We start from the raw sequence: 72,089 nt of genomic DNA on the forward strand, positions 1-72,089 counted from the left end.
TTGGGCTCACGGACAACAATGTCTATGATATATCCACTGGTTCACGGACCGTGTTAGAATGGGTCATTTTTCCCTTTTAAGGGTTAAATGCATACTCTTATCTCATTATTAAGAGATTTCAGTTTCATGGCTCCTGTAACAATAGGAATCACCAAAAAGGATGCAGTCAACGCTGTCAACGTCTGTCTGTGCGTAAGAATCGAATCATTAAGAAAAAGAAAGAAGATATCAACCACAAATAAAAAAGGTTCTTCCTCAACTTGTCTTTTATCTATTTATCAACAAGATAATTATTTTAGGGCTAAAGTGAATAACTTCGTATGTACGAGGAATGATTTGAAGTTTCGAATCAATCAATCCTTAGATGAGGTAACTTACTATGAACATTCATTGGCTTAGCCGAAAGATACTCTGAGTAAACTGAGGACAAAACTTAGTGAGTTAACAGACATCTCTGAAGACTTGGAAAAACTTACAATCAAAAACCTGATGCATATCTAGGAAAGTTCTTGTAAGAATTTATTCTTACTTTTTAAGGATAACTAGGGTTTGGTATAGAAAAATTTGTGATTATACAAAGCTATTTCTAACATTTTACATCTTGCATGTTTTTAGATTTATTCATTTAGAGTTGTTGGAAGATGAACTTGCAGTATGTAATCATTATTGATTTAATTATTGCAAAAGTCTTATGAAATATTTATGCCTTCACGTTTCGTGAATCACCGAATGTTTCATATATTCTCAGAAGTTAGATCTATTATGTTTTTATTGACAGAGCATAAAACAAACTCTTTGAGAATTTTCTCACAGTATTGATCTACTTCTCGCGGAACCGGGGTGAGTATCTTTCAAGTCGTGCTATATTGAAAACATAACATGCGAAGATGTATATATTGTGTATAATACTCTAGTGGTCAGACTTGGTCATAATAGTATGATCAAAGTATTAAGGAAAACATATTAGGAAGTATAAACGCTTATTTTTTGGAACTTTGAAAATACGACATCGACATAATCTATTGTATATAATTATTTGATTATGTGTGAATTATATAGTGTGATTTCATCCTAGAAAACTATGTATCTTTACATTAGTTTAAGGAAGTAGATGTATGAACTTGTTTTCATAATTGAAAGGGAAATCATGATTGGTCTTGTTATTCATTGAATATCTTTTGACTGACCTATGGAAGATGACTATGGTAGAACCTATCTTAACTTTGCTGAGACTTGAGGTATAACCGGTCATAGCCTATTTAATATAGCTAGTCGGTCATGAGCTACATTGGAAATCAAGGTGTAACCGGTCACAAGTTATATTGGAATGCAAGTTGTAGCTAGTCACAAGTTAATTTGGGAACCAAGGTATAACCGGTCACAAGATGAATTGGGAAGTTAGTTGTAATCAGTCATAAGCTATCTTTGGGAAGCCAGATGTAACCAGTTACAACTCGCATTCTTCCTCCGTCATATTTTCGCAGGTATTGCCTCATCCAATTGCATTATTCCTCCACCGTTTCGTGGGTTGTTCATCATTGCTCGCATATATTCTAATTCTTTTAATATCGCGCGGTATTTTACATTCCTTCACCAGATTGCCTTGCCTGTCTGCCCTTCTCCTCTCTTCTGCTTTGCCTTATTGCCTCTCGAAGGTCTCACTCTTCACTATTGTCTCTTCGACGAGTTCTCCTCCGGTAATCTCCATCTTCGTCATTGTGTCTTGGGTGACTTCGCCTTTGGAAATTTTCCTCTTCAATTCTCCCCCTGCGATGCGATCAACTTCTTGTTGAGGAGTTCCTGGTTGTTCGCGATTCTGAATGTCCAGAAGTTGTTCGCGAAGTTGTATATGACTTTTCTTTATTAAGCCTATTGTTCTCTTGTATGAGAGTTGCATTTTTCCGTGCAAGCCTTGCTCGCTCTGCTGCTACTTCTCTCTCCCTTTCTCTTTCTTGCATAAGTCTCTCCCTCAACTCCTTAATAGTCATATTTTCTTCATCAACAGGTTCTTCTCGATCATCGAGAGTTGACTCTTCATTTCGTTCCTCAGTGGGCTCAACATCTCTTTCACCATCATCTTGGTGGTTACTCTGTATACGACTACCGCGTGGTGAGTTTCGGCCACAACTTTTGACTGCAACAAATGTTTCACCGGTTTCTAATCTTCTCCGTCTCTCGCTTCGTCGTGCAATCACATGGTGAGCTCGTGACACTATTCTCGCCATCAGTGTCGTCTCTAACATTTTAGAGGCCTGGGGCGAACATTTTGAAAAGGGCCTTTCTTTAAATGATAATAATTAATCGAAACATCATGTATATAAACATCTAATAAGAATTTTTAAAAAGAATGAAGGTTTTAATTTAAAAATGTATGTTTAACAGATCAAAAATGTCTATGAAGTACCACCAATACCAAACGAAAAACCATCATCCTTATACATTGTCCTCCCTGGGATTACAGTACTAAATTTATACAAAAAGCCTAATCATGTACTTTAGTCTTCGGTTCTAAGTTTATCAAAAGATTAACATAGACAAACCTAGGTGTACGTGTATGTGTATTATACAGTGGACAAATTACAATTTTTGGGCCCCTTGAGATTTTGGGCCTAGGGCGGTCGACATTTCTGCCCTACGCCTAAGACGACCCTGCTCGCTATTGATGACTTCAAATGTTACTTCACTTCTAAGTTATAAACAATTATTCTACTGATTCCGAATCTTACAACACTTTGAGTTATCACAAACTCAGTACTAAAAAATATAAAGCTTCAGAAAAACTCAGGAACAACATTATCCGAAAAACTTTCAGAGACAACCCTTCAAATATAAAACTTTAAAGATAAAACTGCTGATGATGAAAAACTTACTAAAACCCGAGGATTCTGCCAACAATTGATGACAAATAGAAAATCCCTATTTCCTAAAATTTAATAAGACCTTCAAAATCTTAATAGATAATGAATACCATAAGAACAAAAAACCGAAAACCAACTCATGAAAGAGAACTTAAAACTTGGTAACTCTCAATATGTTTCAGATCTGAAAACTGGGAGATGATAAAACTCTAAGATACGATGAAACGAAAAAAGGAAAATGATGAATATATCTGAACTTTGTGAAAATGAGATGATATAAACTTAAAATATGATTATAATGAAAAGAACGTAGGGGAAGTTGTGATTTCAAACCATGTTTCTTAACAAATTTGCAGGTGAGAATGCATCTTCTTACTCTTCCTCCCTGTTTCTGTGCGCCAAAATGTAGCGGTAGGAAATCCTACAACCACACACAATATGGATCTATCTAATTACTCAAGACATTGCGAACATAAATTTTCAAATCTATCAATACGAAGAAGATGATATTATAACTTAAGTTAAATGTAAACCCTAGTTTAAAACTCACACAACTCTCTCTCCAAGATAATTCTAAGGCTGGAAATTACTCAACCGTTTCTACGATACCCTCTTTTCCCTTATATAGGCATTTATATAATGGATGACAATTAATTTACATTTCGGATTACAACTAATAAAACCTTTTTTTCTTTTTTTTTACTAATTCCTCCATTGCGCTGATACTAATGAAGTCATACTTTTCTCGCATACGGTATCACATATTTCTTGTGAACCTTATCTTCGCCTTCCATTTGTGTCGCACAACAGTCTGTCGCTTTCAACATCTTGTTGATGTCATCTCTTACCTTACTAGTGACCGATTAGGATTGTATTCTCGCACTGGTCAGGAACTTAAATCATTTCACGCTTCCGGTGTGATATTTTGTATCCACATATATAGTGAATCAGGATGAGTATATACTGAAGAACCATATCTGACTAACGAATATATTTAAGATTACATGTGCTTCCATCTTGTCCGGTGGTGAGCAGGAGGACGCCGCTCGCAAAAAAAAAAGAAAAAAAAAAGTGAATGGGCCTCTATAAAAAAAGAAAGTAAAAGGTCTAATCTATAAAGCCCAGTCCATATATAAAAGGATATAATAGGAAAATCTACTTAGGGTTTTAGTAGAAATCGATTAACCTAGTTTTTCTCTTCTTTCTCTTCACTGCCTCCCTCTCCGTCTTAGTAGTTGCAGAAGAAAGCAGGAAGGCGATTTATTTCATTTTCAGCAAAAATGGTGAAAGGTCGTGAAGGTGAACGTATCAGGTATACACTCTTACTCTACGATTTCACCATTAACTCCAGAAATCGAATCAGTGATTTCGAAATCTCTTATCTGATTCTGTGTTGTGTTGATGAATACAGACTCTACGTTAGAGGAACCATTCTTGGATACAAGAGGTATGCTTATAATTTATTTTGTTCGATATTTTTTCAATTGTTTCTTGGATTTTTTGTTGATTTTTGTTGTTTTTTTTAGGTCAAAGTCGAACCAGTACCCAAACACATCATTGGTTCAGATTGAAGGAGTGAACACCAAAGAAGAGGTACAATGGTATGCTGGTAAGAGGGTGGCTTACATCTACAAGGCTAAGGTCAAGACCAATGGTTCTCACTACCGATGCATTTGGGGAAAAGTTATCAGGCCTCATGGTAACAGTGGTGTTGTTCGTGCTAAATTCACTTCCAACTTGCCACCTAAATCCATGGTAAGGCAAAAAGAAACCTCAATTTGTTTGGAATAAGAGACTTCAATTTGTTGCTTTGTACATTAAGTATTTTTTCTAAATAGGGTTTGAATCATAATTCCATGTTTTTGTGTGTATGCAGGGAATGAGAGTTAGAGTGTTCATGTACCCAAGCAACATCTAAGGTACTAATACTTGTCTCTGAAGATTGAGTTTATCTTTTTGATGTTCGGTAATTTGTCCATGTTGTATGTTATTGATTCTGAAGGCATCTGTTACAGAAATGTGTTTGTTGGAATATAGCATAAAAACAGTTTCTCCATGAGTTCTAGTAGAACTGTACTGTTATATAGTGAAGAACACATTTCTTTTAATGTAATGATCAACACATACTTGTTTCTAACTAGTATATGCCTAGTTTTTTCATGTTGCTTAGATGTTTCTCTCTATCAGTTGGTCTTTCTTTTCATTAGCAATTTGTCTCATAACTCGTTAATCGTAATTCGAAAGCCTGCTTTTTGGTAGCATACATCTTAGCAGTTTGTTGCTTACTGGTAATAACTCTCTTGAGTGTTTAGTCATAGGTTAGTTTCTTTACTGAATTCCCATGCTCTGCTTTCTGTACCCATTCGGTACCCATTCTGTAGCCTTAACTAGTCTAGCTCAACATTACATGTATCTTTTTTTTATATGTTGACACTAATAACTGACCTCTGGAGTGTTTAGTCATAGGTTACTGTGTTATTGAATTCCATGCCCTGCTTTCTGTACCCATTCGGTAGCCTGGACTAATCTAGCTCAACATTATGTGTAGCTGTTCTTTTATGTTGACACTAATAACTAACCTTTAAACTGCGGACTTGATTCCTGTTATGCATCACATTATGTTTTATCTGGGTATGCCTTGTTTTTGATCTCTGATATTTTGTGGTTTGGAATGCAGGGTGAAGATTGCTTTTTGTGGTGGTGAAGTTATAAGCGTGATGATATTTAAAATCCTCTCTTTGGAACTTGGTTTCAGTTTTCTTATTTAGAAACCCTCTCTTTTTTGTAGTTGATAAACAAATTCGGAATTACTGTACACTTAAAGACAAATTTTGTGCTGGTGCTTTCAGATAATCTTAAATTGCTTAGTTTCAGTTGCAGACTGTAGTTGAATATATATTAGGTTAAACCATGCAATGTTTTTAAATTTTCTAAGCTTCCTCGAGGTTTCATTTTGTTCTTCTACACCTGGTTTCTTTATAGCATGCTTCTATTTTGATGGATAAATTTGAATCTATAGATGTGTGTCACAAATTGCATTGGCAGTTCTTTCTACTCAACAAGGATAGGTATTGACTGGTAGGCTTGAACTGGTGAACTTTAGCAAATTCTTTTTTATTCTTTTTCCTGCTGATGCGAATTTTAGCTTTTTAGGAGTTCAAGGCATTTCAGAATGGTTTTCATTAAAAGAGTGGTCAATTCAGGTGGCAAGAAATGTGTTAACCTTCAGCCACGGAAGTTGCTGGTTTTGTTTAGTTGACCTGTTCTGTTTTTTCTTCTAGTAATGTGTGTTGTTGACCTGGGATATATGGATAATTGTGATTATCTGAAGTTCTGATTTAAAAGCCCAAGTGAGCAGAGTGAACGGGACAGTGGTATCTGCGTTTAGTAGTCACTGTGATGGGGAATACAGTAGTAAGTGCATATTGAAATGTGCTGTTGCCGTCAACCCTGCAAGCACTTTTTTAGCAGTTTGCAATCCCTCGCACATCATGTAATTATTTAGAATTAATCAAGTACACACGATCACTTCCCTAAACCCACCATACATGTTTCAGCCTTTCAGTAGACTTATAAGGCTGATGAACACTGCGATTCATTAGGAGGATTTTAGGGCTTCTTTGCTGAAGTTAACTACATGTGCTTGTCAAGCTGAAAACAACATATCGCTTTCTCTAGTATATGAATTCAATGCTCGTTTATAACCTCAACCTCTCATTTTTTTTTTCAGCATTCCTATATCTTAACTGAAAGAGACACCCTTGAAAATTTCAACTTAATTAATCAAAGTGTAAAACATTTTCTCGCTGGTATTAGCTTTCCATACTCCTTCCATTCGCTAACGACAAGAATTAATCTGATTATTGTTTGCATAGTAGCCGGGTATTAACAATGTAATGCCTGGATTATACATCCGATTGGATTTCATTACTTACAAAGTTAAACATGACAAAAAACATAGTATTTGCTATTTTAAATTGCGTACAAGAATTGTTCCTCCCTGCCTAGGCCTGCACTCCCTATGGTACATTCTTGGGAAGCTTACACGAGAACTCAAATTTTACCTGTTTCTTTTTGCATTTTATATAGAAGTTTACCTGAGGCCTGACCACATGGTATTATAGATTTGTTCGAACCTGTTTGAGCTGTCAAAAAATGCATAATTGCATACCATGATTGTCTCCTTATTAAAAAAAATATTTTATCCATATTTAAAGACCTTCTAAATTTAAATGTAAATCTTAATTAAACGTATCATCCCAAAATTAAAAACATTCATGCTTATACTTCTCCTGTTCTCCAGCAGCAGCAGCAGCAGTGCTTAAACGCGTTTGGGGAAGAAAACAATGCAAATGTTTTCACAGAATGCAACCTTTTTGAATTCTAGTGTATGTTGCTTCTCACGCCAGCTTACCTACGTTAAGACCAAGACTGCATATGAAAGTCATCGTATTACAACATGTCAACATTAGACTAAGTTCCAAGAATCTTCTATAATCAAACTTTAAATACTTTTCTTTGATTCAATTATATAAATAGCCTTCAACCTTACAACTACTCCTTACAAAGGTCCATTTGTCAACCTTCTTCTCTTCTTAAAATATGGGTTTGAGTAATTTCATCGTCGTCTTTGTATTATTATTAGTACTAGCAGTTTTCTCAATTGCTTTTGTTAATGGAGAAGGAGGAGTTTTCAAAGTGAAGCATAAATTTGGAGGTAAGGCGTATAGGTCGCTTAAGGATTTGGCGCTTCATGATAAGAAACGTCATGGAAGATCTCTTGCGGCTATTGATGTTCCTTTAGGCGGCGACGGAAAAGCTACCGGAACCGGGTTAGTATCGCAATTATTATGAAGATTCGTTGTCATAATCAATTTCATGTATGAACAGAAGAATTTCTTTATTTTCTTTTTAAATGATATTTTTTTGCACAAGAAAAAGAAACGCCCGCAAAATTGAAGTTTGAATGACAATTAAAAATATAATGTAGTTACTTGTTGTTATCTACCTAGTGAATTATCGTCAACTCCTTTGTCCATATTATGATTTTTATATGTTTAAAATTACATCTCTTGAATATTACTTCCTTCACCTCTGGAAAAGAGATACTTTCAATTTTTAGCATATTCTGTAATGTTTGAAATTCTTGTAGTAAATGTGGTATGCAAATTGAAATACTGCTAGCAGGGTGGAGATAGGTTAGAAGTAGAACAAGAGTGGCAGTGCACAGTGTGCTTGAACTCTTGGCTTAAATTTTCTGAAATTTTGGGCTCGTAGCAATATTCTGCTTGCATGTAATAGAGTTTCTGGCTCTGCTAGTGGCTCGAGTTTGAACTTTTAGAGTGCATTCTAGATTATTTTACCGCACAAAGTACTATGAACTTACTCGAACTGATTTCTTTTTTACAGGCTTTACTACACAAAACTTTCTATTGGATCTCCTTCAAAAGATTATTATCTCCACGTAGATACTGGTAGTGATATTTTATGGGTTAACTGCGCCCAGTGCAGCCCTTGTGCTAAAGAAACTGACATCGACGACGTAAGCGCATGCGCACTTTAATCCTTTCTCAACTCTCCTGATTGATTGCATAATTTTCTTTTATATCTGTTTGTATCCTTGGCAGTTGACTCTGAAGTTATATGATCCAAGAAGTTCTTCAACGGCGGAATTAGTTCCATGTAGTGGTGGATATTGCACTGAATTTAACAAAGGTCCCATTTCTAGTTGTGTATCTAATGGTGTTTGTGCATATGGTCTTCAATATGGAGACGGAAGTGGAAGTGTTGGATACTTTGTTCAAGATGTTATTGGGTTCGATCAAGTTTCTGGAAATCTTCAAACAACTACCGGGAATTCAAGTATTACATTTGGGTAAGTCATTACAACAAATAGACGTGCCAATTGTTCAAATTTGAATTGCGAATTTCGATTCATATCGTTCACGCTCAGCTTCTAAGAAGTATGCCACTGTAAACTGTGGCCATGCTTAATTTGATATTTGTGGAAATTTGTTATAAAGTCGACTCAGGCATTCACCTGGTGGCTAAACACACTAAAAATTTGCGGAGCATGCTTAATTTAAGCACGGATTTACCAAGTCATGCTTAATTTTAAGTTTGTACTAAATAATCTTGTTTTCTTTGAGATAGGTGTGGGATTGAACAAACAGGAAATCTTGCCTCATCTACTGGAGCCCTCGATGGCCTAATTGGTTTTGGTGCTTCAAGTACATCCATGCTTTCACAATTAGCTTCTTCTGGAAAAGTGAAGAAGAAATTTGCTCACTGCTTAGATGGTAAAAGTGGAGGAGGAATCTTTGCGATTGGAGACGTAGTGCAACCAAAACTAAAAACAACTCCACTGGTTCCAAATGCGTACGTGATTTAATCCAGCTATACGATACTTTTCTGGAACAATTCATCGTTAATATTACTTCCATAAGTTTTGTTACAAATTAATTGTTTTTTTTTCTTAGGTCGCATTACAATGTGAATATGGAATCAGTTAAAGTTGGTAAGACTGTACTAAATATTCCAAAACAAGTATACGAAGCCGGAGCTGGGAAAGGAGCAATTATTGATAGTGGTACAACTTTGACATATCTTCCGGGAGCAATTTTTGATCCTTTAAGACAAATGGTATGGAAATTTTTAACTGATATTTATTTTAAACCTTCAGTTGTTACAAAATTTCCACCTTACGACACATTTTTTTTGTCAGATTTTAACAAGCCAGGCCAACTTGAGTATACACCTTGTTGATAATCTCCTTGACTGTTTCAAATTCGATAAAAGGTTATATTCTCATGTTTTAAATTAAAAAATTAGTTCAATCATATCGATTAAATAGAGGATCATGGGTACTAGTACATGAATGATATTAACATTGTTTATTGTATAATTGCAGCATCGATGACTCGTTTCCTACTGTAACTTTTGGTTTTGAAAATTCACTCGAATTGAACGTTTACCCTCATGACTATTTGGTCCCATATGTAAGTAAAAGTGATATACGTTCAATGGCCACATGTTGATTCTGCTTATATGTCTTTTCCTCTCATTGTCTTATCACTCAACTCAGTGTTTTGATAACTGCTATGTGTCATTCGGCAGAACGATGAATGGTGTTTCGGTTGGCAGGATAGTGAAAAACTACAATCTGATGCAGTGAAGGATCTGATCATCTTAGGAGGTAAATAATACTCGTATGGCTGATCCACTTATGCAATTTGCAAAAAAAAAAAAAACAACCTTGCATCGTTTGTTGACATACATGTACGTCGTGGATTGTATTCATGCAGATCTGGTGCTAACGAATAAGTTGGTGTTGTATGATCTCGAAAACCAAGTTCTTGGATTGTCAGACTACAACTGTAAGCATGACCTGCTGACTGCATACAAATAACACGATTGTAATATGCATGCTTCCAATAACTAAATAGAATTCTACATTTCTGATTTTATTTCAGGCTCATCAACCATTGGAATGAAAGATGAAACAACTGGGGCAGTGAATCAAGTAGGTTCTCAGAATCTGTCATCTTCGCCTGCTCGTTACCATATGGATTTTGGAATGGTTATGAAGCTATTTTTACTATCTTTAATCATGTTCTATCATTGTACATAGTGAATGTTTTTGCAAATGATATGTCTATTCTTCTTGTTTTTAAGATTGTTAATAAGAATTCATAAATGCGGTGGGTTTCGTGCACAGTCATATAGACACACTATCCCACAAAATTTGTACATTCTTCATAAATTAAATTTATACAAAAGCAGGATGGAGCCAGCTGCAGTCATGGTTTAAAAGTATTTGTGCTCTGCCCTGACGGAAGTACATTCTTTCTCATCATAAGAAGTAAGAACCTATCTGATCAAACTAGCCTTTACTCTACCAAAAGACATTCCCAATTGAAAACCTGCCGAGAAATGGACAACGCGAAATCCTTTTGTAACACTTCTTCCCTGATAGGTAGGATCGTCAACCTCAATATTCCTTTACTTTTGTCTTGAAAGGTTCTAATATTTCTCGTCATGAAAAAGAAAAATTGTGTATGTAATTATGACAAAATGTTTTTCGACTTTTTTTTTATTACATAAAATAATGGTCCCTGAAACTACACCTATGTACACATTTAACCTAGGATCCATGCTATTATACATGGGTTGGATCCCAACCTCCCCTATGGGAAGAGGCTTGAAATCCATCAAATCAATTGATGGTTCACCATTTTTGGACTTTAGTTTTATGCATCTTAGATTCTTAGGTAATGTTTTTTGTTATAATTTGCATAATAGAAAATAATTATCACCAAAAATCAGATCATATATAGGGCAAATGTCAACACTTTGTGGGCTAAATCTAAATATGATAAGTGTGGGATAAAATGTGATCATTGGCAGGCTTGGGTTGCCAAAAATACATCGTTTGCAAGAATCATTAAACGTTAGTTTCTGCTTTCTACTTTTGAAAATAGGTGCATATAAAGAGATCATTGCTTAGCTACTTCAAGTTGATATTTTCCTTATAAATTACATACCGAAGATGTGACATAATGTGCTATTATCTTTCCCAGAGAAGTAAGATTTAGATGACATGAGTCTTCCTATAAGAAAGTACCGGTCATTGGTATGATAAAATGCTACTTTACTGATGGGCACACTGTGCTATGGGACTAACTAGCCTTGAAAACCAACTTTGTAGATTTAGAGTTTCCTAGAGCATTGTTATTGGAATTGTATGGTTATGTTGCTCATGCAATGTGAAATTATTCTCTAACTCTTTGCATGGGTAAAGTAATGATGTGAAAACACGGTAAATTTTTGCTTCCAAAATCAAATATAAAGGGTCAATTAGATCGTTTATTTAGTTATTATTTATTTGATATGCAAAAAACAACTACCCATTCATCAACCTAGAGAGTGATTCTAAGCTAGGTCGTGGCCTAGCTACTACCAACAACACCAATGGAATTGATTTGGGGATTTTTCTCGATTAATATCAACTTGCTCATCACCATAGTGATGCATCCGCTTCAACTTAGGTAAGGAAATGAATAAAAAATGGAAAAGTACATTTTTATTGATCTTAGTTCTAAACGCTTTAACTTACAACTTAGCTGTTATTAAACCATAAAATGAATGCGTGAAAATGATGTGGTAACATGAAAGTTTGGCATCCTCTAGGTGAATGAAATGACGAGAGTACCAATTACACCACAATCTTTTCTGTATCGATCTATTACAGACACACTCTATATAATATTTTTTTTTTTGATCATAAAGATAAATTCATTACTGAAGGAAAAACAGCTACACAGAGTTATCCATCTCTAAAATAGAGTGGATGCATCTAGGTGGTTTCTCTGACCACACTTGATTGCATGCAAATTTCTTGGCATATTTGGCTAGCCCATCTGCCGCTTCATTACTAGTCCTAGGAATAAAAGTACATTCAATATTATTAAGAGATTCAACCATTCTACTAATATCCGAAAGAAGATTATGATTCTGCCATAAAACATTTCCAAAATTTGAAGTCACAGCCTCAATGATAGTTTTGCAGTCTCCTTCAATGATGATGTTGCTCCAAGCTTTAGTCTTGATCCATTCTACAACTTCTAACAGAGCTAGACCTTCAGCTTGTTCTGAGTCTCTTGCTTTTGCCACTTTCACCATGGCCTCCAACCATCTTCCTGCACAATTTCTTAAAATTAGACCAATTCCACAAGTTTTAGTTTCTTTATCAAAAGCAGCATCAAAGTTCAGTTTTTTCCACTGAACAGGGGTTTTTTCCCATTTCTTCTTTGGTTTCAACACTCCAACCCTGCAGTTATTGTTAGTGCCATGAGATAAGATATTATACTTCAAACAAAAATTCTTGATGCACATAATGATTTTGTTTGGATGAGTGCCTTTGTTTTCAAAGACTTTTATGCATCTATGTTTCCAGATTTGCCACATTATTACTATGGCTAGCAATAAACTCTGTTCATTCTTGAAGGAGATGATGCTCTGCTCTTGGGTCCAAGATTTGATCCAGCCTTGTAAGGAATTGAAATTTTGTTAAGAGTGTATGGCTTCTGGAAGGATGGAAAACCAAACAACTTTAGCTAGGTCACATTGCATAAGAAGATGAGCATCTTTTTCCATGGTTTGAGCACAGAAAGGACAGTTGTAATCATCCTGCTGAGAGTATCTTCCAATTCTGCCTCTTGTTTGAAGAATTTATTTTAGGCATCTCCATAAGAATAGGTTTAGTTTATATGGGAGTTTTAGATGCCATATCTTCAGCCAAAAATTCTGATCCTCCTTGCTGACATTGTTGCCATTAATTTCTTAAGTTAAAGCCTTGTATGTGGATTGAATTGAGAACATACCATTTCTATTTAGGCTCCAATGAATTCCATCTTTTGTGCCTCCAGTAATTCTTATTTATTGAATGGCATTTCTTTCTTCTTGATTAAAGAATCGATTGATTTTCTGTATATTCCATTGTTTACTATCTTGATGAATCAGATCCTGAACTGTTCCATTGCTGTTTAGGTGCTGATTGTATTGAGAGAGCTGGGAAGGCTTCTTGTTTTCAATCCAGCCGTGTTTCCAAACTTTTATGCTTGACCCTATATAATCTTATAAAAAACAATAAATATCAAAATATTATTCCAATAAGATGTGGTATATAGCGTAAGTTTGGAACCAAACTTATCTATGGGATAATACCAAGTATTTGATTAATGTACAAGTGTGTTTACTTTAATTATAAAGACAAAGCAATACAACGCGGAAATAAAGTAAACCATATTACACACAAGATTTTGCTAACGTGGAAAACTGTAAGGAATAAAAACCCCGGGATGTACCCAAGTTTTGAATACTGGAAGAATCAAGCCGCTATACAAATTGAGTAATGCAACTTCGTATATTTGAGACCAAGTAAACTACCCCTAGTTACCCAGTTCCTTCAATATCCACGTGCCTACACATAATCTATTTTATGCACACGAATCCTAAGATAGAATCCACCATATTAAGTCGCTTCACCTGCTGTGAAGACTTCTAAAACTCAATTCATTTGGATCGTAATACAAAATAATAAAGGACTAACCTGTTTCAGTAACCTCTCTGTCAATCTCAATAAGTAAATCAGAGATAATTTGAGTACAAAGGATCCTCCATTTAATCAATATAAACTCCTTTGCTGGTCGCAAATCAACTAAGACAATTGTTACCGATAGAACCAGTCTTAGTCTACAAACTATTAAACTGATTCTCAATGAGAAATAACTACGCCATCCGTTTCAAAATAATAATATGGTTTCATATGTAATTTGGACATGAAACTAGCCTATTTTTTGAAACGGAGGTAGTAGATAAATTGTCAATCTATACAACAAGCCTTGTGTCTATCAAGATAAACGGCTTGCCGGATCCCAGTCAATCAAGTGTGCAATAATTATCCCAAAGATCACAGTACCAAAAGAAAATATAATAGTCTTCAATCTTCAATTTTCAAAGTACCTGCACGAACATCTTTATTCCCACAAACGATCTATCATACATAGAACGAAGTATGCTAACATTGGATAATCACTAGTCATATATTCAAATCATGAATTAATAAAGTAAATCTAAAATTCTCGATCCTTGAACTATTCTAAGTGACCTTATATTTGAAGATAAGGATCATATAATGAAAAAACTAGATCTATTAAGGTTCAACTTCACCATTAGTCGATCAAATAAACTAAAATAATAATACGAGTTAGGTTCCCACCGTCGGTACTACCTAAAGCTTATTGATCACAAAGAAGACTTTCAACGAAGGCCACATAAGATACTTCACCTAATTAGGGTACTCTCCTCTCAGTGAGTATTGTAATTATAGTGTTGTTAGAGCATTTCTCGGTTGAACCCACCAAGCTTTGGTATGTCAACTTTGGTTGTCATATTTTAGTATTAAAACTCAGTTAGAGTCGCGCGCTTGATTAAATGTACTAGAGAGCAACTTCGTTCAGGTTACACTAGAAAGTCTAGGATTATTGAGATATTCTAGTATTACTCTGAAGACCTGAAGATCGTGAAGACGTATCGACTACAACGAAGATATCATCCTTCCAATTGAGGTATTGTGATACTGAATTGGATTGTGTCCATTCATATCGTTGTTTTCAAGTCGTTTAAGATAGAAAACATAACATGCGAGGTTATATTTAATACTCTATTATTATTTGGTAATTTTAGTATGACCAAAGTGTCAAGGATGAATTGATTATGAAGTATAACGTTTATGTTTTGAACTTCGTAAATGTGACATCGACATAATTTATATATCTCGTTACTTGATTGTGTATTGGATATAGGTATGATTTCATCTTAGGAAACTATGTGTGATTACATATGTTTAAAGGAAGTACATATACGAAACTTATTTCGTAATCAAAAGGAAACCAATAGGTATTTTGGTCCGGTTTTCATTGAAGATCTATTGGATGACCAATTTGAACTTAGGTAATAACTTTGGTAGAACCGATCTTGACTTATGTTGAGATCTACTGTAAAACCGATCTTTACTTAATTTGGGATATGTGGTAAAATCGATCTTGACTTATGTTGAGAACCTTGGTAGAACCGATCCTTACCTATTTTGGGATACATGATAGACACGATCCTAGATATTGTTGAGAGTCATGGTAGAACTGATCCTTACCTATATTGCGAGTATTCGTATAACTTATCCTAACTATTGTTGGGAGTCATGGTAGAACCAATCCCTACCTATATTAGAATACTTGGTAAAACCGATCTTAACCTATGTTAGGAGTCACTGTAGATTCGGTCCCAAGAGAAAAACTGATCCTTCATATTGACATATTATTTTACGGTTTTGTGTGAGTTTGGAATTAAGGTTTGCTAATTAGGAAAGTACCAGATGTTCGGAATAATTTATACATGAGTATAATTCTTATCTTTTATTTTCCAAAGATATTCCTTGATACTCAAGGTGATCCCAAACTGAAATATTGAGAATCTTTTAATTAAGTATTTTCGATTATATGCTTTTGATTTTCCAGCAAATAAAAACATATCTCTTGGAAAGTTATATTAGTTAAGTGCTAAACTAATATTAGATATTTTCAAATGAGAGATTTCAGAATTTCGGCATTTCTAGCAAGCTATCTTAAGATCCAGGCAAACTTGTTTTGTGTTATTTATGACGGAGTCGTTTATCCAGAGAGGAAAGTACCCTAATTAGGAGAAATCTCTTATGCCCGCTCGTTTAAAGACTTATGTGGGATCAATAAGCTTTACGAGTACCGTTGGTGTGAAACTAGATAATCACATTGTTATTTTAGTTTTCGATTATTGGTTTGATTGACTAATGGTTGTTGAAACTTTGAATGAACCTAGTTTGATTATTCTTGAGAGTCTTCTCTTCTAATATAAGGGTCACTCAAACTAGATCAAAATATTAGCAGGATCTTTAGAACTGTTGTTAGATTTAAAGGCAACTTGTGATCATCCATTGCTAACAGATTCGTTCTGTGTGTGATCGATCATAAGTGGATTCAAGTTTGTGTTTTGTAGATACATAAGAAGGCAATTGAAGATTTGAAAAACAAGAAGATTTTTCTTATTGGTTTTCGTGTCTCATGATTTGTGCATACATCTTGATCGACTGAGATCCGACTTGGATTAAATTTATCTGATCATAAGGTCGTTTAGATTGGAAACTATCATTTGGTGGTATTCTTCAATATCTGAATCTAATATTTGTAAATTCGAATATAAGTTATTGATATAGATTGATATTACCTGACAAAGGAGTGTACTTGTTTAAACAAAAAAGCCTTTGTCATAACTAAACGAATCTTTCTTCTAAAGTTACCAAACATTTTTGTTCCTTTACTGTTTGAAAGACGATCAAGAGGAGTTGAGTGCTTAAGACTTTACGTCGGTAAAACAACTCAAGATTGATTGTCTATCTTGGGATTCATGTGCGTGACCAGTAGGTCGTAGACGCAGAGATACCGAGGGAACTAAGTAACTAGGGGTAGATTACTTGGTCTCAAGTATACAAAATTGGCATTGTACTTTTAATGATTGCCAAATATTGAATAATTATATATCTTTTTATTGGCATTTATCTCATCTTTTGTGCTTTACTTCTTCATTTCATCCCAAATTATGTATTTTCATTGTTTTTAAGAATAATTACTACCATTTTTGTATCATGACGGGAAGGAAGAAGAAAAACTCTTATAGCTTTGTTTCTTAATACCAAAGACCCCTTGTTTTGTTTATCAACACCAAAAAATATTCACTAACTTGAATCAAATCAAACTCCTTTTGATTTATTTGTTCTTTCACCACCGTCATCAAACTTGAATGAAAAAGAAAAGGAAGCTCTTGTAGCTTTTCGTTTGAAAAAGAAAATATAAAACCTTTTGTCTTGTCTTCGTGAAAAGAAGACATGGTTTTGGCTTTGTGGCTTTCTCACAATTAACTTAATTGTATAAATATGGGAAAACAAGAGGGCTTAGTTTCTCTTAGATTTCAGTTGTCTAGCTATGATAGCTTTCTCTTTTAATATAGCTTACATATCCAGATCTATCCTTCTTGTTTTCAAATTCCTTTTCCGAATACAATTATGTCTCTTGGGCCACAAACATTTTTTTTTAACCGTATAGAATTGTATGTGTCTCACACAACTTGAAATACGATTAGGAATCACATGTCATTCCACCCAAGACTTGTTATTCACAAACACTCTAAAGTTGTCTATTTAAATAAAAGTAAATCTCTTCCTCTACTTACTTACAGTAAGTCGCTCCGTTAATACCGTATTCATAAATTCTCATAGGCGTGTCACAATTACATATCATCTCATATGCAGAATTTACATTTTAGTCCTTAAGACTTGTAGTTCTAATAATCACTTAAACATTTAATTTACTAATGGCTAGTTTCGAATAATATTCCCTCACAATAATCCAACCTAATACACACTTAAAAGAGGATACCTTATTGAATATGTATATTCATACTATGCACTCGCAACCATCCATCTTACCTAGACATTAAATCTAAATGACCTTACTGCTTGGCAACACAAGACATCCAGAAGTACACGTAGGGTGTATACGTATTCTCAGCATTGAGAACTTACGTAAAGTAGTATCTTAGATCTATTCACAAGCTGATAAATAATGAATACAAATAACGGACTGGTTCGATATAACACAATTGCATCAACCTACTATATTTAGAAGTCTCACTTATATAATCGCGATTTATCATAGTACATACATAATCATCATAACAAGTTATAATTTAATAAATGAAAATAATTCACATAGATTACGAATAAAAATGTCGTAAATAAATTATATCTCCCAATATATAAATTATAAATATATATTTGACCATATCTTACATAGCATGTTTAATGTAAATTGTTTAATAACATTTAGAATTCGAACGATCAAACTAATTTTTTTTGGGCATAACCCCAACAGAAAGAGTATGATATTTACACCTGCTCATTTGCATTTACGACATCATTACTGCACAAGAATGGTTTACAAATCAAATTCGAGTATTTTAATTTGATTGTCCATGGTGTATAGGTCCATTCACGATGTTCGGTTGACACGTCCCCCACCACAAACAGTTCAAGTACTCGGCCGCTGAAGTTTATATATGTATATTGTTAGGAAAGTTCCATAAAGTTGAGAACAAAGCTGAACATGATAAATTTTCATTTCTAAAAAAAAAGGGGTAAATAGATCCATTGTTTATTTTATTTTTATTATTAATATTATTAATTTGGGATACCCGCAAAGATAAGGACTAGAAATCCATCAACTTGGAGAGTGACCCTAAGTTTTTTTTTTTTTCACTTAAGAAAAACAATAGAAAAATATTTGGATTTAACTTCCTGCTTATATAACCATCATTCATCACAAACATAGACTCTGACTGCTTCTGATCCCAACCGATCGCGAACAAGATCTTGGTCAATTTGAAGAGATTCTCCCAATGAATGTCATCATCGTACCCATTTTGGATTGCTTTCCCCTCAACCTCGAGGCCTAGAATTTGATGAGCATCATCGGGAGTTACCGCCATCTCACCGAATGGGAATAACATTGTACCAGTCTCTCTGTAGAACCTCTCATATAATGCAGATACGATAACTTTTTCATACTCAACAATCGAAGTCTTCACCGCAGGCCACAACCCGGAGTTCTTGACAATCTCTTTCACCTCGTCACATTCCTAATGAAGTGGCCATTTCTTCATCTTAGTGTTTGAAGCTTGGCGCCTCATGAGACGGATGGCATGCTTGTGATCCCAAATACCAAAAACACTAAATTAAAAGAAATACAAACATTTGAAGCAAATTTAAGATAAATACACTTAAATAAAACACAAAGTTGGATTGAGATTACTTACAATAGTGTTATGGATTTCACATGCCCATGAGTCTTTGTATCAAAAAAGAACATGCATGTCCACCATCTTCTGGGGTCCCTACTGGAGGCTGACTTGGTTTCAGTTTCTTCTTCAAGTGAGAGGAAGGCATGTGGGAATCAACAGGTTTAGTGATAACCCTCTCCCGTGTTCCGGTTGTAGTTGCAGTTGCAGCTTGAGTTTGCGGATCATTACCTGTTTCTTCTTCACATTCTTCTTCTTCCTCCTATTATTTATCCCCTTTCTCTTCAACAATTTCACCTTGTCCATCATTATCTTTATCTCCATCATTGTTATCACCGTCAGCATTACCTCCTCCAACAAGTGGCATGTCTTGATCATCATCATCATTATCATCATCGTTGTCTCCTTCGACAGCTGGAGTTGTTTCAACACCATCATCATCATTACCCCTTTTACCAGATGGAATTGATTGGTCTTCATATGAAGTTTCATCTGAATCACTTGGTTCCGTTGGTAATTGAGAATCATGAGGTTCACGGATCTTGAGCATTCTCGGCTCAATGAATGCCCCTCGATGTGTTGCAGTCAAGAGTTTGTCACCAACACGAGGAGGTCTTGACGGAGGAGAAACAATTTTCTTCTTTCCTTGCTTAAGCTTTTACAACCTAAAAAAGAACAATGAAAAAAAAATCGAATAGTCGTCAGGGTCGACAACAATAACCAATGCCGACTAAACAATAGTCGGCAGGGACGTTTTCGAATAACATGCCGGCTATTAATAAAATGGAACACAAGAAGATAAGGATTTCCACACAATTAATTAGTCGACAGGGTCAAAAATCTATAGAGTGCCGACTAACACTAAGTCGGCATGGTGGTATTCAAATATCATGCCGACTATTAGCTATTTGGGGCTCTGGAAACACAAACGTTTTCAAAATATTAGTCGGCAGGATATGATCAAAACCAACGACTGTACTTTTAGAAACACATCTAGTCAGCATGGTATTAAGGTTGAATATCGTGCCGACCTTGTAAATGGCATTTTTAGATACGAAAAGCCGGCATGGTATTCAACCTAGGAAGACACCGACTACATCTAGTCATGAAAAGTCGGCAAGGCCATGGAACAAACACCTCGTTTTTTCTGACCTAATTTGACATGAAACATAAAATTGAAGTAATGCAGTGAGTTTAAGTAGGCCCCTACTTTCTCAATCACGCCATTTCTTAGGTTTCAGCGGCGTTGATTTATTCTTCTTCAACGGTTTTTTTTATTCCGTTTGCGTTGAACTAAGTTTGGAATTCTAGGGTTATCTCGATTAGGGTTTCTATGTGTTTGTTTCATACGAGTACGCTTCAGCCGCTCCATGTTTGAAGATTAATCGACAATGAAATTTTCGAATCGACGATTACAACGAATTAATCGACGAGTTTTCGATGAAGGTGTAATGGAAAAGCCGGTATGGTAGAAGAGAAGAGGGAAGAAGAGAAGATGAAATGAGTTGAAAAAACTGATTAGGATAATAAGAATTATAATGGTAAGGGTAGTTTTATAACTTTATCCATTAGAACACCCCCTTAGCTTATCCCTTCAAATGGGCAATGGAATGTAGTTGTCATAATGTAATCTTTGAAAGTGACTCAGGCCCTACTCTCCGGCTACTGATGGGAAGATATGCAAATGCAAGAGAAAATAGATATAGTATTAGCGAGGACTTCCAAATTGAACCTGATATGTAATAGAAACATAGCAAACATTACTATTAACCTCTAGATTTAACATTATTAAGGCAGCAAACATAACCGCTTTTTGTAACAGAAATGCTATCCATCATAGTTCGACGAATGGAGAATTGGAATCTATTATGCACTATCGATATATTAGGAATTGTATCAATCTTGTAACAGCTAATGAACCTCAAAGTTCTGAGATTCATTCAAATCAATATATCGTTTGAGGACTTTTCCTCTTTTCCGAAAAAAAAAGCTTAACCCTTGAAAAGAATGGGGCGGCTACGATATGGTCGGGCCACATACTTTTCCTCTTTATAATATGTGTCAAAATATAAAGAGGGGCCACATACTTGAAGTATGTGGCTTGACCACATCGTAGCCGCTCCGCTTAAATCGGGTATACCCTAATTTGGCCACGCTATTAAACGCAAAGAAAACGCCATTTTTTAAACCGGTTAGCCAATGGCTTGTATGCCATAAACTTCACTACACCTTATTAGCCGGTGGAAACTCTTCCCGGCCCTAGAATCTAAATTTTTTAAACTCTCTCTTCAAAATCGTCGGACTGAAAAATGCCTTCTAGGTCTTACTAACAACAATTTTTCTATCGAAACTCAACAAATCGAGATCTGAAAATCCCCTTTCCTTTTTTATTTTCCTCTCCGAAATTTTCACCAAGATCTTGTTCAAAATCTCTTCATACATTTTTGAAGGATTTTTCTTATGAAAGTGGCCTTCGACACTCTCTCTCTCAAAAAAAATAAAATAAAGGGACATTTTATAAAGTTTTCCTGTTTTGAAATGTACACTTCAAAAGTACCCCATTTTTTACAAATTTTCTAAAGTACCCCGTTTTATTCAAAAAGAAAATTCCATCAAGTTAAGTGTTAAGTGGCAATTATCTTTCCAATTAAAAGTCCTATTTACCCCTGAACTACATCTCCTTGGTAGAGAGGATAAATGATTCGACGATCCCGAAAGAGGATGTAACGATCCTGAACTAGGCTCGGCGAACCTGAAAGTGGTGTAACGACCCTGAACCAGGCTCGACTAACCGGAAAAATATTGTAGAAGATTGATTTTCCACCAACCAAAAACCCCAAGACACTTGGGAATGATAAACCCTTTCAGGGAGTGATGAAACAAACCTGAAAATGATGACACGATCCTGAACCGAGTTCGACAAATTGGAAAAATGATGTAGAAGGTAAACGTACTAACAAGTAAAGGGTAAAGAAGTAAACTTTAAAGAAAGTAAACTAGTATTGACTAACTTGGATGCAAAACTAAACACTTGGGGCACTTTAGAAAATTTGTAAAAAAATGGGTAACAAAAAACGAGGTCAATAAAAAAGGGTACTTTATAAATTCTCTCAAAATTGAAAAAGAAAAAAGAATGAGGGTCTTTCGTTAAGGTGATTTTTATTAAACCTATGATTTGTATCAGATCTTCTTACTGGTAAGGTTTCTGATCTTTTATACGGGGTTGATGATTGAAAAAATGGGTTTTTGGTTTTAATCTTTCTGACTAGATTAAATGGTTAAGGTTAAAATAGAAGTATGCGATAGCAATTGAACCAAATGGCTAAGGTTAAAATTAACATATAATGAACATGTTGTACAATCTTAAATCTTAAACATCCCCTGAGATTGCAATTCCACAGAAATAGATATATGAGAATCAACGTTAGCCTTAAACCCTAACTTCTATAAGACCGACATCATACCCAGTGTTTAGTTTATCATCTGAATCTATAAAGAAATCTAATTTCATCAGATATGTTTGTAATTTTTTTTTTGGTGGTTTTTGCTTTGTTTTTCAAGTCTGTGCATGAAATGAGGTTCTCTATGACGATGCCTGCTTAGTGCTTGCGAACACTCTGGTACATTGATCGTTATTTTCTGTTTCATTTATTTTTTGTTTCAAGTTGTAGATCCTCTATTTATTATTGATTCTGAATTCATTTATGTGATTTTACAGGGAAATAACAAAATCAAGCTTGAAATAGTCATAAATCAGTTATGATGAAGAAGGAATTGAAAAGTTTGGCCAAAGCTATCTTGGGTCAGGTATATCAGGCTTACCCCCAAATTTTATTTTGTTATGGTTTTTTGGTCATGTGGTCTAGTGGTATGCTTTTGGCTTAAGTTGCGAGAGGTCTCTACTTGAATTCAATTTGGTTTAAACAATGTATCAGTATTAAAGATCATGTTATTGTGTGATTCATGTATTTTCTTTGTGATGGATCAATTTAGATGCGTTGGTTAGGCACTCTTGCTTGATGGGTGTGTTTGTTTGACAGGCACTTGTGCTGGCATGGGGTCATGCTATTTCATCTGTTACCTTACCTTTGCATTCTTAGTTGAGTTTGACTTGCACATAACGGTTTAAAATTATTAAGCGGTGATGAGCAGCTAATATATAAGAAACTCATGTAGGCTGTGATGTAGTTGTTTCATTCGGATAAGTCTATTTTTTGTCAAAAGCAGTGATGAGCAGCTAACATGTTAGAAGATCCCATGTAGGAAGTGGGTTCTTCTATGAAATACTCTTACGCTTGGCTTCTGAGCTTTTGTTGACTGTTAGATCAAATCTTGTTTCATTTCAAATATTATAAATTGGTTTCCTTAGCAAAAGGAAAGAATACCTGTCGTAAGCAGTGAGCAGCTAACATGTAAGAAGAACCCTTGTAGGAAGTGGATTTTTCTATGAAATATTCTTACGCTTGGCTTCTGGGCTTACATTCACTCAATTTGAGATCTGTTTGTAACGATATGAATCTCGTGTGGGGTTTTCTTTTGGTTGAGTCACTATTGAAGATCTAAGGTTTTCTTTATTAGTACGCCAAATCTTTAAATTTCAAGTTTAGTTGAAGTTATTTTAGCTGGGCATGGTTTTAATCCGAGCCTTGCTATTGTGCACTGAATCTTTGTTTAATTTAGAGCTGTCCCTGGTACCAGGATCAATTTCAAATTGAACCCTCAGTGTAAAACTGGTCCTGTCATCAGCGATAGTTTCTAATTGTGCTATGATACCAGGCTCTCTTAAATCCAGCCCAGAAACACACTACACACGGGAGTTTCATTTTGACAGAAGTGACTCTGTTGGATTAATAAAAACTTGATCAATCCTTTATTCATATTAAGGTATTAAGTTAGGAAACTAAAGTGACTCTGTTGCTTATACATATGTCTAGTGTTCTGATACTGCAAAAACATATGGTCGTTTGACTAGGTACTGAAGTTTGTCTTCATAATTCGTTAATAAATAGCATCAATCATCTCTCATGACTGACATCAATTAGCAAGGTACCCATGATCAGTTTCTTGACCCCAATATCATAGATAGAGAATAGCTAAACAGGTAGAATAAAAGAACAAACAAATTGCAATTCGAACCTTAGTTTTATTGCTTAAGTGAAAGATTTTTACAACGTTTTCCTTCAAGGTAATTTCTGCCATAGGAGTTGTACCCTTTTTCTTCAGGTACTCTCTTGTAGCACTACTTCTATATTCTAGTCATTCTAGGTTTGGAAACTCCCCTATGTTTGTAATCTTCTAAAAATAGGACTTCTAAGTTTTCTTTCTAGGATTAGGAAACTACTTCTAGAATTACTAGGAGACTGCTTCTCGGCCTATACCTAAAAACGGATCAACCCATGATGATGAAGATGGTCCGGTTCAAACTACCATCTCCATGGGAAGGATCAACTAGCAAGCTACCCTGCAGGCTGCTACTGTAGTTTTAGTTTGGGTAAATGTGGCTAATGATGACTAGAACTTAAACCAACTTTAGTGTCGCATACTTCTTTGTCCTAGTCCCAACTTTGTTTTACCTAAAAGTCCATGACCTTTTGAGAATCCAGCAGTTACTTCGAGTCTAAAATTTCTGTGGCTCATCAATTTATCTGTTATGGATGGAATCCGTAACTGCTTATGAGAGCCAAAAATGGAATTCTAGTAGCTAATATTTCATGAAAAGGTTGCAGCGTTTGTAGGAACTTGCTCTATTCTTCTCTTCTAGTAGTAGTGATCATTGACAAGACATATAAGGTCATCGTTACGCGGAATTTTTTTTCCATCTTTACCGAACCTTATAAAAATGTTTGAAAAATTACAATCTTCATAAACTGTTTTGAAGTCCAGTGAATCCCATATTGTGATCAATGAAGAGTCAGTGAGCTTCAAAAACATGGAACTGATAATTTGAAGCTCAAAAGTACACTTTCATATGAAATTCTGGTTCTTGATATTACAAACTTTTTATATTCGGATATTTAGAAGATCAAAGTATAAAACTCGCTTATTGCACCAAAGGGTCCAAAGCTCATAATCCTCATTCTAAAGCCGACACATTTTTTTCCCCTGCGAGACCTGTCGGCATACTTAATGCTTCTATGGTTAAGCTTCAGAGAGTTTATAAGAGTTACCAGGACTCAGGGAATCTCGCAGATTGTGCAATTGTGGACTTGTGGTGGAGGAGCTTTGATAAGCAAATAACTATTTCCTTAAGCAAGTAGCATATTGGTTTTTTTTTTTATGCTGATCTAATTTGTTTACGCGCAAGTGTTATAGGTGGAGAGCATTGGACTTTTCTTCTCTCAATCAAAGTTCAGCATCTTTCTTCAACGTTGAGAATCCAGAAACCGCTGTTTCACGATGGGACATGAGCTGCCAAGGTACTGCTCCCTTGACCAACCATATAAACATTGTTGCAAAGTGTTGTGGTTGTATATATATTTTTTTTCTGTGGCGGACTTGATCGTTGAATTTTGCATTTAGATTCTTGCCCTTTTACAGATCATGCTTTTGTTCCTTTCCGATATACTCCAAAGTTTAAAAAAAAATCGGTTCTGCTCAAAGGATCACTGTACACAATTGTACTGTTATTTTGCGAAAAGTTTATCCAGGGTTTAAGGTTTCGAGTTTGTATTTTATTATGGGTAAGGAGTAGGAGAAGAAAAGCTCTGTATCAACATCACTATGTCCACAACTTATAGATTTGCTTAACATCAATCCTCCAATAAGTAAGACAGAATGTTTCCCTCTCTCCCTCCCTGAGAGTTTAAAAGAAGAGATTTTTTAACAGTTCATTTTTTTGGTTACACAGGTGGTATTTGGAGAAGTTTTTAAAGGGTGAATGGGATGAAGAAGAATGTGTTTCAGAGTGGAAAAAAATACAGAGCTCGTCTCTCTGTAAGCTCTTCTGTTTGTCTTATAGGATTTCTTTATATATAATGCTACCTCTTTGTTTATGAAGTTTGACCTGATTTTGACTTGATTTTGATTTTGGTAGGAACATCTGGAGGTGAAACAACTAGTGAGGTTCTTGGAAGAAGAAGCTGATGCTGGGTTTCCAACTTCTACTGAATCAAGGTTGGTAATATTGATTTGTGATTTTGTTTTCGTTTCCATCGTGTATACGAACTACGAACACGGTATTGGTTGACAATTGTGTATAAATGATGGTTTCAATCACTTTTTACATTAGTCGTACTAAGCAAAGTAATCTTTGAAATATGGCATATTGAATCTAGTAATCATCTTTCAGGAACAATAGCATGGCCAATCACTGCTATAACATAAATCATACTTAGAGTGGACTCATCAATCGATGCTAGAATTTGGGGTTTTATAAGTGCTTAAACTTCTAAAATACGCGGTTCGATTGGCAAGCCTGATAAATCACTCAGTATCATTCTTGTTTAGCTTTTTCCTCCCAGATAAACATATTTTTCAGCATATTGAGTTGTTCAACCGAGGCTTCTAGTGTTAACATCACTAGGATATTACATTCTTGAATATTTGTTTTCGTCGAGTTCAGATTATTTTTGTAATGTAGAAAGCATGTTGGAGCGCCTTGGTGGCTAAATAGGTTGATTACTTGTTTGTTATCTGCAAGCATGAGAAGGCTGCTATAAACACTCAAGGGTTTTGATTTTTGTATGATAAGCGGACCAAACTTTAATCCGTACCCATACTACTCCTAATGGGTGTAGATAGATAATTGCAGTTCCCTTAAGAATGTCCATTTTGAAATGTCTGTTCTGAGTATCACCCTAGATCCAGGCCTATGTCTACTTAGGCCTGTTAGTTGTAATGGGTCAGGGATAGCTCGTGCTTCGATGTCATAAAAAACCACTGGCCTGTTAGTTGTAATGGGTCTGAAACGTTTTAGGCTACTAAAAGTCTTCATGGCACAAAAATAGCACTTAGGAAACGAAATTACCTGCAGTTTGGCAATATTAGCACTCGAATCAGTAAGATTAAAGCAGAAATTAGTGCCATTTCGATATCTGGTGAACAGGACAGTAGTACTAGACTTCAAGAATTAAGTGCTAGTCTTAGCCATTGGTATGATATAGAGGAAGATTTCTGGAAACAGAGAGGGAAAGAGGACCCAAAAAGATTCAGAGATAGGAACACTGTGTACTTCCACAACAAAGCCAAGTTTAGGAAAGGAAGAACTCAGATTGACTCGTTACAAAATAACTTAGGCAGATGGCTTAGTGATAGGCAAGACATAGCTAAGGAACTGCTCCATCATTTGTCGAGCATGAGTAAATTTTCTAAACCCCCTTCTCCTGATTCTTATTTGAATTGCGTTCATCCCTGTATTTCTCATGAAGATAACTTTAATGTTAACTGCTATACCTGATTCTGATGAGATTAGAAACACTGTGTTTGATACGCAACCGTGGACAACACCAGGACCTGACGGCTTTCCACCCGTTTTTTACCAAAAAATGTGGTCTACTATTGGTCCTGATGTTGTCAACATGGTGCAGCCGTGCATGCCTTCTTCCATTCTAAATTTTTGCTTAAACAATTGAGTCATAACTTCATTATGCTTATCCCTAAAACCAATTGTCCAAAAAAACCGGTCGACTTCAGGCCAATCAGCCTTTGTAATGTAATTTACAAAATAATTTCGAAACTGCTTGCTAGTAGACTTCAAACTGTTTTGGACAAAATCGTTGCTCCTTCGCAAACTGCTTTTATCAAAGGTATTAATAATGGATAATATTGTCATTGCACATAAAATGATCGATTCTATGAAGAAATGCAAAGCTAGGGATGGTAGTATGGCCATAAAATTCGATATGTAAGGCATTCGGTAGAATAGAATGGCCTTTTTTGTTACATATTTTATCTCAGCTTGGTTTTTCTAACGACTGGTGCAAGTTGATTGAACAGTGTATCACTAGTGTGACTACATCCGTTCTTTCAAACGGTTCACCAGGTTTGATCTATACCCCACAAAGAGGTTTGAGATAGGGTGACCCCCTGTCTCCTTATCTCTTTATTCTCTGTATGGAGGCTTTGTCTAGGTCTATGTCTGCTGCTGAAATGAATAATCAGATCAGTGGTGTTTAGGTAACAAATTCTCGCCCCTCTATTTCACACTTATTTTTCGCCGAACTGTCTCATATTCATTAGAGCTAGATCTAGAGAAGCGAGACAGCTTGCCAGTATTATAGAACAATTTAGTAAATACTCGGGGCAAGCAGTTAACTTTGAAAAATCAGCTTTAGCCTAAATTCAGTCCTAAGGTCCCAGGTCATGTTAAAAATGACATATCTAATACGCTTCAGATTAGGAGGATGGCTCTCCAAGAAAATTATTTAGGTGTTTCGTTATTACTTCAGACTAGCAAAACAGAGTCCTTTAAACCTCTTCTAGATAAGTTTAAAGATAGGCTAGCTATTTGGAAACCAAAATTTGAATTTCTGAATGGTCCTGGTAGGGCAGTTATGAACCAAAGTGTTTTAGGGGCTGTTTCCCATGCCAAAACAATTGACGGGTAAAATGGATGCTATCCATTTAGATTTTTGGTGGGGTAAAGAGGAGAACAAGGGTGTTTACTTTAAGGGATGGAGTGATACTAATCTTCCAAAAGACCTAGGTGGTATGAATATAAAGAAAACGTATATTTTCAATAAAGCTCTCCTTGCTAAACTGGCATGGAGAATAATAACTCAACCATCTGATTCTTGGGTTCAAGTTCTTGAATCTAAATATTTTGTCAATGCTAACTCTATTCATGATATTGTTGGTAAACAGGGGTCTTGGATTTGGAGTGGGATCTGCAGAGGGCTTGACATCGCAAGAAAACATTCTATTTGGAAAATTGGTACTGGTAAGTCTATCTCTATCCGGAAAGACATCTGGATTCCAGGTAGAGATAGCCCCCCCTCTTCTCATTATTATTCCTCTACTTACAAAACAGTAGATCAGCTTATCGACCATGCCAACAAATCTTGGAAGATTTAAATTCTAGAATGTAGACAGTTAGGCAAGTAACTAGTATTAGAATTCCCTTATTTGGTGAGGACAAACTTAGATGGAAACATACTAGGAATGGTGATTTCAGTGTCAAGAGTGCTTATAGAGCCATTCTAGATGATCATTTAGTAACTCATCCTTCCAAAAATAACTCCAATGTAGATTGGAAATACTTTTGGAAATGTAATCTTCCTGCCAGGGTCAAACATTTTTTTTGGAAATGTATTCATGGGTGTCTGGCCACTATGGACATGCTATCTAGGTTCACTAAACACAAAAATAATCTGTGTATCTTTTGTGGCAACCACCCTGAGACAATGCAGCATCTTATTGTTGAGTGTATGATGACTAAAAGGATTTGGCAGGTGGTATCTCCTACTAGCCCAGTTCTTAACTCTGCTTTTAATTTTCATAACTGGCTACTTGGTTTCTTCAGCACCTCAAATAATATTCATGATTGCTCTCTTCTGGAAAACATAAGCTTTGTTCAATGGCACATTTGGAAAAGTAGATGCAAAAATGTCTTTGAAAACTTGCAGGTTATGCGGATGGAGTGGCTGGACATATTTCTATCCATGTCAATGATTGGCACCACATACAGCAAACAACCATTATTGATCGTTGTATGACCTTGCATACAGATGTCAACCACTTTTGGAAACCTCCTACTCAGTCGATAATGAAAATTAATTTTGATGCCTCTTTTATAATTCATCTCCATCTGGAATAGGACTACTTGCTCGGAATAGTACAGGTCTACCACTGGAGCCAAAGGATGCACTAAGTTAACTACAGACCCAGAACAAGCTGAAGCTGTAGCTTTTCTAGAGGCAGTCACTTGGGCTAAGGAGAAAAGGCTAACACAAGTTATATTTTTGGAGATTGTTCAAATGTCATCAATGCCGTGATGGGAATTTCTCAGCAGTCAAGTGAACAAATCTAAACTTTATTTCAGATGCTTTAGTTTTGCTTAAACAGTTTAGTTTTTGGTCTTGTGTTTGCTCTCACAGAGACACAAATAATGTAGCTGATGTGATCAGCAAGTTTGTTAGGACTTCCTCAATTTTAAATCTTCCACTCTAGTTGAGCAATGAATGGATCTGAACGATTTGTAAAGTCCTTTTTATTAATGAATTTCTTTCCTGTTAAAAAAAAGTGTTCTTTCACCTGCATGCCCTATGTTCCTGAATTTTAAATATGCCCCTGACAAGTCGGATGATAGGCGAGTTTGATGTTGCCGTTAATATCATGCAAGACGGCAACGCCAATCCTTCCATATTCTGAATGATAGTCGGTGTGACTGTCAGTTTACAGCACCCATAGATCATCATAAACTCAAGGCAAAGAAAGGAATTAAGAGTGTGGAGAAACCCAAGTACGACATAAATTGAAGTCGTAGATCAATGAATGAAGGGAATGCGAACAGTGTTTTTCACAGGAATCTGTTTCTTCGTCATGAAACTCGTTACCCAGATACGTATATACCCTCAGAAGCCTAAGAAATGAGAGCTCCCCGAGTGCCGGTAGCTTTTTAATATTTCTGCAGACAGAACATTAGCTCTGGAGTCTAGCCTCACCAAGTTTGGTAGGCAAGATGAAACTCCCATCAATGAGGGAAACTTTGAACCCATGAAGTGACGCCAAATTAGCGAACTCTAAAAAATAACTTGAGGTTGTGAAACTTCCATCACCACAACATCTAGCATTGGGAAAATTAGGCGCATGCCCAAATTTCTTTTTTCTTACCGTCAGGCTCAGAATTAATTTTGGATCCAGTCGCACACAAAATTATTTAAAAATATTAAAAATCTGCTATTGTACTATTGTACCCTTCAGCGGTTTCGTCAGTTTCATTAACTTCCCCCGAACGGTCACAACATTTACTTTACAACCGTTTCTCTTATTTCTTCTTCATTAGTTTCTTTTCTCCTCATCCATAAACTCCGTAACGGATCTGTAGATACATTTTTTTCTCCATCATTCAAAGAAAATCGATCATTTAAACCGATGATTGAAGTTGATTAAACCCTAGAAATCAATTTCAAACTCTAAAAACCCTAGAAATTACTTTCAATTTACGAACCCTAGAACTCAGTTCATCAAAAATGGATGAAACACCAACAAAAACGCGTCTTCAGAAGTCGAAAGAGAAAAAATCAGGTATGAAAACTAGTTTAAATCATTGTATTCTTGCATGCATTCGGTAGAATTGACTTTTTTTTTCGATTTTAACTTTTGTTCTTATGTGGATGACCTAAAAGACGAAGAAGAACAAATCAAGTCGAAGACACAGAAAAAAAATGGTGAGATTTATCATCTTCTTCATCTGTTAGTGTTAGATTTTGTTTTTTCCAGTTTTTTTTTTTTTAGTTTTAATTTCGTTATAGTAACTGCCGATGATGTACCAGAAGCCGGAAAAAAAAGAAGAAATCTAACAAGAAAACTGTTTCTGGTGAGATTTTCATCCTGAATATGTTTGGTGATTTTAACATCATTTTTACCCAATTTCTTTTGCTTTATAACTTACCCAATCTTCGATTTTAACATCATTTTTACCTGTTGATGTTGAAGATGAAAAAGGAAAAAGTGATAGTGAACAACCACTGAAGGAGATGAAAACGAAGGCAAAGCAGGATGCTCTGAAGAGAAAGGAAGTCTCTGGTATGCATCTCTAAAGTTTATGTGTGATTCATGTTTGCATAAAATAAATGTGCATAACTTGTTATGCAGGTGCATGACAGGTTATGCTTTCCAAAAAATCTGCATAGCATAACAAGTTTTGAACTGCATAACATATTATTACTTCTGCACACTACACCATTTTTCGGCATTAGCAACGACTGCAAGCAATTGCAGAATGGACTTGCAATAGTATCCAACCGTTGCGAAATTTGGAGTTGCATTTTATTTTGCAACAGCTCCACTGCCGTTGCGAATCTTTTTTGCAACAATTTTCTGTTAAGCCAATTGTTTTTTCTTCCTTTGGGACCGTTTGGCCGTTGCGAAGAGGTTTAGCAACAGCCTCAAGCAGTTGCGAAAAGGAAGCCAAACAAATTTAGAACGGCTAACTTAGCGGGATCCGGTTTTATTATTCTGGTTCTAAATTTAGCAACTACTCTAATCCGTTGCTACATTTTTGCAACAGAATAAAAAGTCAGTTGACTTAGTCCTGAATTCCTGCAACATTTTCAGGCCAAAATTTGACCAATACACTGAAAACATACAAATTATACGCCCCTGAAGGATCAAAAATGGAATACCAAAGCAAAACTCTACATATACAATAAATAAAAAGATAGTCTTCCTGAAATCTATATGGAGTCATGGACAGTTCAATTCTTCTAGATACCTATGTTTTCATAAGCTTTCACATATCGGAATTAGACAGTGTAAGCTCAAATATTGTAGATACCTATGTATTAGATTACTTTCATCATTCATAAATTAAACATTGCAAGCTAGTATTTCCTTACTTGTTCTCGTTGACATCATCCAGCTTCACCATCTGAAACACACTTCAGCAATCTTAGACTCACTCCCCACTAACTTTGCCAACTTTCCATCTTTGCTCATTTGCATTTGTCGCTCATAGCCTAATAAATTGGTTCGCTACACCATGAGCACTAGAAATACATAACTCTACTGGTCAGACTTAGGTTTTAAGATTTCAATAATGATTGTTCGCAAAAACTTAAAAAGCATATAATCTGAGGTGTCCTCATACCACCACATGTATCCAAACGACTTAGTTACTTACTCATGTCTTTAATAATTAGTGAAAGTCTTCATTCATTACGCAAGATATACAGTTGAGACACCAATTCAAAGAAGTGAAACAACACGGATAAAAGTACTTTAAACAATGGCCTAAGCAGCTAAGATGCATCGGTTTTCAGCCTAACCATATAGAAATTTGAAACTTGCTTCAACCTCTAAACAGAAATCCAAATGAAAATATCCTGATAAATTATATACTCAAATTAACACAAATCACTGGTACATTATACAACAATGCATACAATGATTTACGAACAGACTTGAATTGCAACAAAGATTTCAGAGGTAACCTTACCAAAATCTCAAATATTATATCTTCGGGATGCAAGTAGTAATGCAGTAAGTTGAGCTCGTCATCTATTGAGTGATAATGAAATGAAATACTGTCATTCAAACACATAGATCATTCAAAATTGCTTTCCTGGAAACTAACAACAACTATTATACCTAAACATGAACTAAAAATTTGAAGTAAATGCAGTAACTTTGAAACACAAAAAACAACTTATTATGTTTAACTTGTATGCCTGGATTCTTATGACTCTTGCGCGCTTGCATGTTGAGCTGTAAATATCATAGATGGAGAGGAAAAAGTTCATCATAATCTTATCAAATAGATGGTCAATAGTAGAATGCAAAAGGGATTAGGAATGGTGTATTTTAGACTTTACTAACCATCCCATTATTTTTCCGGACTTGGAGTCCCATTTCTGTAACGATATCCTCAATCTTCTCAAGTAAATCCTTTGGAGAATGGTTTGATGTGAATCTAATCTTCCTCTTAGAAGCATCCTGCAAATAAAGAAAGAATTTATGCTCGCAATAAAATCTTTAAGGAAAATTCTCAAACATCAGAGCACTCAATTTACCACGATCTACACATTTATAAAAAAGTTTTTCCTTTAAGAAGGATATATCTAGAGAACAAGTAACGTGCAGTGAATCAGACTGCTCACTTCCTTCTCAAAAAAACCCGACAGGTCCAGGCACGAGGACATACTGATGCCCTTTAAGGCATTAATCAAAGTCGGTTGATTTAGATATTTCTCCACATCCGCTGGCTTCAAAAGAAAAATGATCTCCAGTCAAATTTCCATAAAACCTTATCAATATTACATACTAAGGGAAATGATTGATGACACTACCAATATTAGAAGTACATATAACTTCTTGTATCAAAAAGGTCATCGTCGATGTGGATGCCTTCTTCATCATCATCTTCGACATTTGTTGGAGTGTAGTCCTGCTTAAACCACTCATCTTCTTTGATCCCTACGATTGTTATCCTTGTCTTTGGGTTCGGATCAAGAATCCTCCTAATCAGGTTTTGTGTGCCAGACGACAACCATTTGGGAAGTGGAGCGTCTCCTCTAAGGCGTAAGTTAATTAACATTGTAAAATAAACCATTTTATCCTACATTTTAGCCTCCCTACTGAACACTAAAAGGACCCCCTTCATTTCATTCAGGTCGTCCTAATTATGAATAAAATACACGTAATAATGTGATAGCTAGAGAAAAAGAAAATTTTTAATTTCTAAAAAGAATAAAGTGTGCCATGTGATTAAAGTACAAAAGAAATTACTCCTACCAAGAACCATAACAAAAAATTAACCAGTTAGCAGAAAGATTCACCTGCATTTATCTTATCCAATTAGCAACCTAATCTCCTCCTTGAACTGTTATCCAAAGCAAGGACAACAACATCACCATAATCTTCTCTGAATTCATGACCACCAACATCTAGCTGTTCTAGAACTGCTCATAGCCATAACATCCCTTCTGCAAACAGTTACAAGACCACCTGCAATTACCAGCTCAGATTGAGCTCCAACCATTCCATAACCCATCACCACAGCAAAAACTCCAACAACAACTGCATCTTCGCTTCCTTCAATTGCTTCTACCAGCTCAACTCTGTATTGCAGTATCACCAGAACTGCACCAGCACCTCAAACCTATTGCAGTAACACACACACACACACACACACACACACACACACAGCACCATCAGGTTTCAGTCACTGCATATTACAATTCAGCTGCATACAAATTCTCCATCAATATCCTTTAACCCATTCATTCACTACTGCATCAATTCTTAACACCTTAGCCATACAATCTCCAGACCTTCCCTGTAGCATCCAGAACCAAACAACTCCAACTGCATCTGACCCTGCACCTGCAACTTCATCTTCAGCTACAACCAACCCAGTTGCAATGTCTTCCCGCATTTCTGAATTCATCACAAACCAGAACCACCAACAATAACCGCTTCATCCCTGTCCTAACATTCATCCAACCCTTCTGCTTATCTCAAAATCCAAATCCAGCTCAAGAAAACCATTTAAACAGATATTTTGATTCCTCCTGAGTCTCTTGAACACAACCACCACAAACAGCTCTTGATTTGCACACTCGAGTTCAAACTAAAATCTACCTAAAACCCATTTTCCATTCAGCTATTCATCACCACCAAACCCTAGCTCTTCATGAATCTGCTGCAATTTCTCCAGTCAACCATCTTCTTTCTTCATAAACCCATTTCTTCTTCATCTGCAGATCTACAATCAACTAATTCGAGAACCCATCAATAATTTGTTTCATTACTTCTTCTTCTCAGCATTAACCATCTCTTCTTCATCTATTTCATCTCGAAATCACCCAAATCAACTTTCTGTCAAACACAACACCCATTCAATCTCAGTGAAACAGAAAAAAAATCCCTAAAAACCCACAAACCCAAGAAACCAGTGAAAAAAATCTATCAAATCCTGTTAAGCATTCAACGAGTAGTCTGCCTGAAGACTCTCAGTCATATGAAGAACATAACGGAACATCAAAGTAGGCGTTTAACTAGGTCTTTTAAGTTAGCTATTTTCTAGTTTTCAAGTTGTTGTGTTCAACAATATATTTCCGTGTAACAACATGTAACAAAATGAGATCAATTCTCTTAGTATAAATAACATCTACTACTCCACTAGTTCCGTGTGGAAGTATTCTATCAAATATCGTGTTCTAAGTTGGTATCAGGAGGGTTCGATCCCCTCGCTTTTCCGCTGTAACAGCCGCCGCCACCAAAACCAACAGTAGATCACCACCACCACAACCACTTTCATATCAGCATATAAATTATCAAAACCCTATCTCTTCGTACCAAATCCATTTTCAATTGCTTTTTACGGTCCGAAGAAACCACTTTATCTTCTGATTTGTGTTGGATTTGAATTTGGAGCAGAGACTTGAAGTCCATACAATACAATCCAACGTTGAAAAAGGTATAATATACCCCTAACCTGCTTGTGAAAACAACTGAAAGAGATTTGAACTCTACACCAAGTGTTTGTCATATCCCTATTCCCATCACCACCCTCATTCAAAATCAGCTAAACAACATTATCACTACCAATACCACTTATATTTGTTTACCAACACAGATCAATACCACTTATGTCTGTTAACCAAAACAGATCAATAACCCTTGTGTCTGTTAATCAACACAGAACTAAACTTTGAAGAGGTATTTTGACTATCTCACACTATAAAATTGAAAAGAAACACAAATTTTCTCAAGAACAACTAGCTGATATATTTACGAAAGGGATATCTTCACCACGGTTCCAGGAGGTTAGAAGCAAGTTGCACATTCGTCAACTCAAGTACAACTTGAGGGGAGGTGTTAAGCATTCAACGAGTAGTCTGCCTAAAGACTCTCAGTCATATGAAGAACATAACGGAACATCAAAGTAGGCGTTTAACTAGGTCTTTTAAGTTAGCTATTTTCTAGTTTTCAAGTTGTTGTGTTCAACAATATATTTCCGTGTAACAACATGTAACAAAATGAGATCAATTCTCTTAGTATAAATAACATCTACTACTCCACCAGTTCTGTGTGGAAGTATTCTATCAAATATTATGTTCTAAGTAATCCCTAGATCCGTAGTCATAAATAAATTTAAAATCAGAATCAAATTAACCAACCTCATACGAACTATGCGAGAACAAGTTTCACCCGTTTATAATTATTAACCATCAATCACGAAACCAAAAAAAAATTAGACAAATCTGATGAAAAAAAAATCAAAACTAAAATAAATCTGCTAGTTACCTTTGCTGGTAGATGTAGAAAGAGAGAAAGAAGGATTTTAATTCAAACAACTGACCAACGATGATGAGAATGATGATGGAGAAGAAGAGGGTAAGAAATTGCAAGAGTATGAATACGGGGAGGGGGAGGAGAAGGAGGGAGTTGTTTCTAGAATGGAAAGAGAAAATGGGATAGAAGGATAGAAACTAGTAGGGTTATAACGTGTTACCTTGCACACGGTTGGTTCGCACGCCTGCAATTCAGGTGTTACCTTGCACACAGTTGGTTCGCACGCCTGTTTTTGTCAGCCGTCGCGAATTGTAACATGGCCCAAAATTTCGCAACGGCTTACTGTAATTGTAAATTTCGCAACTGCTACAATCAATTGCGAATTTTAGAGCAGTTGCAAAATCAGTTGCGAATTCGCAACTGCGCAAGAGTTGTTGCAAATTTTAGTTGCTATTCCGAAAAAATGGTGTAGTGGCATAACATGTTATTACAGGTTATGCCCATATTATTACTTCTGCATTACATATTATGCAACTAGTTTTGAACTGCAAAACAAGTTACTTCTGCATAACATCATTTTTACCTGCTAATGATGATAACCTAGAAGATGGAAAAGGGGAAACTGATGGTGACCAGCAGCAAAAGGAGACTAGAACCAACGTAAAGCACGACGCTTCCAAGAAGAAAAAGAAAGTCTCTAGTATGCATTTACATTCCTTCATGTGTGTATGCAAAAAAAAATATCTGAATAACATGTAATGCAAAATAAAGCAAATGTGCATGACAGGTTATGCTTACCAAAGTTACTGCATAACCTTATATGAATAACTTATTTATTTGTGTGTCAAGAAGATCCTGAAGCAACCACCCCATCGAGGAAGTCGCAAAGATTGAAAGATCAAGTATCACCTAGTTCACCTAAGCCTGAAGCAGAAAAGAACATAACTTGCTTACATCTTTCATGTTTCAGAACATAAATTGATCTTTTCTAATTATGCATGATTTTGTTCTTGTTTGCTATTAGTTTCTGATCGGCAAGCTGAGGAGCAATTTATTGCGAACACTAGTGCATCTAGAGTTCATCCTGATAAAGCTACTAAGAGGAAAAAGAAATCAGAGAAAGCTGCACCAAAGGAAGTTTTGGATGATGATACAGATGATTTTGAGAAATCTGCACCAAAGGAAGCTGGTAAGATTTGCTTGTGATTTCCTTTTTGTGTGATATATTGTGTTCTTTAGTGTGATTGATTTGTTTCAATGTTGATTTGGTCTGTTTCAGTCAAGCAAGCTGTTGATAAGCAAAAGAAAAGAAAAAGATGTGAACCCAAACAACCAGAAGTCGTGAAAAGGAAGAAGAAGGAGAAGCAAATTGAAAGTGAAGAAGAAGAAGATAATGAAGAAGAAGAAGAACCTGATCAGAAATGTGCCGTCTATAAACCAAGTGCGTTGAATTCCTGTTATGCATCAGTAAATAAAATTATGTTGATCATTTACCTGCTAGTTTTGTAGTTAACAGCTTGTAAAACACATAATGCTTCTTTAAAAAAATGCATAATAGGTTATGCAGACAACTGGGTGTGCATAACAAGTCATCATAGGTTATGCAACATAATAAATCTGCAAAAAATACATTTTAAGAAGTAGTGCATTATAGGTTATGCATGGTAAAAATGTGCATAACAGTTTATGCAGTCAAAATACCGGCTCTAACTTAGTAAAATGCAGTTTTTTTGCTCTTTTATTTATGCAGTTAAACCTAAAACCAAACCTGCAACTCAGAAAGGTACTTATAGAGCAGGATTTCTAAGGGTAGGTACCTTGTTCTCAAAAATAAAGGAAAGAGGTGGTTTTACTCCAATGCAGGATACTATGATGAATGTGAGTCCATTTGGGAAATTCTATAACTGGGTATCTACTGCGAACATGGCATTGTTTGATGGTAAGAGCATCCAGCTGATGGATGAGGTCTTTTTATCATATAACCATGATGATTTGAGTCGGCATTCATTCAAAGTTTCCGAAAACAAGTGTATACCGTCAACGGCTAGTGAGCTTGATGCTACTTTTCTGATTCCAAGAGTTAAAGGAGATAGAGGAAAAGATATTCTGACTTTAAAGGAATAGGTAGAGCTGAATCAGTTACTTTCCTTGGTCAAGCAATTCCCACTCAAAACAACGGCAGGTAAAGTGAGTACATATCCCAAAGCACGGGTATCAAAGGTTTGGGTAGAGGATATTCAAAGGCTGGTGTTGGAAAAACTTGATAAGAAAGGTTATGAAGAGGAAGTTTTCTGCCTTGTCTGCCTCTACATGCTAGTCGTCTTGTTCTTTTGTGGGTCAATGGGAGACAATTTGGACGTCTCATATGTTGGTTTAGTGAAGAATTTGCAAACCATGGACTCTGTATCATTTCCTGATTTAATTTACGAACACCTGATGAACGACATCAAAACTGTGAAAGAAAAGAATCTTCAGATCAGGAATTGCCCTGATTGCACTATATATTCTCTTATGAGTTGTTTTTTTTTTTAACTTAATCTCTTTCAATAAATCCAACCTATATAATATCTTATATATTAGTTATTATTTTTTGCAGCTTTGGTTGGCTGAGAAATCTAACATAGCTGAGTTGGCATCCGACATCAAGGTCAGTGACAGTGCTACTACACCAAGAGCTGGGAGGTGGGACTTTGCAGCAATGATCAAGAAGCATATTACAGACTTACAGGTATTTGTCTATGAACCTTTATGAATAATTGCCTAACATCTAATGCATATACAATTGTGAATGCATGTCCAATTATGCATTATTTAAAAATGAATTTAAAAATGAATTTAATAATGAAGTGTTAAGCAGGGTTGTGAATATGAGTGCATAATATGTTATGAACCTTTATAAATAATTGCATAGCATCTTATGCGTATGCAATTGTGAATGGATAACCAGTTATGCATTATTTAAAAATGACAAAATGTTAAGCAGGGTTGTGAAATATGAGTGCATAATATGTTATGCAGCTCTAATGTTTAATGCATGGTTAGTTATGCATTGTTTAAAATATCTGCATAACATGTTATGCATATAAAAATGTTGTTATATTTTGTTATGCATTCCCTGATGAGTGTTATTAATCATGTTGCAGTTTCATGAGAACTTTAGAGATGCATACAGTCCAATGGAGTTGGAACTCTGTGAACCAAGAGAACCAAGAAACAGGAAAACTATATATGAACTCATCGCTATGGATTTTGAGGTGAACAGGGACAAGTATGAAGACGCATTTCAGGATGCGTTACAGATCATTGAAGAAGAGAAGTTTCCCGATAGTCCTGGAGCAAGGTTGAAGAATGTCCAAGAAATGCTAAAAGACATCAAACAGACTCAAGAGAAATATAGACAGACTGAAGGAGACTTCAATTCTCAGTTGTACGATAATGTGAAGGAGTTGCTCGTTGCTTCAGGCGTAAAAGAGGAGGTGCGAGTGGAATCATCAGCTGGCCCTAGCGTCAATGCATCATCAGCTGAGCCTAGCGTTTCATTGAGTCAAAATTTGCCAAGGAATGAGACACTTGTTGAAGTGGTATCCTCAACTGAACCACCTACACAAGAATCATTACCGGAAATTATCAGACTTGATAGTCAAGACCAATCTGCTAGTCAGGGACTCCAGTCTTCACCTTACAAGTTCATGGACCTGGAAAAAGATGTTAATCTCTCAAACGACAAAACATACCCTCCAGAGGAATTGCAGACAACACCAAATCTGGCAACAACTCAAGAAAGAATTGAAGCACAGGAAAAAGAATTCCTTGTTGGTGATGATGGTGCTGGAGGAGAAGATGGTGATGACGGTGATGATGGTGATAATGGTGCTGGAGGAGAAGATGGTGCTGGAGGAGAAGATGGTGCTAGAGCAGAAGTAGCTGAAGGGACCACATTTAATCTCCATATTTTACAAGGAGAAGATGGTGCTGGAGGACAACAACAACAAGATGTTGAGATGCCAGAAGAGAAAGTCGCAGAAAAGCCCCAACAACCGACTGTTGTGATGCCAGAAGAGCAAGCTGCAGAAAAGCCTCAACAACCAGATGTTGAGACGTCCGTTGCTGAAAACAAAGAAGAAGACTCAGATGCAGCCGCACATAATCCCTCAACTCCAGCCACTGAAGAACACTCGAACTAAGCTGCAGATAAGGAGCTAAATACGCAGGCATTGGTACAAAAAATATAAAACAAAACTGCTTGAATTTTTTTTAATGTATTTGAAAAACCATCAACTGCTTGAAGTTTATTTTAATGTCGAATCAACTATATACTATTTATTATTTTTGATCAACTATATATTATTTATTGTGTTGTTGTTTTGCTGTTTAATCAACAATTATTTACTTAATTTCAAAATAAATTGGTTATATCTAACACATTTTGGTTACATGAATCTGTAGGAAGAAGAACTAGATGAGGAATTTGTTCTAAGAACAGAATTTGAAAAGAAGAAACCTCTGAAGAAATACGCCACTAAAGGGAAAGTAAACAAGACAGAAGAGGTTGTGAAGAACTAACCAGGAATCAAGGTAAAAAGAATCATATATAGGACAACATGCAATCAAAGGACAGCCAGTGTACTACTCAAATATTGTGAGCTAGGGAAGCAGCAGAAGCAAAAAGACAAGCCTGATGAGAATAAAGTTGAAGAAACTCCTCGTACGTCTGCTGGAGGGCCGTTCAGAAAATTACCTCCGCTGGAAATAATGGAATGCTTCCAAGATTAAAAGAAAACAATAGAACCAGCCTTGATGGAAGTACTGGAGACATACTTTGAGCATGCCAACAGGCTATAAGTACATCAAAACTACCTTTATGCTTGTTTAAGAAATTAATGCATTACAAGTTATGCTTCTTATGAAATAAATGCATAACAAGTTATGCTAAAAACAACCCATGCATAATAAATTATGCTTCTAAAACAATCCATGCATAACACAACCCTCTAGTTTATGGTTCTGACGCATGTCACTTGAATAAAACATCTCACTAATTATGTAATCTGCAGAAATTCGGATTGGAGTATCAGAGAAGGAGAAGATCCGTACTTGTGGGATATTCGGATTCACGGAGATGTAATAAGGCAGCTAATGAACAATCAATACTTAGAAAAACAAGTACTACGATACTACAATTATAGGTTGTTCAGGAAGCGGAAATATGAACAGGAGGCTGATAGTATTGAACATAGGTATGCGGAGTGTGCATTCATGAGGCCAGATGCTTGGGTAAGTCAAAAATAGAAAATCATTTTGCTACATAACAAGTCATTATTGCATATTATCTTATGCCCATATTATTACTTCTGCATAACATGTTATGCAACTATTTTTTGAACTGCATAACAAGTTATTCAGTATTGTTTCCTGCACTAACTTTTTTTTTCTTTAAAAATATTTCTTTTGCAGTTCTTTGTTAAAACAAAGGAGAAAGATGGGATTGCCAAATATGTTGGAGAATTCATCTTGAATCTCTCTATTGAAGTTGAGAAAATGTTCATTCCAATGAACTATATGACAAAGGAAAACCCTGCTGGTACACATTGGACATTGTTAGAGTATACTTTTCAGAGGGTGAGTGGAACTTCTATAACAGTCTTGATGGCTATAAAGTTAACTGCAAGAAACAAGTTGTTTTAATGGCAAAGGCTTGTATGCCTTATTTGATCCAAAGATATGACAAACTGAATCTATCACCAAAAATCGTGGATATAAAGAGGGAACCGCTTGTATACAAGGATATTTTTACCAAGATTGTTCCTGAAAAAGGTCATCACCCCAACTGCCTCATATTTGTATGCTACTATATGAAGATGAGTATGAAGTTTGGAGTCAGGCAGAAATGGCTGAAGTTGGGAAAGGAAGATGCAGTAGCAAAAGCCAATAAGAAAAGAGTAAGTCTGGTATTGAAAATGCTGACGGATCTTGGAAACAGTTGGGAGATAGATGCCAATGAAGACATCTGGGATGATGCTGCGCGTCAACGTGATGAAGCTGTGCGTATATGTTCCTGATGTTGTGCATAATAGAAAGGTTCAAACGTAACTTTGTTTTACAACCTGTGTGTTGTTGGTAGGTTGAGCAATTTAACTTGGGAGTGAAAACTAATGGTAAAGTAGTTAGTGTGAAGCTTAACTTCACTCAGTAGTTATGTGTACTGTGTTGGTATGAATCTTGTTTGAACAACTTATATCTTGTTATCTATTTGTATATATATTTATTATATATCAATGCTTGTTTTAGTGCTTCTATTTGCTGCAATCTTATTTCATTTAACATTACTATGATAACGAGGGGCGCTGCCCCCTAAACCCCCGATTATAAACATAACATGATATAAATCTTACAAGGAAAATGAAGGAACAATAGGTTAAATATAAACATCTAAATATCATGTTATGCAACAAAAAAAGAACATGTTATGCAACAAAATAAACCTGAATAACATGTTCTGCAGAATAAAATAAATGTGCATGACTTGTTATGCGGATGCAAATGCATGAAGAAACCACAGTTGAATGACTCGTTATGCATCCATCTTTAAAAGAATAAATGCATAACACATTGTGCATCTTCAAAAAAGAATGCATAAGAGATTATGCATCTTCAAAACATAATGCATAACACGTTATGCATCATCAAAAACTAATGCATAATCTACTATGCATTTAAGAATAAAAATGAATAACATTATCTGATAGAAGCAGAAAAACACACATTGAAAAAAAGAAGTATTTTTTCATAAAACCAATACAAAAAAGAAACTAAGTAAAGAAAAAGTACTTGTACATAAAAACTAATACAAAAACTAATTAAAGAAAAATGAATAAGGTTCAAACATAAAAGTAATAGTCTGAAGAAACAAACATAAAAGTAATAGTCTGAAGAAAAATGAATAAGGTTCAAACTAATTGCTCTCCCTTAACTTCACTTAGGCTGCTTCGGCGGCTTTGGAGGCTTCTTGTAACAAGTAGGATTCGTACATATTTGTTTGTTGTGATGACCAAGCTCAAAACAATTACCACAGCGCATAGCTCTCCTGGGAGGCTTCTCATATCTGCTCAAATGCCTATTAACTTGTGGTCTCCCTGGCGGCCTCCTAACATCAGGTATATCGATAATATCATTACCTTCATAAACTTCAGGCTTGTTATAGTTCGGAATAGGATGAATTGCATGGTTGTAGGCATTATTGAAGTATGGATTATTGAAATAAGGTTCAACAAAATCATATGGATTACAACCAGACATTGTTATTGAAGCGAAAGCATGCACACATGGAAACCCATAGACGCGCCACCTCTGACAGGTACATGTCCTTGCCTCAAGGTTAACACAATGAGAACTATCACCGCCTTCCACTTCATAAACATGAGTATCACACTGTATAACCAGCCAGGTTAAACCCTCATCAATAAGATCCTTCATCTTAGCTTCATTCTTCGGTGTGATAATTGTTATGAAACTTTTACCAGTATTCCTCCTTTCTGACATCATCCTCATCACATCCTTCCTTATCATATCCAGATTAGCATTTGCAGGAAGCTTCTTGTGTACCTTCATCCAACTATTGAAGGATTCAGCAAGAGTAGAAGATGTCCTTCCATACCTACATCCCTGAAAAAAGGCATTTGACCACCTCTCGGGAGGGATATCTTCAATGTAGTCTACAACCCAACCACAACAAAGACCCCTATTCGTAGCAATGTGGTAGGCCGGGGACAGTGTATAAAAAATGGAGAAAGTTAAGGCCTACAGTGATACCGCAAGTGCACGGTTTCGATGTAGTGAGTGCACAAGTACGGGTCGATCCACAGGGACTTGGGTGTGTTCATGAAGATTCCTAAGCTAAATGGCAGTGACAGTGCAGTGAGAACAATGAGAAGGCAGTAAAGAGAAAAGCAAAGCCAAGAGGCAGTGAACAGGGCAGTGAAGATGATGAGTGAGCAAAGCAGGAAGAATCAAGGCAATGTAACAAAAACAGTGACAGTGACCAAAGGTCATAGGCAGTGGGTGAGCAGTGGTGAAAGCAAACAAAGCAGATGAAGGGAGCTAGGATCACTAATTCCACCACTAACCTACACCATGTATTCAACGACTACATTCTTGTTCTTGTGATGACATGGGTTAAGATGTGGTCTGCCCTATGTCTAAGAAGTTTCTCCACTAGAGAAATCATCCCCAATAAGACATTGCTCCATAGCACTAGTTATCTGGCTAAGTATAACTAGTCTAAGGCTCAACATGGTCTGGTTTAGCATGATTGGTGGCTGTGTCCACATAGAGATATTCTAACTACAGTGGATACATGGCATCCACTGTGAGAGCAATTTGCAGACATGCCAAAGTGATTATCTCCTAAACATTTTTAACATTCAAGAATGCATATTCACATCACACAGGATAGCAAGTTAAGGCTTCCTTAAGACCCTAGCAATTGAAACTAACACATGATAAAACTGAAATCAAAATTGGAATTAAACTGAAATTAACCCAATTAGGGGGTATCTCGGCTAACCAAGAACACCCTTCTCTCTACACATCAATTGTCTTTTATAGTTTTACAAAATATCCCCAAATTTCGAAACCCTAACTTGCAAACCCTAATTTTTGAATTGAAAATTCCACTCACCTAATCCCTGAATTGATGTCGACCCATGCCTATTCTCTCTTCTCTGCTCCTCTCCATGTCTTCAATTGCGTCTTATAGCCTCACCTAATTTATTGATTTATCACCTAGGGTTTCAGTGGTGAAAAATCAATAAGTTAGATGGCTATAGAGGTAGGGGAGGTAGCTAAGGCGTGTAGGTGGTGTTTGGTGACAGTGGAGGAAGTGGCGATGGCAGGGTGGTGTGGTTCAGCGAGGTGTAGCTGGTGGAGGTGATGGAGTTGCAGAGCAGCTCTCTGCAACAGGGTATGGAGGAGAAGAGGTCGAGTGATTTTGGGTTAGGGGGCGTTTGGCTAGGGGTATAGGGTGTTCGATACTTGGGTGTTAGGCGGGTGCAGCGAGGTTTGATGATCTGCGACAAGGAGCGATGGATGGGAAGATGGTAGGTGGATCTGACGGCGATGCGGAGGCAGGCGATGAGCGACCGTCGGATGAAGAGATACAACGAAACGAACGGTACTTGATGGAGTTAGGTACTGTAGTGTAAGGCGGAGATATCAAACTTCGATGCACAGCAAGGGAGCGACCGTCGGATGCTTCTGAGAACTGATCTGACGGCTGAAGACGCAAGAGGGTATGGATTTGGGTTTTAGGCTTTTGGGTATAGAATATGGGTTTGGGAAATGAGTTTGGGCTTGGAAAACCTTGAGCCCACTTCTTCTTTAAGAACAACTTTCTTCTTCAAGCCCATTTCTATCCTTTTTTTGGTCTTCCGCACATCACTCTTCGCGGCTTCCTTGCGTAATTCCTCCTGGCTTTTCACTACTTTTCTGCTCTTTTTGCTCCGCAACTCATCCAATCTTTATTTATTACCTAAAAATGCAAAATTAAGTAAGAAAAATATTTATTCTTGAAAACAATGAAAATACAGAATATGGGATAAAATGTAGAATTAATGCACAAAAGATGAGTTAAATGCCAAGAAAAATATATAGAAATATGCACTTTTAAGCATTCATCACAATGGCAGTTTGGAAACCTTCGGGACTAAGAGCATAGGCAGCAACTTGAAATGCATCAATAAAGACACCCACTAGTACAAATCTTCACATTGGCCACACTTAATCACCGTGTCCATAGGCTTTTCTTCATAGATTTTTTTCACTCCAAAAATGTGGCATCAGGTGCCGTGACAAAGAGGTACCTTTATGGCTACATAAAATTTGAGTGGATATAAAATATGATTTACCATGGCCATAACTCTATAACCGTGTCTATATGGTACCCTATTTTTTAAAGTAGTTGAGCATTTTTTCTTCATCCATGGCCATAAGTTCCTTATAGCCACACAATTTATGTGTAGTGTGGCTACTGTTTACTTTAAAGCTACATGGATTTATTTGAACCATGGCCTTTGCTAACAATCAGACACACAAAAGTCATTTTATCATGGCTGATTCGTGACCTACAATCACATTGAAATTGTAACACCATGGCAATAGACTTTCTTAAGATACAATACATGATTTCAATGTGGCGATTGTTTATCCTAAAGCCACATGGATTTATTTAACCATGGCTACCTCTATTATATAGACACGCAAAATAGTTTCAGTATGGCTAATTCATGTCTTATAGCTACACTAAATCTATAGAACCGTGGTAATCCCTATCATTCAGTCACACAAAAAAAAGTTCATAAGCTATGGTCACACGCAACCTAAAGCACCATGACCAAAAGCTTTATAAAGACGCATCAAATGTTTTCAATGTGGCTGTAGGTTACGTTTTGGACACATGAAAACTGGTAAACTGTGACCGTATTTCATATTCAGACACAGAAAGGCACAATCTTCTGTTATTGGTATCTTTAGGCCTCGTATGTATGTCCAGATATTAAGAACCTATTGGCCGCCTATTTGTATTAAATGTAGCAAAGTAGAATCTATGGTCATTAATACAAATTAATCACTGATACTAATGAATCTGTTTACTAAAAAATTATCAGATACTCTTTATTTATCATTGAAAAATTATTGTTATTACATTTCCAGAGAAAATTCCTAAAGGTAGATCATTAAGTAAAAACATGGAACACATATTCATCACCACTGTTAGATCTTCGAAGACGATTAACCACCAAACTATCACCTTTAATTCCAAGTCTTCCCACCTGAGCACAGTTTCCTCTGCATCTCTGTGTAGCTTCTAATTAAGTACCTGCAACAGAAAGAGGGAAGGGGAACAAATTCAATCATCTGGATGTAATGTTGCAAAGAGAACTATTACGATCTTTTATAAGAATAATCTATGTCTTAAATTAGAGATTATACCACGAGAACATTCATTAATAAAAATAAGAGATTGTAACAACTTTGTATGCACCATAATGACAAAAAATTCTAATTTTGCAAGGACTAGAAAGGGGAGCCTGGAGAAGTCAATATTTGGATACAAACGAAACATGCAAGATGAGTGAAAAAAAGTACATATCGTATCCTTTTTAAGCAAAAATTAAAAAAATGACACAAGTAGGAGATGAAAATTGAAATACCTTGTTTTCAATCTCTTAGCTTTTTCCTTCTGAAACAAAACAAGTCTCTTAAGCAGATTGTAGGTGATTTATGAATTACCAAGAAAACATAAAATGCAGTGCCAAAATTAGAAAAATTTGAACCCAAACAGAATAAAATTGTATTAACAACTAAACCACTGTATTAGATGTTCAAAACTGCAATTTAGTTCTCAGACAACCACAATGTTGCGGCAACTATTCAATGAAAGCAAGTAATTTCCCTCCGTCTCAAAAAAAATCCCAATGTACTACATCGATTCTATAGAGAAAAAAGATAATTAAGTATCAGACACATGGATGAGCTCTAGAAGATCTAACTGTCGCTCGGCAACATCTATTACTTGTGGAGTCATGGGGCATATGGGGGGTGACCTCCAGCGTATGAGCTACGCCAGGCAGATGAGCAAGCGGTAAATAAGAACATGAATGTTCATGTAATTGGATTCTATAATGCCAATCTTAGTAATAAAGCAAATTATTTATAAGTTATTAATGTAAATTACAAGACGAAGAAGAAGAAACAAATAGGAAAATAAACAAATTGCGCCAAAAAGTCATGGTCATTAATAAAAAAAAGATAGAATTGACAGGTTATTCCACATACGATTTCAAGATAATTGTGTCAAAGTGTAAGGATGAGATGGAGAGGCATACCTATAATGGTGCTGAGTTCAGTAGTAGCACTGGTTCTTACTATGAGAGGGAACAAAAAATAAAGGGAACTAAAAAAAGTGAATCATATGTAAAAGAAAAGCTTTCAGTAGTAGCACTAGTCTCCTCTTCCATAACCCACAAAGAACCGATAAGACTCAATGAAAACAAGAGCTGATAATTTTATTTGAGAATAAGGTTACATAATCGAAAGCAAATTGCAGAAGAAGCTGATACACCAACATCAAATCACATCGATTATATTGCAGGGAACTCTACAAAAGAAAAAATGGAGAAGTTCTCAGGAATGATACATGTGAAGGGTAACTTCAACTCCCAAAAGCTTACAACATCCCCTGATTATCACTGCACAGTCCTTTAATCTCAGCAACCAATATAAAGAAACATTACTCTCAATAATTTTTCCTTCTTTCACGATGAAGAATAATCTATCTCTGCAACATCTATCCTAGAAATCAATTGATAGTGATCATAAATGTTAATGTCAATGTCAATGACTTCAACGAAAACAAAATCTTAGGTTTAGATTTTTACGATGTGGTTTAAATGTAAATCAGTCATAGCTACAGAGAACTAATCAGAAAAAAAAAGTTCAATCAGGATCTCTGAACTCAAGATTGTACTACAATTAGAAGAACAATATATTGACAGATAAATATTAGTTAACAACCAACATTAATCTGTGAAACACACACATAAATAGGTCCAAAAGAGAGTAAGGAGGGTATTGTTATCATCGGTGGTGGTGATGGTGGTGTATCCAGTTCATGTTTATCTTTTTCCGATGTAATATCATCCGCCTGCATTTTTTCTCTTGCCAGTTCACTGGAAACACAAAAGGGAATGATGTGCTTCAGGTACACCTGCACAGTAGAGAAAAAAGGCTTGGATTAAAAAACAAAACAAAAAAATACCTCTCAAAGCAAATCAAATAGTATATGAAAAATCAAGTTTCATTGACAAATAAATCAATTATTGCATACTTACTCATCATTTTCATCACTTCGATTATGGATTGTGTATGACAGATTGGAGTTTCTGGTTTTGGATTCACGGTGGAAAGTATTGGAGTTCTTGGATTTGAAAAATAATACGGTTTTGCTTGTTAGGGTTTTCACGAGGTTATGCATCTTCATAATTCACATTAGAGGAGGAGGTGTTCTCATCTCTTTTAGTGATACAGAGGCAGATCTAGAGACGACGGTAAGTGGAGGCGCATAGAAAAAAGCGAGAGAGAAAGAAAAAGGAATACTGTATAGGGTTGTAAAATATAAAGTTTTGAAGTTTCAATGGAACGAATGCATCAAATATTTGATGTTCAATAAATAAGAATATGCCACGTTGAGATCATGATGGTTTGACTTTTTCATCCATAATCTAAACCGTCCACTCTGACGGCCAAGCAAGTATGAAGTATATAGCCAAACACGCTACTTCTGTTGGCTCCGATGAAACTTGGTATCTATGTCCACCTGACTTTTTGTGTAATCTTTTGTATGAAGACTCGGTGGGGAGAGCTTTCCCCGTTTTGTAAGGCTCAACTAGTTTTTTGTTAATAAATCATGTTTACCAAAAAAAAAACAATGGTATCAAAATATTATCTGTCAAATTTTATGAAAAATCCTTTTTGTCTAAGCTCTTCGGTAAGACCCTACGAGCTATTCGAAAGATTCAACTTTATCCAGTTTCACACATTACCATTAAATCCGCTGAATAACCCTTTATTTCACCATTGTGAATCAATTGATTTCCATTATCAATTGATTATCCAGTTTCACACATTACCATTAAATCCGCTGAATAACCCTTGATTTCACACATTACCATTAAATCTGCTATTCGAGAGCTTTCCTCCGCTGAATAACTCTTGACGTCAATCATTTTGACCTATTATCCTTCAATTTCATAATAAATCCCTCAATATCACCTTATTGATTTCACCATTTATCAATTGATTGTATCAGGTGCATTTTTTTCTTGGAATTATTTATCACAAATATCTAAGTAAATCCAATGATATAGTACAAATTCTTGAAACATATAAATGTATGTGATTTTTATTGAACTAGCTAGTATTAGATGCATAATCAATTATATTGACACATGATGATATCGAGTATGATCTAGTGATTTTGATAAATGAGTGAAATTGAGTAAATTTGGGTTCAACTTATGGATAACTAGAGAATTTTGGTATTATCTAGTGAATGTAATTGCATGATGTCATTCAGACACACCAACACATTCAGCTTTCTCCGAAGTTAACTGTACATCTACATAATGGCATTTTGCTTCAATTCAATAAATCCCGGGGTAAAAAGAAAATTATAAGACACAACATTAAAATCTGGGTCTAATCCATATTCAATGTCTGATTTCAGTCTCTCACGATGATGCATATATTGTAACACCAAAGGCTGCAAAAAAAAAAAATTACACATACAACATAGATACATAAAAATAATTGTAACATAATACCCGATCTTATCTGGTGCTTAGAGTTATATCCGTGTTAATTTAATTCATGATTTCAGACTTTGCTCTATCTGATCAGAATTCATTTGATGCTTAAATGTCTAAACGGAATAAGTTACTTTGTAATTAAGGATTTCAAATTTCTTTCTATCTCACCGGGCCTTGTCTAATGTTTGAAGTTTTTTACAAACTATCATCTGATTTATGATTTCTATTTTGTTTTATCCTACTCAATTTTATCGAATGCTTAGAGGTTCACATTGATCCCCTAAAATGCCCAAGATATAATGAATTCATCCGACTCAGGAGATTTCATTCGATGTTACTTGTTGTGCATCACTGCATAAAAGGCCACAAATTTAACAAAGTCACGAAACTCTAATTCATTCGTTTGGAAAACAAATCGATCTATTATAATAATTTACCTAGTTATCTATACATCGGTATCTAAAAATTATAGATTTAAGTCATTTAGCGAATTGAAATTTCATGTTAAAAAGAAAAAAAAATAGTTAACACAAAAGGCCAAGTGTGATCCGTATGGTGTTTATCCGACTAGTAGAAAATCAGAGTCTCTAATCCAACGAATGTAAATGCAAACAGAAAAGTTGACATGGATCACTACTTAGAGGAGGGAAGATTGCTGGATGGGCGGGAACAACAAAATTTTGGCGCATTGTTTCCCCCAAAATTTCACTAAAATTTCTTTCCCCTATGAAAACCTAAACGCATCTTGCGATTCTCTGCTCTGCCTCTTTTTTTTTTCTTCTTTTCTTTCCAAGCTTGAAACCCTTCCACAAAACGCATGAACAGAACCTTACCACTTCCATTGTTCACAACCATAATATCAATAACCTAGAAGTAGAGTAATTAAATCAGAAAACTGAAAACGGCACCTCTCTGAGTCGTTAATACCCTCTAAACCATAACACATCTTCTTTTCTTTCAAGTTTTATCTCATGAAATTCTTCTTTTTTCTAGAGATTTTGAAGATTGAGAAAAGGAAGATCTTGTTCCTTGTTATCGTACATTGATTTTGGGTAAAAATATCCGTGTTAGTTTGAAATCTTTATCTTGTTATCTGGGGATTTTCGAAATCTCGATTTAAGTAGTGATTCAAATAGTTTTATGTACTTTTATGTCGTAGGTTTTGTTATGGGTTCATGTGAATCATGTCCCTTAGGTTCCTGTAATTTTGAACCTTCCTTCACTGGTGTTGTGTTGCAATTTCTCTTAGAATAATAAAAAGAGATGGTTTGCCAATAATGAACAGGTTAGGGGTTTAATTTAAATCAACTCATTTGGTCTGCTGATAACTTGATGTCCTTTATCTGTTTGTTAGAATGATTAACTAGAATCTACTTGGTTTTTATAAATAGGTAGAAAAGATGGATTGATGTGCAATCAAGTACCAGGAGAAACAAAATTCAGTCTTGGTTTCTTGATGCGTTTGACTATGATATTCCAATCAAGATGGATATGCTGAATTTGAGTATAAGAGGCCTCTGATTATTTGGACCTTCCTTTTGTCGAGAAGGTAAAACATTTGTTGGATTGGCATTCGGATTACCCTACATACCAAGTGAGTTGCATTTTGCCAAGGCATTATTTGAACACTTGAAACTCAACTTGCATTTTTGAGAGATCATCTTCATTGTCAGATTATAATAAAGGGGGAAAGACATAGGGATATTGAATTTTAGAGCTTACTGCTTTTGGGACTTACTATGATCCATATTGCTTGATTAGTCTTTCCAATTTCTTAAATTTGAGCATCATATGTGAAAACTATCGTAGTTTATTTCTCTTTGTCATTGTTCAATCATACTTCATGAACATTAGATTTGGTGTGAGTACATTGGCAGGGGATGGTCCAAGCAGCAATGTGTCACTAGTGTCCAACTGAAAAATTAGATTTGGTTGATCGTTGTTTATGTCCGCAGCTTGGGAATTTTTTTTTAATAGAACAAGATTACATTACTTAAATAGATTACTTGTAATTTCCTGATAAAACTAAGTTTCTAAGTAAATTACTTGTTCATATGTTTTTTTATTAAAAATAATTGGGTTAACATGATCTAATTAAAAATAAAGAACAAAGAAATTACTCATCAATTTGGAATCAGACACTATGAGATCCTGACCCATACTCGCTTCTCATGCCTGAACAGATCTGTGGAATTCTGAATGATGGAGGGTTGGGGAATGATGTTTCATGTTCGCACGGTACCTTGCGCATGTTTTGAAGCAGCAAACCATGCAATTGGAGTTGCAAGGTCATGGAAACACTGTTCCCTGAAATATTGGAATCGCCATCTTAATTTTGCAGTATAATTCCTCAGAGTTCTTTCTCGTATAAAATGTCATTGAGTAAGTAATGCTTACTAAAAAGCTTGATTGAGTACACCTGAACTATTTAAATGCAGTAGTGACTTTGTGTTTTATTATCGACATATGTGTGTGGGCTGCTCTTGCTAGTGCTGATTTGTTTAATTCATTCTCTCGACAATGCCCCATTATCATATTCTTGCCTATATAGTGGTTTTCTTCAGCATGAACTGCATACTAGAACTGTTGTAATCTCTTGAATTTTGGAAGTTCCATAATAAACTACTACCACTGCAACAATGGGTGCCGACTTAAGTTTGACTTAATTTCCAGTCACAATGCAGTGAATTGGATGAAATTGTAGTTATTTATTGGTTGGGGGCAGTTTCATGATTGACGAGTATTATTTTTAGCACCACAAGAGGGCCTCCTATATTGCATTCTTTACTTGTATTGCTCTATTGTCCATTGTTGGTCTTCTTTTCCAAAATCCTGATTTTCTGCTACAGAAAGCATCTCGCAACATATTTGTATGCTTTATTCTTATTCTTATGTTTTGTGTACTCAAATAGTTAGAAATAGAAGAACTTAATTTTTTTTATGTAAGGTAATATTCATTTTTTCTTCATTTTAGCTCTTTGCTTACTTGGTTTGTGGTGTTTTTGCTTCTAAGTTTGATGATACAACAACAACACCCCCAGATGATCAACAGAAACTCCCCCATCCCCTTCCCCCCACCCACCACCACATGAATGTCAAATCTTTTGTCTGGTAAGTAACTTTGTCAATCTATTCTTATGACTTACCTATTTTTGGTGTGCATTTCATTTGTGATTCATGTAATTTTGAATTAAGAGGTACTGAGAACTTAGGAAGTTAGGTGCATCTCACTGCTTGATTGATCTAGACACGGATTGGAATCTGAGTCTTCTTTAATACATTTGCAATCATTAACTATGGAGTTTGAATCTGTTAATTTTCAGTTTGAGTATCATAAATGAGAAATGTGAATGAGTTAATCTGTCTCTATATTGGGCACTATGATAGTGAGCAATGGTATTTAATAGTATACAAAAATGATGAATTTGTGGTTTTACGTCGATGTCTTACATGCCGCTGAATCACATTTTTTTTCTTCTTTTTTTATCTCTTAAATTGGTTCTTAGTGTGTATTACATGTATCATTTCAGGTTTGAGTCTGTCACTTTTGAAGAACAAAGGAAGCTACTAAAAAGCAAAATCCAATGCGACAAAAGACTGAATTGGTAGAAGCTGATTTGTTTGAGGTCACTAATAGGGATAGGATGGGTGGTTTCTTTTGTTGGTCCTGATGCATTGTATTGTACTCCTGAACTTGCCGAGCATGGAAACTGTAAGGTTGGAGAAGTTATTATTCACCGTCGGGAGAATGGTGAATGGCAGAACCCAGACATTCTTAGAAGGAGAAGAGAAAGAAGCTAAGATGACACCTTTATCTCATTATCTGTATAAGTGGATAACACTTGAGTGTATTGTCCAAGGATTTTGGATGTGGGAGTACTTTTTTCCAACTGTTGGACTTGCTGCCCCCCCTTTAATTTGTGATTTAAAGATCAGAATATGTTAATGCTGACAAACACAAGGAGCTTGATATTTTACATTCTGGGAAGTATCTTACTCAGTCGATGATTTACGTAATGGGGCTGGTACATACACATGTTTGTGTCTATGTAAGCATAGGGTTTATACTTTCTTTTGGATAGTATTTGCGCCTTGCTTTTTATGTTTAAGTAGGATACTTTAGAGTTTGTACAGTGTAAGGGACCTCATTTGTATTGAATCCGTAATTTAAATATATGGATACTCTTTTTTGTAATGCGAGTTTTCTGAAAGATGCACATTAGCATGATCGATTTTGGCTAAGAGGGAAGCACTTATCTTACACCATTTCATAGTATGTGCTCTTCTAATAAACTATATATTATGGACACATAAACAAACCAAGTGGCTAAATAAATTCCCTTTTCGTCACAGGTTAATAGGTGTGTCTATTATCACCTCAAACATTCGACACATACATAATTGCTTAATGTGGCCATATACACATCTACGGCTACATGTGATGGGATTAGACTGAAAACCATGACCAAACGATACCCTATGACTACACTTGATGGGTTTAGGATTAAACCCATGACCAAATGCTGCATTATGGCTACAGGGTAACACAAAATGTGGCTATAATTATACTGATGACTAGTAGCCACACAAATAACCCGAAACGTGGCTAGGATGTAAGCCAAAAACCGTGGCCTATGTGAAGGTTTCTACTAGTGACCATACCTTTCGTCATAAGCATTAATAGGTAAGTTCATCTTAAGATGATAATAGCAGAAACTATGGAAAGCTCCAGGAAAAATAACTGGAATCACTCTCTTTAATCCTTCTGCACGATCAGATAAAAATGTGATTGGCCTTTGATCATGATCAAGAACATTACTCAAATTCCTCAAGAACCATTCCCAGTTATCATTATTTTCACCAGGTACTAGGGCCATGGCTAGGGGAAAGAACCCTGCACAGAAGAAAACATGTTTTAGGACTTTAAAAAATATACAATCAAGCCAACGTCTACATAAAGTATTATGCAACTAAAACAAAATAATGCATAATGTCTCTAAACAAAATGATGCATAAGACATTATGCACGTGCGAAAAAAATCCATAAATCAGAAAAGTGAAAACAATAATGCATAAGAAATTATGTAGCTGAAACAAAATAATGTATAATGTCTCATGCATCTAAACAACAATGATGAATAACCAGAAAAGTGAAAATAATAATCTATAAGATATTATGCATATAAATAAACAAATACATAAGACATTATGAAGCCAAAATAAATAATGCATGAGACATTATGCACATATACAAAAAGGATGCATTATCAGAAAAATTACCATTTTCAGTATTGATAGCGGTTGCAGCCATGAGGCATCCTCTAAATCTCCCTGTAAGATAGGTAGCATCGACATAAATCATGGGACGAAGGTAACGGTAACCATGGATGCATTCCTCGAAAGCAATAAAAAGGAGCACAAACTTATTTGAAGGTGCTTCAACTTATTAATCAGTTGAACTGTCCTCGTTCGATTCAGTTTCATCCATTTGAACTTGAAAATCAATCCAACTCCCAGGATTTGTGCTGCGAATGGTATCTACATACCATACCAGATGCGAATACGATATGGCATCCTCACCAAATATATCCTCATATACTTTCTCCCTTCCATTGTATGCTTGGTAATATTTCACATTGATCCCATAGCTACATTTAAAAACTTTTTCAAATCAGAAGCTTTGAAACTCGGATCACTTCTAATTTCATCCTTGATAAGACTAGAAACAAATTTACTGCTGAGCCTGTGAAAAAGCCTTTCACATCCCACACCAAAGCTATGACTGCTAACATACTTCTTAACCTTAAGCATCATGTTTTCAACATCATCAGCACAAACCTTATACTCCCAAAGGCAGTTTTTCTTAGAGCATTTTGCATAGAACCTGCTAGGTTCATTCTTAGTATATACAAGAACACGCCCAGTCTTTACCTCGTATTTCTTCACCGCAATACGTACCTCTCCTGCACCTCCAAAAAAAACTTTACCAACTTCACCAAGTAATTTATCCCAACCCTCAGTCCTAAGAACCTTGTTAACAGGCACAGAACCATCTTCAAGGAAATTCACCATAGCTTCTTCGGGTTCAGGTTTTATTACACGTCTACTTGATGAAGCTCTACTACGATTGCTGGAAGAATTGCATCCAACTTCGACAAGTAAATCAAATCTCTTCTACAGTGGCAACAAGATACAAAACACTGAAGCAAAACATCAGAATTAACTCGCACAAACTTGCTTCCATCATTATAGGAAAATCGGACATGATGAGGTAATAAACGAGTCCACTTCTGGAGAACGCCTGTCTTCAAAGTCTCCAGAGTTGTGTTGACATCAACAGGATGTGCTAAGAATTCACTGAAGTAGTGAATTACAGCTAGTGCACTAGCAACATGCATTTCACCCTGCAAAACACAAAAGCAAACATATCTATCCTGCATATTGCTTCACAAAAATGCTTACTAAAAATTAAAAGATCAAATCAAAAACAACAAACAATCTACATTAACCATAATCAGATCAAAAATCAACTGGATATCAAAATCAATAACATCTACATTAACGTAACAGATAACAGATCAAAAATAAGAATGGAAAAACAAATCAAATAAAAAATCGAATAGAACAGAAGCAAATCCTAGTAAATTGGTATATCAAGATCGGAACATGAAATCGGAACAAAAAAATTGAATCGAAAAGATCTACATTGATCGTAACAATTTCAAAACCTAGAAAATAAACAAAAATTCAAAAACAAGCTTAAAAGATCTAAAAAACGATTCAAAAACCTAAATTAAGCTTCGAAAACCTAAGATAATAGATCCTAATCTTACAGAAACTAAAACATAGAATCGAATCAAGATTAAACAAAAACCAGAATTAAGATTGTCATGAAAACGAACGAACCTGAAGCTTGAATTTCAAATTATCTTTGCTGAGTAAATCAAATCTCTCATTCAGCTCCTTCTCAGCTCTCGATCCTATTCTACCTCCTTCTCAATATCTAGACCACAACAACTGAGGCTAAAGCTTGAATTATCTTTGCTAAGTAAATTCAATCTCTCAATCAGCTCCTTCTCAGCTCTCGATAATTCAATCTCTCAGCTCTCGCTCCTATTCTATCTCCTTCTCAATCTCTCAGAAACTAAACTCTGAAACTGAAGCTAAACTGGGAAATAAAAAAGAAAAAAAAGGAATTTTGAAAACTCTGGGCCTGCGCCTAATTTTCACGCCCATTTAGGGTGCGCCCGTGAGTTTTCGTGGACGTGGATTCCACAGTAGGAAAAAGTGTAAAAATGGGTGTGGCTGTAGTTTTCACTTTTGCTGTCTACCTCTACTTCGGCCCATCTTCATCACTAGCTGTCTAAAACCCACCTAAAATTCCACTTTAGTCTATCAATATGCACAAATCGGAGAAATCACGTTGGTCATCCATCATTCTCAAAATACACAAAATTGGTTAAAAAGACCAAAATCAAAAATTCATGGGTAAAAAAGACATTTAGATTTTGATACTGTTTAAATGGAAAAAATTTAAAAATAGTCAGGATGTAACCAGTTTCATCCTACCCATTTTCAAATATTTTTTCTTATTTTTAATTTACATCAGGATGCATCCAGTTTCATCCTTGCTATTTTTTAAGTTTAAGTCAGGATGAATCCAGTTTCATCCTTGCTATATTTTTGGTGTGCATTTCACCCAATAATTTTTACTCGTCCATTTGAACCATGTTTTAAAAATATTTGGACAAATAACCCATTTTCCGCTCAAAATATAAATACGTGACCTAGAATACTTCTTGTAAGACGAATTTTGCTTAAATTCCCAATCCTTTTTACATGGGAAATTTTTTTGATAAAAATTTAAGTCATGTAAGCTGAAATCTGCACCTAAAGGACCCAAGGAAGCGGTTTTAATGTATTGCCATCACCCAAAATAAAGCTCAGTATCCTAAAATCTTCATTGTGCCCCAGAAAATATCAGGAAAGCCAGGTGCTGGTGTTGAGTTAAACAAACAAACAAACGGGAGGGATTCTGATAATAAGAAACGAAAACACGAAAAATAAAAATTATTTGTGAAGAGATGGTCTTATCCGTCGACAATGTTCGATTGATTGACGCTATTTTTGTTTTCCCTTCAATAAACAGTTCAAGTAATCGACCTGTGAAGTCTATACGTGCGTATTGCTAGGAAAATTCCACAAAGGTAAAATTTCATTTCCAAATGGATCCATCATTTATTTTCTTCTTCTTATTATTTATTTGGGACACTGAAAAGACACAAGACTAGAGATCCATCAACTCAGAGAGTGACCTAAGATAGGGTTGCCAACAACAACAACCTTCTAGCTGAGTTATAATTTCGTATCGGTTAACATCAATCTTTTCCTCATGATTTGATGAAGCAGCAGGACGTCGCAAACATATGCCTCCAAATGAACATTTATGATTACAATCACCATCATTAGCGCAAACACCTCTGATGAGGTCACATCGAGGTGTATCATTAATATGCTACTGCTCCTGCAACATCTGCGTGACCATGCATCCATTAGTTAGTTGATTGTACGTTTTTAACTTAAGGTTTCAAGATTTCAATTGAAAGTTACGTAAACATATACTAACCAGTAATTGGTCTTGCAGCTGCCTCGGCAGACTTAGAAAAACCCAGAAGAAGCAAGCATAATAAGCTTAGAGCCACAACCAGCTGAGTAGTCGAACTGGACATCTTCTTTGAGATTCTGGGAACGGATTTCACTGTGGTAGTCTGAATTAGATTGTTCGTATCTGCAACCAATATTTGTAGTGGCCTCTCAGGTTCACACTAGATATGTTGGAATTCACGATGCATGTGAAGATTGTTTTCTATCTTTTGTTTTAGTGCATAACATCAATTAACATGCTTAGGAATGGAATGAACAAGTATAGCCAGCTGGTGATGAAGATCATTATTCCCTTAATTGGGTTGATCAAGTTTTTATTATGTAAAGGTTTTTCTATTTGCTGCAATCTTATTTGATTTAACTTTACTATGATAACGAGGAGGCGCTGCCCCCTCGACCCCCGATTATAAACATAATATGATAAAAATGTTACAAGGAAAATGAAGGAACAACAGGTTACATATAAACATCTAAATATCATGTTATGCAACAAAAAAAGCACATGTTATGCAACAAAATAAACCTGAATAACATGTTCTGCAGAATAAAATAAATGTGCATGACTTGTTATGCGGATGCAGCTGCATGAAGGAACCACAGTTGAATGACTCGTTATGCATCCATCTTTAAAAGAATAAATGCATAACAGATTGTGCATCTTCAAAAAAGAATGCATAAAAGATTATGCATCTTCAAAACATAATTCATAACACGTTATGCATCATCAAAAACTAATGCATAATCTATTATGCATCTTCAAAACATAATGCATAAGACGTTATGCATCATCAAAAACTAATGCATAATCTATTATGCATCTTCAAAACATAATGCATAACACGTTATGTATCATCAAAAACTAATGCATAATCTATTATGCATTTTGGAATAAAAATGAATAACATTATCTGATAGAAGCAGAAAAACACACAGTGAAAAAAAGAAGTATTTTTCATAAAACCAATACAAAAAAGAAACTAATTAAAGAAAAAGTACTTGTTCATAAAAACTAATACAAAAACTAACTAATGAAAAATGAATAAGGTTCAAACATTAAAGTAATAGTCTGAAGAAACAAACATAAAAGTAATAGTTTGAAGAAAAATGAATAAGGTTCAAACTAATTGCTCTCCCTTAACTTCCCTTAGGCTGCTTCGGCAGCTTTGGAGGCTTCTTGTAACAGGTAGGATTTGTACATGTTTGTTTGTTGTGATGACCAAGCTCAAAACAATTACCACAGCGCATACCTCTTCTGGGCGGCTTCTCGTATCTGCTCAAATGCGTATTAACTTGTGGTCTCCCTAGCGGCCTCCTAACATCAGGTACATCGATAATATCATTACCTTCATAAACTTCAGGCCTGTTGTAGTTCGGAATAGGATGAATTGCATGGCTGTAGGCATTATTGAAGTATGGAGTAGTGAAATAAGGTTCAACAAAATCATATGGATTACAACCAGACATTGTTATTGAAGCGAAAGCATGCACACATGGAAACCCATAGACGCGCCACCTCTGATAGGTACATGTCCTTTCCTCAAGGTTAACACAATGAGAACTATCACTGCATTCCACTTCATAAATATGAGTATCAGACTGTATAACCAGCCAGGTTAAACCCTCATCAATAAGAGCCTTCATCTTAACTTCATTCTTCGGTGTGAGAATTGTTATGAAACTTTTACCAGTATTCCTCCTTTCTGACATCATCCTCATCACATCCTTCCTTATCATATCCAGAAGAGTATTTGCAGGGAGCTTCTTGTGTACCTTAATCCAACTATTGAAGGATCCATCAAGAGTATCAGATGTCCTTCATACCTACATCCCTGAAAAAACGCATTTGACCACCTCTTGGGAGGGATATCTTCAATGTAGTCTGCAACCCAACCACAACGAAGACCCCTAATCGTAGTAATGGCAATTTAGAAACCTTCGGGACTAAGAGCATAGGCAACAACTTGAAATGCATCAATAACGGCACCATACCTTTCGTCAGAAGCATTAATAGGTAAGTTCATCTTAAGATGATAATAGCATAAACTATGGAAAGCTCCAGGAAAAATAACTGGAATCGCTCTCTTTAATCCTTCTTCACGATCAGATAAAAATGTGATTGGCCTTTGATCATGATCAAGAACATTACTCAAATTCCACAAGAACCATTCCCGGTTATAATTATCTTCACCAGGTACTAGGGCCACGACTAGGGGAAAGAACCCTGCACAGAAAAAAAACATGTTTCAAGACTTTAAAAAATATAAAATCAAGCCAACATCTACATAAAGTATTATGCAACTAAAAAAAAATAATACATAATGTCTTATGCATCTAAACAAAACGATGCATAAGACATTATGCACGTGCGAAAAAAAATCCATAAATCAGAAAAGTGAAAACAGTAATGCATAAGACATTATGCAACTGAAACAAAATAATGTATAATGTCTCATGCATCTAAACAACAATGATAAATAACCAGAAAAGTGAAAAAATAATCTATAAGATATTATGCATATAAATAAACAAATGCATAAGAAATTATGAAGCGAAAATAAATAATGCATGAGACATTATGCACATATACAAAAAGGATGCATTATCAGAAAAATTACCATTTTCAGCATTGATAGCGGTTGCAGCCATGAGGCATCCTCTAAATCTCCCTGTAAAAAAGGTAGCATCGACATAAATCATGGGACGAAGGTAACGGTAACCATGGATGCATGCCTCGAAAGAAATAAAAAGGCGCACAAACTTATTTGAAGGTGCTTCAACTTGTAAATCAGTTGAACTGTCCTCGTTCGATTCAGTTTCATCCGTTTGAACTTGAAAATCAATCCAACTCCCAGGATTTGTGCAGCGAATGGTATCTACATACCATACCAGATGCGAATACGATATGGCATCCTCACCAAATATATCCTCATAGACTTTCTCCCTTCCATTGTATGCTTGGTAATATTTCACATTGATCCAATAGCTAGATTTAAAAACTTTTTCAAATCAGAAGCTTTGAAACTCGGATCACTTCTAATTTCATCCTTGATAAGACTAGAAACAAATTTACAGCTGAGCCTGTGAAAAAGCCTTACACATCCCACACCACAGCTATGACTGCTAACATACTTCTTAACCTTAAGCATCCTGTTTTCAACATCATCAGCACAAACCTTATACTCCCAAGGGCAGTTTTTCTTTGAGCATTTTGCATAGAACCTGCTAGGTTCATTCTTAGTATATACATGAACACACCCAGTCTTTACCTCGTATTTCTTCACTGCAATACGTACCTCTCCTACACCTCCAAAAAAAAACTTTACCAACTTCACCAAGTAATTTATCCCAACCCTCAGTCCTAAGAACCTTGTTAACATGCACATAACCATCTTCAAGGAAATTCACCATAGCTTCTTCGGGTTCAGGTTCTATTACACGTCTACTTGATGAAGCTCTACTACGATTGCTGGAAGAATTGCATCCAACTTCGACAAGTAAATCAAAGCTCTTCTGACCTTTACAGTAGCAACGAGATACAAAAAACTGAAGCAAAACATCCGAATCAACTCGCACAAACTTGCTTCCATCATTATAGGAAAACCAGATATGATGAGGTAATAAACGAGTCCACTTCTGGCAAACGCCTGTCTTCAAAGTCTCCAGAGTTGTGTTGACATCAACAGGATGTGCTAAGAATTCACTGAAGTAGTGAATTACAGCTAGTTCACTAGCAACATGCATTTCACCCTGCAAAACACAAAAGCAAACATATCTATCCTGCATATTTCTTCACAAAAATTCTTACTCAAAATTAAAAGATCAAATCAAAAACAGCAAACAATCTACATTAACCATAATCAGATCAGAAATCAACTGGATATCAAAATCAATAACATCAACATTAACGTAACAGATAACAGATAAAAAATAAGAATGGAAAAACAAATAAAATAAAAAATCGAATAGAACAGAAGCAAAGCCTAGTAAATTGGTATATCAACATCGGAACATGACATCGGAACAAAAAAATTGAATCGAAAAGATCTGCATTGATCGTAACAATTTCAAAACCTAGAAAATAAACAAAAATTCAAAAACAAGCTTAAAAGATCTAAAAAACGATTCGAAAACCTAAATTAAGCTTCAAAAACCTAAGATAATAGATCCTAATCTTACAGAAACTAAAACATAGAATCGAATCAAGATTAAACAAAAATCAGAATTAAGATTGTCATGAAAACGAACGAACCTGAAGCTTGAATTTCAAATTATCTTTGCTGAGTAAATCAACTCTCTCAATCAGCTCCTTCTCAGCTCTCGATCCTATTCTACCTCCTTCTCAATCTCTCGATAATCAATCTCTCGATCACAATAACAGAGGCTAAAGCTTGAATTATCTTTCCTGAGTAAATTCAATCTCTCAATATGCTCCTTCTCAGCTCTCGATAATTCAATCTCTCAGCTCTCGCTCCTATTCTATCTCCTTCTCAATCTCTCAGAAACTGAATCTCAGAAACTGAAACTGAGGCTAAACTGGGAAATAAAAAATAAAAAAAAGGAATTCTGAAAACTCTGGGCCTGCGCCTAATTTTCACGCCCATTTAGGGTTCGCCCGTGAGTTTTTGTGGTCGTGGATTCCACAGTAGGAAAAAGTGTAAAAATGGATGTGGCTGTAGTTTTCACTTTTGCTGTCTACCTCTGCTTCGGCCCATCTTCATCACTAGCTGTCTAAAACCCACCTAAAATTCCACTTTAGTCTATCAGTATGCACAAATCGGAGAAATCACGTTGGTCATCCATCATTCTCAAAATACACAAAATTGGTTAAAAAGACCAAAATGAACAATTCCTGGGTGAAAATGACATTTAGATTTTGATACTGTTTAAATGGAAAAAAATTAAAAATAGTCAGGATGTAACCAGTTTCATTCTACCCATTTTCAAATACTTTTTCTTATTTTTAATTTACATCAGGATGCATCCAGTTTCATCCTTGCTATTTTTTAAGTTTAAGTCAGGATGAATCCAGTTTCATCCTTGCTATTTTTTTGGTGTCCATATCACCCATAATAATTTTTACTCGTCCATTTGAACCATGTTTTAAAAATATTTGGACAAATAACCCATTTTCGCTCAAAATATAACTACGTGACCTAGAATACTTCTTGTAAGCCGAATTTTGCTCAAAAACCCAATCCTTTTTACATGGGATTTTTTTTTGATAAAAGTTTAAGTCATGTAAGCTGAAATCTGCACCTAAAGGACCCAAGGAAGCGGTTTTAATGTATTGCCGTCACCCAAAATAAAGCTCAGTATCCTAAAATCTTCATTGTGCCCCAGAAACTATCAGGAAATCCAGGCGGTGGTGTTGAGTTAAACAAACAAACGGGAGGGATTCTGATAATAAGAAACGAAAACACGAAAAATAAAAATTATTTGTGAAGAGATGGTCTTATCGATCGACAATGTTCGATTGATTGACGTTGTTTTTGTTTTCCCTTCAATAAACAATTCAAGTAATCGACCTGTGAAGTCTATACGTGAGTATCGCTAGGAAATTCCACAAAGGTAAAATTTCATTTCCAAATGGATCCATCATTTATTTGGGACACTGAAAAGACAAGACTAGAGATCCATCAACTCAGAGAGTGACCCTAAGCTAGGGTTGCCAACAACAACAACCTTCTAGCTGAGTTATAATTTCGTATCGGTTAACATCAATCTTTTCCTCATGATTCGATGAAGCAGCAGGACGACGCAAACAAATGCCTCTAATGAACATTTCTGATTACAATCACCATCATTGGCGCAAACACCTCTGATGAGGTCACATCGAGGTGTATCATTAATTTGCTACTGCTCCTGCAACATCTGCGTGACCATGCATCCATTAGTTAGTTGATTGTACGTTTTTAATTTAAGGTTTCAAGATTTCAATTGAAAGTTACGTAAACATATACTAACCAGTAATTGGTCTTGCAGCAGCCTCGGCAGACTTAGAAAAACCCAGAAGAAGCAAGCATAATAAGCTTAGAGCCACAACCAGCTGAGTAGTCGAACTGGACATCTTCTTTGAGATTCTGGGAACGGATTTCACTGTGGTAGTCTGAATTAGATTGTTCGTATCTGCAACCAATATTTGTAGTGGCCTCTAAGGTTCACACTAGATGTGTTGGAATTCACGATGCATATGAAGATTATTTTCTATCTTTTGTTTAAATGCATATCATCAATTAACATGCTTAGGAAAGGAATGAACAAGTATAGCCTGCTGGTGATGAAGATCATTATTCCCTTAATTGGGTTGATCAAGTTTTTATTATGTAAAGGTTTTTCTATTTGCCGCAATCTTATTTAAAGAAAAGTAATTGTTAATGTGGAAAATAATAGTAAAAATTGAGTCCAAATCTGTTCACACTCTTCTAACGAGTGTATATTTCACATATATTTCTGATTGGTTGATTATTTAACGGATGAGCCCATTATCCTCCATGTTCAGAATCACGATCCTCGTTACATAACTTCCTGAATTAAATCAAGAGTAGAGATTGAAATGTGAAATATACACTCGTTAAGGAGTGTGCACGAATCCACACTCGTAAAAATCGATGATAGTTCAATGAAAGTATTTCGGTAAATGTATATTTGATCACCCACATCATTTTAATAGAAGTCAATTGCTCGAAATGGCGACCAACAAAAATCAATTGATTTGAATGGAGGTATTGCATAGACCTGAAAGCATATGTTGATGCAATCTATAGAAATGAACCCGATGAAAGTTATCTTAAATGCTAGAAGTTAGAACCCACGAATCCTATATGCAAAATCGCGAATACTGCACCACCTCTCACTGTTAATTGCTTGAGAACAGAAAGAGCATTGACTAAATTTAGAAATGAACCAAATAGTTTAAACATGACCGTAGAACTAAAATTCATGTATGCATCGTGTTTATAATCAGCCTCCTCAGATATACAATTAAATTATATTCTTACTAATTAATTTTGCCATATTCAAATAGATCTTGCGGATCCGTAATTTTGTATATATTTTGTTTTGAGTTCGTTTATCATAAATTTTGAACCTAACAAATGATACAATGGTCAAGTTCACAGAAGTAACTACAACTTAGCGTTTCTATTTGGTGAACTTTATAGTCCTTAACTGATTTGAAACAGTCTTGCAGTTGAGGAGTGATGATGGCGGACGTCTTGTATATTGGGAATGCAGTGGTTATAAGAAAACCCGGATCTTATTTTTCTTTAGTACCACGCGTAGGGGGGAAAGAAACAAGAATGACCCTTATCAGCAAATCTTATATCGCCGGGATGAGCAACGGAGATTGAATTGTACCCCAAGTGGGGGCTAAAACATGGGTTGGATAATTGGAGATTGAATTTTCCTTGTGCGTTTAAACTTCAAGGCGACGTTAGCTTGTAACCCCAGTTGGAAGGAATCATTCTTGAACGATACACCACTTCTAGCGGCCTAGTGATTGATATTCTAATTAATTAATTTGGTAATATTCAAATAGATTTTGTGGGTCCGTAATTTTGTATATACTGCTTGTGTTGTGTAATCTTTGTTTTGAGTCGGTTTATCATAAATGTTGTTAGGACCTAACAAATGGTACAATACTACAATGGTCACAAAATTAACTACAAATTGAACAGGCTTTGGCGTTTCTATTTGGTGAACTTTATAGTCCTTTACTGATTTGATATTCCTCTTTAAATAACTTCGATATTACGACTCCCTTCCACTTCTATATAAATAGACATACCATGTGAGTTAGTCTATAATAGATACTTTTTGTGAGTCTGAAGTTGATCAAGAACAACAAAAGTCTGTGCTCTTGTTTTTTTTTGTAGCCGAGAGATCGTTAGACATGGATGAGTATGATGAATTGTTAACCGAGGATGGGTATGATGAATGGTTAAGCATGGATGACGATGAGTACTATGATGAGTCGTATTATAAGGTTATTACAAGTGATGAATTGCCAAAATTTCGTGGAGTTTATTTGGATACTGATACATTCTTTGATTGGGTCGAGGAAGTAGATAGCATATTCGATGAAAAAATGTAGTAGACGAACAACTGCGAGTTGCAATAGCAGTTTCTTGTTTCAGGTCTTTCGCATTAGTATGGTGGAACAATCTTCAAATTTTGCAAGTACAAGAAGGATCGCAAGAGATTACTACTTGGTCAGGTTTGCGAGATGTACGGTAAGTTTGTGCCCGAGAAATATAAATTGCTTTGCGCTTATATGATTAATGGGAGTTGAGGAGGAAGAAGTATCATAAATAGTTTTTTTGTTTTGATTTGATTTGATTTGATGTTATGTTTTTTCTTTTGTTTTCGTGTTTGAACTGAGAATGACAAAAGTTGTACGTAGCTTTGTTTCTTTACACGATGAACGCTTCTTTGTTTCTCGAACGATTACGACCCAAATGGCTTTCCGACAAGATCGCTTCTTTGTTTCTCGAAGGATTACGACTCAAATGGCTTTCCGACAAGATCTAGACAGTCTTACATTTAGGGAATTGATAATGGGGGACGTCTGTCATAAGAATGCCCGAATATATATATATATTTTTTTTTTCACGCGAAGGGGTGGAAAAAACAAGAAAATGATCTTTATTTGTATCGCCGGGCTTAGCAAATTGCAACGTTAGCTTGTAACCAAAGTGGGGGCTAAAAGATTGATCGGACAATTGGAGACTGAATTTTCTTCATGCGCTAAAGCAACGTTAGCTTTAACCAACGTTATCAGTCTCGAATAATACACCACTTCTAGCGGCCTAGTGATTGATATTCACGAGCAACCAATCTTTTTCGAGTTTGTTTTTCAAATTTAATAATTTATTTCATTTTTTGACTTAGTAATTTAATTTTACGGCTTTGTTTACTATCTGGATGCAGGACCAAACTTATAAAGAATGGCCGTATTCGGCAGTTTGCACAAAACTATTCCAAGTCGGACAAACTAGCATACACTGCTTTGAGAACAGTATCGCAAGAATCACTGAAATAGCAGAGTAGTTTCTCTCTCTGCCTTTCTATTTTCCTATAAAAAAAGAAGCTTTGAGAACAGCCTTGAGAGAAGCATTTCTCATTCCCATGCCTACCGATAGAAATCTAGAAAGTGTCCGTGTCTAACCAATTTTCATGTGGGTTTAAGTCTAACTGAGGGCCTAATTAATCCATGTGGCCGTTGTGTATACATCCATACGTATGTATGTTGGTCTTTAGAGTCACTTTTCATTCCTGCAACTTGAAATGGTTTTACCTAAATACCAACCCCACTTTTCGTAAGTACCATTTTTAATTAAAAACAAAATAATTTTCTACCTAAAGTGAAGTGGGTAATAAAATCTCATGTTCTTCTCTAACTATCGCCTGAATCAAATCCAGATGGCCTTATCTGTTTTAGTATTAAGCAGTAACATGACTTAATTTTCTACCTAGCATGCATCACATTATCCAACTGAATAGATTAAGGAAATGCACAAACAGAAAATTAATAGAATGGATAAATACAGACTAACAATATTCATCACTTGAGAATGAATTTTGTCGATTTTATATAACATAACCATGTATGACTTGAAGATCTTAATAATCTATGAAGACTTAAATTTCGTTTTTATCTTAATCTCGATTTTAGGTTTTAAAGTAAAGATAGGCCATGATTTTATATTATTTTGATTGATTAGGTTTTAAGTATTTTATAGAGACAAATTAAGTACCGATTTTAATCACAGTGACGATCACAATTTCAATACCGAGAACTTCTACCTTGCCAATCATAAGATCACTGGATACAGTCCTTCCACCAACAAATTAAAAAATAAAAATAAACGGTCCGCGAGTTATAACCCCAGAGGTGTCACTATCCTTCCACAAAAACCCCATCAAAACAAAAGTAACACAAAAACTCCATTAAAACAAAATTAACACAAAACCCCAAATTTAAATGTTGGTTTCATCAAATTTTATTTTGGATTCATCATAAAAATTTGGAGTTTTTGTATCAATTTTTAAAAATTTGGAGTTTTTGTATCAATTTTGTTTACGATGGAGTTTTAATGGATCCCAACATTTGAGTGGGGTTTTTGTACCACAAGTTTGGTCACCTTGGGTTTTTATGACTAGTTTTTAAGAAAAAGGAAGACGAACATTCATGGATAAGAAATGCTGTATAACGAAGAGGACGACGATAGTGGTGATAGTTATTGTTGGGTGTTAAAAGAAGGTGTGTTTTCCTTACCCACTTTAGATTAGGTCTACATCATTTGTGTTTTTAGATTGTGGGTGGTATCTAGAAAAAATGTGGATGGTATTTAGGGAAAACCCTTGAAATATATTTGAGATTCTTATACTTTACGAAGAATTCTCAAGATAACAAGAAATTCAAGGGTTTCTTTACAACACTTACTGAAAACATTCTGTAATTCAGTTCTGTATCTCGTTGTGAGCGGATCCAAAAATGGACGAAGATTTACAAAGAATGTGGTCAATTATTCATATGCTCCATCCCCTAATTTGATGACGAGGAATGCGACTCTCAACCAAGGCATGGTTTTTCTTGTACAAGTTTTGAGTTCTTAATTAATTTGGCCTAAGAAAAACCAACCAACCAATTGAGAAACTCTTTTAAAATTATCCAAGAAGTGGATATCATTGTATTGTAGATATTAAATACCGCACGTCTATTATGTGTGCGAAGTAATGGTTCGATGAATAAGCGAAAATTATCGCGTACAGTATAATTAAGATGACGCATCAGATGACGTCAGAAGAATCACGAGTAAAGTGTGATGATCGTGCGATATTGTATAGTACGTGAAAAAGGGGCCAATATAAGCGTGCGTCAACAACGCACGCGAGATCCGAAAATAGGGGCTTTGTTAGCTGTCATCCACTATGTAAAATCCCTATATAAGGGACCGAGCGACCATGTAAAGAGAGATATCTTTTAGAGAGCTTAGACTTGGAAATTAGGAGAGAGAAAGATTTTTTGTTCTCCAAGTTAAAGTTTCTCATAACTTTTGTAACCATATTAAAGATTTTATGAATGAATACATGAATTTTAAGATGATCACTTGAATTGTTATTGAGATGTCATTGAGGGTGTGATTGTAGGATTTCCTGCGACTACATTTTGGCGCTAGAAAACAGCTTGGAGTGATATATCGTGGTGGTGAAAGTTTAGAAGTTTAAACCTAAAAGTTCAGAAGGATAGTATCAGAAATTTCATCTTCATTGTTCAAATTTTTAATTCCTTATAGAGAAGTTCTTCTTTTAATTGAAATAAGAAAACAAGAATGATAAGAATCATTGAAGTAAAAGAAGGCAGTAGCAAATTACAATGCAACTTAATAACCAAAACTACTATCGAGGACTTCCATGCAGGAATTACAGGAAAAATACACAAGCGTGATTTTGAAGGAAAGAGAATTATGACGGTAGAAAAAATCTCTCCATTGAAAGAATGGGAAAAACAGAGTATAACATTCATGGCAGAAGAGATACCAAAAGAGAGTTTAAAACGAACAGATCCTTTGGTGGTTACAGTGGTTGTAGAGCGCAAATAAAAGAGTACAGGAGCGAAAACACAAGATGAATGGGTGATAGATGGAACCTTAGTAGATGCAGGGAGTTCGGTGGACATCTTATTCTATCACGCGTTCAAAGGAATGGGATATAAAGATACGGATATGAACCGCTCAAGTTACAATATTCATGGTTTTAATAAAGCAACAATAAAGCCAAAAGGATAGATAACAATGCGATTAATGTTGGGAAAAATAGAAACACAAGTGACATTGTGCGTGGTTGATAAATCACCGTACAATAT

At 35.6% G+C, this 72,089-nt stretch overlaps 3 protein-coding genes, 2 non-coding genes and 1 pseudogene across 6 annotated transcripts; 5 read left to right on the forward strand and 1 right to left on the reverse strand.

The window, feature by feature from the left end:
- The first annotated feature begins 3,863 nt into the window (after positions 1-3,863).
- On the forward strand, positions 3,864-5,792 carry LOC113315059 (60S ribosomal protein L35a-3-like). Its single transcript, XM_026563374.1, has 5 exons — positions 3,864-4,170; positions 4,270-4,305; positions 4,385-4,613; positions 4,735-4,777; positions 5,536-5,792. Exons 1-4 carry the CDS (start codon positions 4,139-4,141, stop codon positions 4,774-4,776), a joined length of 339 nt encoding a protein of 112 aa, XP_026419159.1. The 5' UTR covers positions 3,864-4,138; the 3' UTR covers position 4,777; positions 5,536-5,792.
- Positions 5,793-7,416: 1,624 nt separating this feature from the next.
- Positions 7,417-10,664, forward strand: LOC113336165 (aspartic proteinase-like protein 2). 2 transcript variants are annotated; one of them, XM_026582156.1, is made up of 10 exons: positions 7,417-7,690; positions 8,268-8,400; positions 8,486-8,733; positions 9,012-9,236; positions 9,338-9,500; positions 9,583-9,656; positions 9,769-9,856; positions 9,975-10,053; positions 10,163-10,234; positions 10,331-10,664. In XM_026582156.1, the coding sequence occupies exons 1-10, from the start codon at positions 7,461-7,463 to the stop codon at positions 10,486-10,488; spliced, it is 1,470 nt and encodes a 489-aa protein (XP_026437941.1). In that variant the 5' UTR covers positions 7,417-7,460; the 3' UTR covers positions 10,489-10,664. The 2 variants fall into 2 exon arrangements, with proteins under 2 accessions (XP_026437941.1, XP_026437949.1); XM_026582164.1 differs by lacking the exon at positions 7,417-7,690 and adding an exon at positions 8,037-8,152.
- A 1,509-nt stretch (positions 10,665-12,173) lies between these two features.
- Positions 12,174-12,824, reverse strand: LOC113359492. The gene has a single exon (XM_026603115.1). The coding sequence runs from the start codon at positions 12,822-12,824 to the stop codon at positions 12,174-12,176; it is 651 nt and encodes a 216-aa protein (XP_026458900.1).
- Positions 12,825-22,405: 9,581 nt separating this feature from the next.
- Positions 22,406-30,479, forward strand: LOC113315070 (annotated as a pseudogene).
- On the forward strand, positions 23,522-23,612 carry LOC113341840. Its single transcript, XR_003356180.1, has one exon. It is a non-coding gene; the product is annotated as a small nucleolar RNA R24 (small nucleolar RNA).
- Positions 23,693-23,780, forward strand: LOC113341845. The gene has a single exon (XR_003356186.1). It is a non-coding gene; the product is annotated as a small nucleolar RNA R24 (small nucleolar RNA).
- Positions 30,480-72,089: the final 41,610 nt, after the last annotated feature.

This window comes from Papaver somniferum, chromosome 1 (assembly GCF_003573695.1).
Source record: "Papaver somniferum cultivar HN1 chromosome 1, ASM357369v1, whole genome shotgun sequence".
Taxonomy (NCBI): domain Eukaryota; kingdom Viridiplantae; phylum Streptophyta; class Magnoliopsida; order Ranunculales; family Papaveraceae; genus Papaver; species Papaver somniferum.

What these genes read in the sequence shown, in the direction of transcription:
- LOC113315059 (XM_026563374.1), top strand. Translation starts at nt 4,139, where the DNA reads ATGGTGAAAGGTCGTGAAGGTGAACGTATCAG. An exon ending in CGTGAAGGTGAACGTATCAG is followed by an intron (nt 4,171 to 4,269) that starts GTATACACTCTT and finishes TGATGAATACAG; the next exon opens with ACTCTACGTTAGAGGAACCA. An exon ending in ACTTGCCACCTAAATCCATG is followed by an intron (nt 4,614 to 4,734) that starts GTAAGGCAAAAA and finishes GTGTGTATGCAG; the next exon opens with GGAATGAGAGTTAGAGTGTT.
- LOC113336165 (XM_026582156.1), top strand. Translation starts at nt 7,461, where the DNA reads ATGGGTTTGAGTAATTTCATCGTCGTCTTTGTATTATTATTAGTACTA. An exon ending in GGAAAAGCTACCGGAACCGG is followed by an intron (nt 7,691 to 8,267) that starts GTTAGTATCGCA and finishes TCTTTTTTACAG; the next exon opens with GCTTTACTACACAAAACTTT. An exon ending in GGATCTGATCATCTTAGGAG is followed by an intron (nt 10,054 to 10,162) that starts GTAAATAATACT and finishes GTATTCATGCAG; the next exon opens with ATCTGGTGCTAACGAATAAG.
- LOC113359492 (XM_026603115.1), bottom strand. Translation starts at nt 12,824, where the DNA reads ATGTGGCAAATCTGGAAACATAGATGCATAAAAGTCTTTGAAAACAAA.